The 71,690-nt window shown below is 46.6% G+C and overlaps 3 long non-coding RNA genes and 1 pseudogene across 3 annotated transcripts; 1 reads left to right on the forward strand and 3 right to left on the reverse strand.

Moving 5' to 3' along the window:
• Positions 1-27,512: 27,512 nt before the first annotated feature.
• LOC102414749 lies at positions 27,513-29,559 on the reverse strand (annotated as a pseudogene).
• A 2,897-nt stretch (positions 29,560-32,456) lies between these two features.
• Positions 32,457-35,334, reverse strand: LOC123464869. The gene is made up of 2 exons (XR_006639916.1): positions 33,763-35,334; positions 32,457-32,862 (listed from the first exon to the last, which is right to left on the reverse strand). It is a non-coding gene; the product is annotated as an uncharacterized LOC123464869 (long non-coding RNA).
• A 7,722-nt stretch (positions 35,335-43,056) lies between these two features.
• On the reverse strand, positions 43,057-48,195 carry LOC123329060. Its single transcript, XR_006544201.2, has 3 exons — positions 47,881-48,195; positions 44,714-44,776; positions 43,057-43,264 (listed from the first exon to the last, which is right to left on the reverse strand). It is a non-coding gene; the product is annotated as an uncharacterized LOC123329060 (long non-coding RNA).
• Positions 48,196-48,568: 373 nt separating this feature from the next.
• LOC123329139 lies at positions 48,569-54,700 on the forward strand. The gene is made up of 3 exons (XR_006544322.2): positions 48,569-49,088; positions 52,060-52,208; positions 54,083-54,700. It is a non-coding gene; the product is annotated as an uncharacterized LOC123329139 (long non-coding RNA).
• The last annotated feature ends 16,990 nt before the right edge of the window (positions 54,701-71,690 follow it).

Below are 71,690 nucleotides of genomic sequence, written 5' to 3' on the forward strand. Positions count from 1 at the left end.
AATCAGCTGCACAAAAGCTCAAAATTGCTATGTGCTAGTATAGACTCAGCTCAGAAGCAATTAGAATGTTCATGGCTTTAAAATGACCTGGCAGTCTGTCTGTTACCCGTTCTGTGGCCTGAAAGGGGAAGAAAACACCTCTGCATACGTTAGTGATTAATTGATCTGCTGATGGAGTGCAGTTAACCTTTGTGACCAAATTGAGAGAACGGCTCAGACCTCAGCAATCAAAACAGCCATTAAGAATCCAGCCTGGTTCACAGTCCTGCTCCATCTTGGGTTCCTGGGGAGAAAAATTTAAAGGGAAGGGGTTTAGCCACAAACACAGGGATGTGCAGACAGGCTGGACAAAGGTTAGCGAGGTTGGGGACTGTTCCTTGTGCTGGTGGTTTGTGACTTTCCCTAACCCCCTCCTGGGTTAAATGCAGGGGAGCAAAATGCAAAGTGACCTTGGGGCTCTGACACCTGCAAGGTGACTGTCCTGCCATTTCCTGCAGCTTCCGATCTAAATGCAAGGGAGGGTGCACGTTTGCTGTCAGGGCAAGTAGCGGGTGCGGGTGGGGAAAGCTCAGGCTTGTTTCTCCTTCAGAAGGGGGGCTTGTCTCTGTGAGCTCCTTCAGGCCAAGTCTGGGGACTCCCCATCCTGGGCTGACATCTGCTCCAGATTCAACAAAAAATGTCATGGGGACAGTGAATGGCAGTTATCTCAAGCTTTTGTATTAAACTGGGAGGGAGAGAGTAGTGAGTGGTTTTGTGTATTTAATCTTAGACATTTCAGAACTTTTCAATGACATTTTCTTTAGCAGTTCATTTTCATTCTTAAAGAAGAAAATGATCTTGTACGAGGCATCCTGTGTTTAAAAATTTAAATTTGAGGAACACCCACACACATCAGAGATGTGGAGAAGAAGGCTTGTTGAAGCCTTGTTTGTTTTACAAAAAGCATCAGGGGACATATCAGTTTCCCTATTACTGCTGTAACAAGCTATCCCAAACTTAGTGTCTTAACATACAAGTTTATTCTCTTATAATTGTGGAGATCAGAAGTCTAAAGTGGGTTGGCCCAATGGGATGACCTGTATCCTTGCCTTTTCTGGCTTCCAGAAGCCACCTGCCTTCTTTGGCTCATGGTCCATCCCCCATCTTCACACCTGGTAGTGTAGCATCTTCTAAATCTCTCACCCCTGGGGTCACATCCTCTGTTTTCTGACCCTCCTTCCTCCCACTTATAAGGACCCTTGAGATTTCATTGGACCCATCTGAATAGTCCAGGTCAATTTTCTTATCTCAAGGCCCTTAACTTAATCACATCCGCAAAGACCCCTTTTCCATGGAAGGTAACGTATTCACAAGTTCTGGGGCTTAGGATCTGCACAGCTTTTGGCCGGGGTGGGTGGGGCGGGGCGTCATTTTTCAGTTGGCCGCAGAAGAACTTGCATCTGTCAGGACAGACAAGGTGCTGCTGCCATAACAAATAGCACCCAACCCTGTGCTGCCCTCCTCTGCCATACGGCCCCCTCCCCTAACATGCTGGGCTTAATTAAACAGGCAGAAAGCTTCTCATCAATGTTGTTCCACTTTTACAACCTGAGGAGTGGTCACCAAGGGCCCTGGAGAGAGGGCAGTTGAACTTCAACCTGACACCACAGCCACGGCTTTCCCCAAACCTGCTCTGTCCTTCCCACTCCTGCCCGTGTTGCTCCATTGCTCTAGAAAAATAAGCAAATAACAGCATCAGCCTGAGCTCGTTGGAAGCCCTCTGCTCTATTTTCCAGCATCTGCTTCATAAACCGTTGGACATCCACATTTAGTTTTCCTTATTGCTCTTAACCTCGCCTTCCAATTATGCAAAATGTTCCAGCAGAGCAGCCCTTATTACAGAGCCCGACTTTGGCTGACATTTGGTGCTGTGGATTTTGGCCTTGACTGACAAAGGCAGCGACTTCTCAGATCAGCCTCATTTTCTCCAAACTGTAAACGACCCCACAGCCAGACGGGCCTCTGTGGGACCCAGGCACTCCAGTGGCTGCTGGGCAGGCAAAGAAACGCTTATTAAAAACAAGTAAGGGCTGATGAAAATGTACTTATTTGGTTTCTTCCAAAAAACATAAAGATTGGGAGGTACTTAAAAAGAAAAAAGGTGTCATAGAACTCTGTGGTTTTGGCGTTTTTTTTAATGGACTCTTTAACGTTCATGCAGCCTGTTTCACTTGGCATTTGGCGCCTGTGTGGCTGCTCTGTTTTGCCTGGTTTCCCAGTGAAAGAAGTTACCGGGTGTCTGTTATGTGTCAGGCACTGTTATGGGCTGAAGGTATGAAGCAGGGGCTCAGTGAGGCTCCTGACACTGTGGGGCTCACTTCTGGTCTGGGACGATTGAAAACAAGATAGTGTTTCTGGAATGAACCAGGAGGTGGCAGGTGCTAAGAAGGAAAGCAAGGCAGGGGATGGTGGGGTTGGAGTCCAAGAGGGGACCTCAGAGGACATTGACATGGGGCAGAGACCTGAAGGCCGTGAGGAAGAGACTCAGTGTAATATGTAGAGAGAGAGTATATTCCAAGTGGAGAGAATGGCAAGTGCAAAGGCCCTGAGGCAGGAGCACACCTGGAATGTTTGAAGCAGAGTGAAGGAAGGAGACAGGTGTACAGAAAAGACCAGATAGGCGGGGAGACCAGATCATACGTGTGGGCCATTGTGAAGATTTGAGTTTTATCTGAGTGAGGTGGTATGAGTTTATCCAGAGACAGACATATTTCTGAAGAATTAGTTTTGTGTTTCTGAGAGTAAAAGTAGATACTTTCTCTTGCTTTGTGGTCTCTTTTAAAAGAAAAATTGCAGCATATTATTTATGCCAGAGGGCTTTCCTGGTGGCTCAGATGGTAAAGAATCTGCCTACAATGCAGGATACCCAGGCATGTTGTCCCAAGGGGACCCCAAATTGTCATCTTTTATTTAAAACAACATGAAAAATCATATGAGATCTCTTTTCACATCATCAGAATTTTTTCAGCTATTGGTTCCCCCCCCCCCCCCAAAAAAAAAACCTTCAGTGCAAGAGAATCAGCTACAGTGATTTATGGACAGGGACACAAGTAGGCCAGAAATAGGTTTGCCTAAGAGATTTCAACTGGACTTAGGTGGAAGACAGATGAGTGGGATCTGGCTGTTACGGAGCAGAAAGGATCGCTGCGTCAGAGCAATAAAAGGGCAAAAATTGAGCGGAAACACGTGTTCTGTAGCTATTAGCTGTTAGGTACGTGCCTTTCTCTTGTTTAGGTTATCAGTATGAAATCCAATATTCTCCTGGGGAAAGGAAACACAGCCTCTCACTGTTGGATGACGAGCTATGTTCCAGTTCATCAAGTCCCCTTGGTAACTTGACACACAGCGTGGCCCGCTTAGGAAGGGCAGAGGCTGGACCTCTGCTTTCTGTCAAGAGGCGAGCTTTAGAAAAGATGCCAGCATCAGTGTGGCCTTTGGCACGTGTTTTGTATCTTCCCCAAACAAACCAAACCAAGCAGAACTACAGGGCCCCTCCCAAAGCCCTGCGATGGCCCCACTGATTCACATCAGTCATGCTCCTGGCAGATCCAGCAGGGTCAGCACTGTCGTCCTCCTGAGTGTGACCAGGGACGCCAAGTGACGCTAGCTGATCTAGGTTGCCGTCTGTGGGGTCACACAGAGTTGGACACGACTGAAGCGACTTAGCAGCAGCAGCAGGAGCAGCAGCAGATGACTTTTTGGCTTCCCACGCGGTGCTAGTGGTAAAGACGTAAGAGACGCGGGTTCAGTCCCTGAATCGGAAAGATCCCCTGGAGGAGGGTACAGCTACCCACTCCAGTATTCTTGCCTGGAGAATCTCACGGACAGAGGAGCCTGGCGAGCTACGGTCCATAGTGCCACAAAGACTTGGACACGACTGAAGTGACTTAGCACACAGCACACACAGATGACTTTTTAATACAGATGGTTTTGATCATGACAAAGCATAATGGGATACCATTTCTCTCTTCCCTTAGGGCAAAAATCCAAAAGTTTGGTAATGTTCCATGTTGATGAAACTGTGGGTAAATAGGCACTCACAAATGCGGTGGGTGGTGATGAAATGGTACCACCCTGTTGAACACATTTTGATGACATCTACCAAATTGACAAATGCACTTGCTCTTTGATCCAGTCAGTCTGACCTCTAGGGGTTTAAGTTGTAAGTATTTGTGTACATGAAATTAAAAGATTGCTTAAAAGACACTTAAAAGACGCTTGTTGCTTGGAAGAAAAGCTATGACAGTGTATTAAAAAGCAAACAGATCACTTTGCTGACAAAGGTCCATCTACTCAAAGCTATGTTTTTTTTCCAGTAGTCATGTATGGATATGAGAGTTGGACCATAAAGAAGGCTGAGCACCGAAGAATTGACGCTTTCAAACTGTGGTGCTGGAGAAGACTCTTGAGAGTTCCCTGGACAGCAAGGAGATCAAACCAGTCAATCCTAATGGAAATCAACCCTGAATATTCATTGGAAAGACTGTTGCTGAAGCTGAAGCTCCTATAATTTGGCCACTTGATGCAAAGAGCTGACTCATTTGAAAAGACCCTGATGATGGGAAAGATTGAGGGCAGGAGGAGAAGGGTATGGCAGAGGGATAAGATGGTTGGATGGTATCATTGACTCAGTAGACATGAGTCTGAGCAAACTCCAGGGAAGCCTGGCGTGCAGCAGTCCATGGGGTCACAAAGAGTCAGATACAACTGAGTGACTGCACAACAACTTATGATCAAGGTTACAAATCTAAGTATTGTTTTTGAGAACTGAACATAGGCACCAAGAGAAACTTGTCACTACAGGAAACTGTAAAAACAAAAAGCTAAACAAGCAAAAACTATGAACTGTCCATGTACTGAAACGGAAGGGTTAAATTAAAGACATAGGATCATGGTATAACATTATTGGATATACAGTCTTGCAAATGGTAAGAAGCAAGATGCATAGCAATATACAAAAAATGGTGCTTTTGTGTATAACAGGAAAGCATTGGGACTATCTGTGTTTATATTGCTCATGTTCGCATGAAGAAGCACTGAAAGCTACGTTGGAAGCCAGGACAGTAATTGTCTTTGAGCAGAATGGGGTACTCAGAGTGGGATGAGCCCATTAAGTGAGTACCTTTTTATGTTATTTTGATGTTTACGCCATCTGAATATATTGCCTAGAAACAACATATGTGGATGGCTTATAAAAGGGTCCTTTCTATTTTGGCAGTCCAGGGTGGTGTTAATACCCAAAATGTAGCCAGGGTCAGTGGAGGGCAGGATGGATGAAGCCCCAGTATGTCTGTCAATCAGGAAGCAAAAGATGATGTAACCATCCTGATTCTCCTGGAGATGCCCACCATTGACCCCTCATCCTTCCCTGCAGCCTGGTCCATACAGCCCTGGGATCACGTGGCAATGACTTCACAATAGACACTGTACCAGATAATAAATCCCACCCAACTTTACTGAAGACTCAGCAGAGGAAAGTCACGTTAATGTTTCAGTTTCAGAAGGAAAGTCACTGAGCCCGGTGTGGGGGCAGGGGGGGGAATCCGGACCCACCCCCACCCCCACCCCCATCCAGGGTAGATCTGATCCAGGGTGGAGGTGATGGGAGGGGTGGAGGGGGAGGCTGAGCCTTCTCTTTATTCCATCCTTGCCGTTTTCTTGACCTGAAGATGAAGGTTTTCCATCTCTAAGCCCCCCGGACTGAAATTCTCATCATCGAGGGACAGAAAGTAGCTCAAAACATCAAACCACAGGTGGCCTGCCGCTTTTCCTTGAAGTGCTGGAGTTTTTCAGGAAATGCCGGAGGAAGGGAAGAGGTCAAGTCAGTTGTGCTCAGCAGTCCGTCATCGCCAGGTTTTACTGAACAAAAGCAAACATGGAAAATATGCTCCAATTCAAAGGGGCAGCTGGGCTGACAGTTTGGCCTGAGGTCCCTCCCGCAGCATCTGCTGCTGCCAATGTGGTTTCCGGTGCTCTGTCTCTAAGGCAGTGAGCCCACGGACCTGCGCTTCGTGTCTTATTCATCCTGGAACCCTCTGTGTCCAGTGCGGGTCTAGCGCTCAGGATGCTTGGTCCCAAGTGTGAGCTTATGTCCTGATCTGAGTGAGGATGTCCCTATACACGCCTGTTTGCCTCCTTGGTTAATTAATAGCAGCCTCGTTCACTCTCCAAAGTGACCCAGCTTGAATAACAAATTCTTTTGTCAACCTGTCAGTGAGGCACAGAACAACTCTCTGGCTGACTTAAGACACTGTTGTGAGGGTATAGAGTGGCTTTAACAAGAACAGGATTTCTTGGCTCATGGATTGAGAGGTCAGTCAAGAGTTTACCCAGGACAGCCCTGGTTTATGCCTGCTAGTTAGTAATTGTAGTAATTATAAAGAACGCTCCCCTTTATTTACAGAAATGTCTTGGTTTGGACAGTAAGTTACATGGTTATTTTAGGCAGGCATCAGTTATATAGCTGGATCCAGCGCTCACACTAAGGCATTAGCACATCTTGGTTCAGGGACCTGCTGGTCCCCAGTGCCTGCATCCTAGCATCCATAGAGATTCTCAGACAAAAGGAATGGGGGCTAGATTTCCAGTAGCTTCCACCAAAGACCTGGAATTAACTCTGATTAGATCACTGGTTATACCCATGGCTGATCCAAACTGAATTAAGTGGGAGGAATGGAATCTCAGAGATGCTTGGATCAGATTTGAGTAGATGGGCAGGAAACTCACCTCCCACCCCGGGGAAAATTCTGGAATATGTAGTCTTTCCTAGGACCAAACAAGGCTCTAATGTGCCTTGATACCTGACGACTTCTATAAATTTTATCCTTGCTATATAAGCAAAGCTCAACTTTAATTAAAGTTCCTTCTGGCTCTTGATTTCCTGATTCTATGATGCCTCTTAACAAATGCATATGAAGGTTATCTGAGGGCTGACTTGTATCAGTCTTTGAAAATTAACAGTGAACATCTCCAAGATTTAGCACAGATGCCAACAGGCATCCCAGCAGGGGTAGCAAATTAAAATATATCTATTCAAAAATTTGATGATCAGGAAATTACTTCTTCAATGAGCTCTTTAGTTACTGCCTTCAACAAAGGATTTGTTAGGATGGTGAAATGAAAATTATACATTATAATTTGACATTTTCCACGCAGATGAAAAAAGTAGCATGAATACCTGTCACTTCAGTTCAAAAAAGAGTTCACTTGGAAAGAGGAGAAATACACATGCTTTCGCCTTAGGGAGTGGTTTGTTAAGGGTGGTTGAAAAACAGAGATAGAGTTTCTCGAAGTCTGCTTTGATTACAGGTTACAGAGATGCTCTCTCCCAAGTCTGATAACTTGGGGGTTTATTTTTCCTCATGTCAAACAACTCTAGAGGTATGCAGTCCTGGAATGTTATGATGGCTCCATGATAACATCAGGAACAAGGCTCCTTATGGCTTTCTGCTCCTCTATCTTTAGTGTGAGTCCTGTCCCCATGGCCTCAAGGTGGCTGCCAGAGTTCCAGCCAATAAGACCAAATTTTGGAAGACAAACAATAGCCATGTCTGCTGAGTTAGCTCCCTTTCAAGGATTTTCCTAGAGGTACCACCTTGTAACATGTTTAGTAAACATTGGCTAGATCTGCATACCCAGGAGGAAAGGGAACCTGGTAAATATTTTTAGCTGGGAATACTGCTTCTTGAAATAAAAATAAGTCTTAAGTTAAAAAGAAAGAAGGAAAGAAGGAATATTGGACAGGCCAACAAGCTCTGACACAAACCTAATCAGTCAAGTCTCTGCTCCATTTTCTCCAATAAGTACTTTTGATTTTTTCCTTTCCTCTTCCTCTTTTTCTTTTTTTTTTTTGGGTAATGTGCTATCTTCCATTAAAAGAAAATGAACAACTGAATATGTCCCTGTCTCACTTCTCTTATTTTTCCTTCACTCCATCAAATGTATAAATGGGATCTGCATTATAGATACCTGTGATCTCATCCCTAAGAAACAGAGGGAGACCATCATAAATACAGAAGAACAAAGCACCAGAGCTATGCTATGGAAGACCTTGTATTATAAATCAAAACCTTTATTTTTTCCACCTAAAAATTTATTTTCCAAAATTTTTGAAATGTGACTACTTAGCATACTCATTTAATTCTATTAATATAAATAAGAATTTTTAGTCACCTGTACTAAACCAAAGATCTAAATGAACAGTGCTAATTAACTAGACTGTCAATCACAGATTCAAAGCTAGATGTCAAACTTTATTTCTTTCAACCCGCCACTTCAAACCTCAGCTCCTTAAAGAATTGAATATGTATATTTTGTTTCAAAATTCAACTTTAACAGGATACGTTCCATTCAAATATTCTTGAAACATAAATTTGGCACAGATGTATTTCTGAGCCCAGTAGCCCAATTCAAACCAAATATATCTTAAAATTTAAGAAACTATTAACTCATGGTATTTTAAAAAATGAAGATGCAGTTGATAAAGTGCTGGAGGCTGATAAGTAAGTATCACGACACTCAGCTACCCAGCCTACATCCGTCCACATCTTGAGATGTGTAGACATCTTGACTGGTTTGGAACCCAGAGCCAGGGAAACCACAGTTAATGGATCAGCTGTGCCATGGTCAGCCCCTGGGCAGCAACAAGATGCATCAAAACTCCCAACCAGTAACCAACTGGGAATCCAGAGGTGTTTGTATTCTGGAGATGGGTCTGAATCTTAAGATGGGGGCAGCAAACTGGCATATGGACTAAGGATTAGGATTAGAGTTTGGACACAGCAGTTTTTAGTGAAAAGGATATGGTGAAGCCCCTTAGGCAGATCCATGGTTCATCCCATGACTCTGCGAGTGGCAGAGGCATTACATCCTAGAACTATCGGGTGTTTCGTACAGATGGATGGATGATGGAATGATGCATGATGAAGAACGGACAGGAGAGTGAATGGACGGATGGATGGAGAGACAGGTGAGTGTGCCTTCTCTGACTTGTTCTATGCTCGGCTCCTGGGAGGGACTCAATAAATACTACTGAAAGAATAAACATTCATTCTTATCTTTCCTACTCTAACAAAGCAGGACTAGGGCGACTTGAGGTCTGGAACCAGGTGGCCTGTGTTGAAATCCTGGATCTGTCACAGTTTGTTGTGTGACCCTAGTCCCTCAGGTCCCTGGTGCCTCTGAGTCTCATGGTTCCCGTCTCTGATGGAGAATGCATTGTCACAGTTGTGTCGTCATTATCCTCCTCATCATAAAGATTTGAGAACAAGTGTGGTAAGGCATGGAGAAGGCAGTGGCACCCCACTCCAGTACTCTTGCCTGGAAAATCCTATGGATGGAGGAGCCTGGTGGGCTGCAGTCCATGGGGTCACTAAGAGTCGGACACGACTGAAGCGACTTAGCAGCAGCAGCAGCATGGTAAGGCATATAAGTGGTTTAGTGGAGTGTCAGGCACCTACACGTTCATTCAACAAAGGTTGCTATTGGTTTGAACCACATGAAATTGTCATCACACTTATGATCATATTGTGATTAATTCTAAGCTTTCTTAAGAGGAAGGAAAACTCCACTATTACAACCACTAGTATTAATAGTAATAGCAACACCTACTGAGTGATAAATATGTGATACAAACTCTTCTGAGCACTTCTACTTATTAACCCAGTTAATCCTCAAAATAATGCAGTGAGGTGGGTGCTGTTATCATCTGGATTTTATAAATGAGGAAACCAGGGGATGGAAAGTTGAAGTCACTTAGCCAGGTCACATGGCTGGGATGTAGAGGAACTTCAGTTCCAACCCTGGGACTCTGGCCCCAGAGTCTATGCTTTTAAGCCACGTCACATGACATGAGGGCAATGGACCCATTTTACAGATGAAGAGGCTGAGGCTCAGAAAAATGAAATCACCTGCCCAGGATCTCACAGCCTGGAGGAGGAGAGGCTGGGGCTGAACTCTGGCAGGCTAGTCCTAGTGGGTGCTTCCCTAACTCTTGTGTTGTGGAAGGCCTGGCCCTGAATGATCTTGGCTGATAGTTGTCAACTGGACTAGCTTTGTTTACATTTAAGACATTCTGAGGGATGGACCAGAGAATTAATAACAGTTCTCTAGTCCTTCCCGATTGTAGGCATGGCTTAGCTCGCTGACTCATGTCCATACATCAATTAATAGTGTCAACAAGGGAACAAGAGGACTGTGTGTTTTAGAGACTCTGGATGTCTGGAAGGAATAGAAGCTCATTTCATTTTGTAAGTCTTTGATTCAGGAAGTCCTTTAATTCAGGGTGGCCTTGGCCTTAGGCTGAATTCTCTGATGTTCATGCTCACAGCTCAAAGCCAGTGCCCGAGAGGGGCTTGAGAACCGAGAGGGGCTTGTATACTAGAATTTCATCCTCTCCGCTGCTGTCACCTGTCATTGATCTTTCACCAACTAAGGTTTCCCCTAGAGAGTCTCCCAGGTGCTTCTGAACGAGAAATGAACATACGTGTCAGTATGGCCAGGAACTTGGAGACCAGCTGGGAGTCTGGGTCGGCACTCTCTGCTTCACAAGTAACATGAAAACCCAACTCAACAGAAAAGAGAGGTGATACTTTTGTCACTGCAGTTCAGAGCTGTGTGGATGCTGTAGGTTGGGTTAGCATTTCTCAGTCCCTTCCTTCCGTCATGGGGCCTCTTGGTATTTCCCTGGAGAGTGGGCAGAGCTACAGCCTCATTTGAGGTAATTTGACCTTGGCTATGTGACTTGACTCGGAGAAGACAATGGCAACCCACACCAGTACTCTTGCCTGGAAAATCCCACGGATGGAGGAGCCTGGTAGGGGTCACACAGAGTTGGACATGACTGAAGCGACTTAGCAGCAGCAGCAGCAGCGTGTGACTTGACTAACAGAACATGAGTGGATATGATATGCTGCTGTGCTGTGCTTAGTTGCTCAGTTGTGTCTGACTCTTTGGAACCCCATGGACTGCAGCCCGCCAGGCTCCTCTGTCCGTGGGGATTCTCCAGGCAAGAACACTGGAGTGAGTTGCCAGGATATGACAGGAGAGGACCATTTAAATAAGCTTGTGTGGGATGCACTTAGGGTAGGGGCACAAGAAGGGCAGGCTCTGAGCATCCTAGGAGCCCAGGATGAAGACGTGGAGTTGAGCCTGACCTGAAGGCTGAAGCAAAATGCATTCAGTTAACCTGCAGATTCACGAGTGAGAAAAATACAGATTAGCTTCTAATAACCCAGCAGGATTCTAAGACTATTTGTTATGGAGCTCTGTTGGGTTTCCGTCCCTCAACGAGTCTGGGCAGAATCAAATAGGTTTCTGAACTAAGCCCATAACGACTCATTCCTGGAGCTGAGGGTAGAATCAATGTTTTCCAGCGTGGGCTTGGGATAGAGTCCCAGGAAAATAAATGGGGACATGATTTTATTGAAAGGCATGTGAGTGAATGCTGGGGAGCAAAAACAACATTTGCCTACTACCCTGAGTTCATGTTCATAGTTTAATGCTTCATACGTATAATTTTGGAAATTTCTCACATTTATTCAGAGCTTACTTGTGATGGGAACAAAAGCAATCTATACTCCTTTGATTTCTGAGGCTGTGGTTAATGATCAATTGTCCAGTCTCTTGTGTAGAATGTATTTTTCTCTTACCTTCTCCTTCCTGTTTCTTAAAAGACCTAAATAAAAATATACCCCACAATGTGTGTGACTGTAATTATTTAGCTCAAATAATTCCCGAATGGCACCAAGCACCTTAGTCCCACAGGTTCATTCCTCCTGTTGTTTCGTTTGAAATATAGACCTTGAAAGGTGTACACTTGGCTATTTTCAACTGCGGATCTCCATTGACAGAACCATTAAAGTGTCTGTTCCTGGTGACAGAGAGTTTAAATGATCCTTTCCTTTTCATTACATTCAAGTTTGGGGGCAGCGTTTCCTGTTGGCTGAAGCCAGCTGCTGTCTTGTCTGTACCTCTCTCTTTTCGTCTGGAGGGGCCCGAGAACCAGACTTACTCTGTGTCTATGTTTAGGGGCAATCGTAAGCTTTTAACATCTCTATAAGCAGTTGATTGGGGTTCAGGTTGAAGTTACTAGTCAGGATAGGCAAGGTGATGTTGCATTATCAACACTGACATCATCTTGGCTTCGGGCAACAAAACCAATTCTCTCCATATAAAAGGGTTGGTAGAGGGGCTCTGTTTATTATAACCTCTCACGGATCTAGGCCAACAGAGGCTCCACCACCATCCCCATGGCCCCCGTGAGACCAGAGAGAATCATACACTAGTTCTTTAATGATTCTACCTGCAAACAGTAAGTCACTTCCTCTCAGATTCCGTTGCCCATGTGAGATCATCTGTCTCCTTATGACTTTACAAGTTAAGAAAGTGTGACCCTCCTGTGGGGTTGGAAGAGGAGGGGAACCCAGAAGGCAAATGAGGGCTTGTGCTGTCTACCCTGGCAGAGCATTAGTTGTGGAAAGGAAAGGACTGACTTAAAGACAACTTCACTAATGTGATGGTTTTCTCTTTGACACGTTGGATCTCAAAAGATTGGGTTTCTGAGTGGATGGATTAAACAGAAGTGCCATTTGAGGTTGCCTTTCTCTGCACTCAATCTCTCATAATCTTATTTTTGTCTGCATGAAGGCATTAGTGTGCGTTTTCTGGGCTTTGAGCCAGGATGAGTCATTTTCTTTGCCTATTTCCTTGTCTCCATGGAGCCCTGGTCTTTGCCAGAACCAAAGAGCGGCCCCAGTCAGGAACTACTTCAGGGATCCTGAACCACCCCCCACCCCCACCCCCAAGCCTGATGCCTGGTCACCTCTCCTGCTTACCTGGTGGAGCCCACCCTCAAACAAGAGCTCCCCACCCCCACAGGGTGAGGTGCCAGGGACAATGCCACTTGGAATCTGAGAAGTCACACTTGGGGCCATGCCCAGATCAACTTTTCATGGCCTTAGAAAAGAGATGGGCTTGGGGCATTTCAGTCTCCACTGGAGCCCTCAGGCATGCCTTTGTTACTACTGGGTGGGATCGTTGTATTGTACTGGATGGACATACCCCCACCCTGGGGCTGTGTGAAGATTAGAGAGGGTGAAAAGCAAAACGAGAATGTCAGATTTCTTATAGTGGGGATTAAAAGGCACTCAACTCTAGCCAAGATTTTTCCCTTTAAAGCAGGAAAAAAAAAACCAACCCAATCCAACTTTCCTCATCCTCTTCAACAGTCCATAAAAGCAAGAGTTAGGGGGAAAAAAGACACAATTCAGCTAAAAAGTGAGGAACGCTTTCCCTGAAATACCACATTTTTCTATGGGTTTGAGGCCAGCAAAGCAAAAGAATTTCTGTTCACAACCATTGTGTGAACAAGGGCTATTTCCAGGAGAGAAATCTCTCCTAAAATTGGGAAATGGAAGAAAATGCAATCTGTTAATTATTCACAATTGAGTCTAACAACTCTTACAAATTTTGTCAGACGTGGTGTGTCGAGCAGCTTCTAAAATGGGTCCCATCCTGGCATTATGTCCACACGTGATTTCCTCCCTGAGAGTGGGCTGGACCTGATTACTTGTTTCCAACAAGTAGAATAGAGTAGAAGTAATGGATGTCACTTCTGAAATTTGGGTTGAACAAGCTCAACCCCGTGGGCTTCAGCCTTTCTCACATGCTTGAGCCCTTTCAGCTGCTCACTCTGAGGAAGCCCACCGCCATACTGTGAGCTCCCTCTGGGGAAGGCCCATGGGGTAAAGAAGCAAGGGAGGCCTTCAGCCAACAGGCAGCAAAGGGCAGAGGCCCTCAGATCAACAACAGCCTGTGAGGAATAAAACAACCACTTGAGTCAGCTTGAAAGCAGGTCTCCCAGCCCCAGCCCCAGTGGACACCCTGACTGTAGCACGTGAGAAGTCCAGAGGCAGAGGATCCAGCTAAGCCACCCACAGACCTATAGTTGATAATATGTCTGACTTTAAGCGGCTAAAATCTGGGGCAACTGGTTCTATAGCAATAGACAACTAATACATAGGTGCCAGCTTCAGTGGGCAGTGACCCTGACTAGAACAATATTTGAAAGGTCCTGATGAAAATGGCTGTTTTTAAAATAAAGTGATCCCAACTTAGACTGAAGCAGCTGCTCTCAAAGTTGTTAGGTGTGAAGAGTTTCTTCAAGTGCAACCCTACATAAAAATTGCATTCAGAAGCAGACTGAACATAGAGCTGCCCTGGCTGAACTCCAAGGACCCTCTGAGGATCCTGAAAGTCTCCAAAAGAGTCATTGGTCAGTCAACAGGGGCAGCCCCTCCCCAAGAATAGTCACAGGAATCGACATTAACTCCTGCTACCCCTCCCAGCATAGACTTGGGTAAGCCCCCAGGAGAGCCAGGAGAAGGGAAATCTCTTGTGCTGTCTCGAATGTACAAGGCTTTCTCCTTCCTCCTGACTCCCCCAACTCTGCCCTCTGTTCCATCTGCGGAGATAGACCCACATTGCCTTCCAGAAGCCCCTGGTACAACGTAGGCAGTTATTGCTTCCACCGGCCACCCCACCAAGGAGAAGGGACTGGTAGAAAGTAAAAAAGGAGGAAATCTCTGATGATGGAATTCCAGGCTCACAGCAGGGTAGGGGGCAGGAGCGGAAGAGATGGCCATCACCACCTGCCCCCGTCAGCCTCAGGGAGGATGATTTAGGATTCTGCTAGTCCAGGCCTGGAGATGGAGAGGGGGCAGGTGCACCTGTGAGTGTCAGATCTCCCCCCAGGACTAAGACCGCAGGGCTTTCTTCTCCTGAAAATGCTGATTGGTTCAGGGGTGGACATGTGATAAACTCAGGACCAATGAGATGCAACAAGATTGTCGTCATAGCTACTGGAACTGAGGCAGTGACCCTTTCCCACTGGACTTAGTCTGTCCTGCCTTTGGCAGGAGAATCTCTAAAAATGTATGGATGTGAGAGTTGGACTGTGAAGAAGGCTGAGCACCGAAGAATTGATGCTTTTGAACTGTGGTGTTGGAGAAGACTCTTGAGAGTCCCTTGGACTGCAAGGAGATCCAACCAGTCCATTCTGAAGGAGATCAGCCCTGGGATTTCTTTGGAAGGAATGATGCTAAAGCTGAAACTCCAGTACTTTGGCCACCTCATGCGAAGAGTTGACTCATTGGAAAAGACTCTGATGCTGGGAGGGATTGGGGGCAGGAGGAGAAGGGGATGACAGAGGATGAGATGGCTGGATGGCATCACTGACTCGATGGACATGAGTCTCAGTGAACTCCGGGAGTTGGTGATGGACAGGCAGGCCTGGCGTGTTGCGATTCATGGGGTCGCAAAGAGTCGGACACGACTGAGCGACTGATCTGATCTGATCTGATTTGAATAGGGAAAGCAGGAAGTGAGAGACCAGGACATTAGTCAGGACCAGATGACGTCATTTGAGTATCTGGACTCAGCTGTGCCTGAAACTGACAAACTACTCCTTGTGCTTCGTAGGTATCTGATATTATAAATTCCTTTAATTTGAAGTTATTTAACTCAGGTTACGTAACTTTAACTCAAGTTATTTAACTTCAGCAATACGTGAACAGTGAACTTCCAGTTGTTCAAGCTGGTTTTAGAAAAGGCAGAGGAACCAGAGACCAAATTGCCAACATCCGCTGGATCATCAAAAATGCAAGAGAGTTCCAGAAAAACATCTATTTCTGCTTTATTGACTATGCCAAAGCCTTTGACTGTGTGGATCACAAGAAACTGTGGAAAATTCTGAAAGAGATGGGAATACCAGACCACCTGACCTGCCTCTTGAGAAATTCGTATGCAGGTCAGGAAGCAACAGTTAGAACTGGACATGGAACAACAGACTGGTTCCGAATAGGAAAAGGGAGTATGTCAAGGCTGTATATTGTCACCCTGCTTATTTAACTTATATGCAGAGTACATCATGAGAAATGCTGGGCTGGAAGAAGCACAAGCTGGAATAGCTGGAATCAAGATTGCTGGGAGAAATATCAATAACCTCAGATATGCAGATGACGCCAGCCTTATGGCAGAAAGTGAAGAGGAACTAAAAAGCCTCTTGATGAAGGTGAAAGAGGAGTGAAAAAGTTGGCTTAAAGCTCAACGTTCAGAAAACTAAGATCATGGCATCCGGTCCCATCACTTCATGGGAAATAGATGGGGAAACAGTGTCAGACTTTATTTTGGGGGGCTCCAAAATCACTGCAGATGGTGACTGCAGCCATGAAATTAAAAGATGCTTACTCCTTGGAAGAAAAGTTATGACCAACCTAGATAGCATATTCAAAAGCAGAGACATTACTTTACCAACAAAGGGTCGTCTAGTCAAGGCTACGGTTTTTCCTGTGGTCATGTATGGATGTGAGAGTTGGACTGTGAAGAAAGCTGAGCTCCGAAGAACTGATGCTTTTGAACTGTGGTGTTGGAGGAGACTCTTGAGAGTCCCTTGGACTGCAAGGAGATCCAACCAGTCCATTCTGAAGGAGATCAGCCCTGGGATTTCTTTGGAAGGAATGATGCTTAAGCTGAAACTCCAGTACTTTGGCCACCTCATGCGAAGAGTTGACTCATTGGAAAAGACTCTGATGCTGGGAGGGATTGGGGGCAGGAGGAGAAGGGGACGACAGAGGATGAGATGGCTGAATGGCATCACTGACTTGATGGACGTGAGTCTGAGTGAGCTCCGGGAGTTGGTGATGGACAGGGAGGCCTGGCGTGCTGCGATTCATGGGGTCGCAAAGAGTTGGACACGACTGAGCGACTGAACTGAACTGAACTGAACTCAGGTTTTCTGTTGTATGAAACCAAGGGTCCTGACTGATACAATCTTTTCAGATTTATGATGTTTACACTTAAAACGGAGTGTCCACTGTCTCAGCCAAGAAGAAGTACAGTAAGTTCCTTATATACGAACGAGTTCTGAGAGCACATTTGCGAGTCCAATTTCTTCGTTAAGTCCAACAAAGTTAGACTAAGTACCCAACTAACACGATCAGCTATATAGTACTGTACTATAATAGGTTTGCAATACTTTTCACACAAATGATACATAACAAACACCAAAATAAACATTTTAAATCTTACAATGTCTTGGAAAGTACAGTAGGGCAGTACAGCAGCTGGGCACACAGAGGCTGGCATTGAGCGAACAGGCAAGAAGAGCTACTGACTGGAGGAAGGACAGTAAGGTTAGTCCAGAGCCCTTTCACTGTTGATCAGACCTAGTCCAGTAACAGCACACTGGGCGGCCTATCAGAGACATCTTCAGGGGACCTAAGAATGAGATGGAATGAGATGGGAGATGGTAGAGCGGAAGGATCGTCAGCAATAGGAGATGGAAGGCAAGCTACAATTCCACTCCTGGCTGATGTGGATGGCAGAGGTTCTGGTTCCTTGCTGGAACCAGATACACGTTCATATCTTTGAAAGTTAGCCACTTGAAGGTTCATATGTAGAGGGATTATTGTAGCTACCATAGGATTGCAGACCACAATACTGGGTTGTAGAGGGTCTCTGATGTCACATCGGATAGCTGATCACTATTAGGTCTCAAGGGGCTTCTCAGGTGGCTCAGCAGTAAAAATCCTGCCTGCCAATGCAGGAGACATACGAGACATGGGTTTGATCCCTGATTCAGGAAGATGCCCCGGAGAAGGGAATGGCAACCCACTCCAGTATTCTTGCCTGGAGAATTCATGGACAGAGGAGCCTGGCGGGCTACAGTCCATGGGGTCACACAAAATCAGACACAGTTGAGCGACTAACACACACACACACACACACACACACACACAAGGTCTCTAGATTCAGCTGGTTCTGCAAGAAGAGTCTTCCAGTTGTTACTTCTCTCCCTTCATCCTCCAGAAGGTGTCCTTCTGTCCTTTAAGATAGAGGGATCAAGTAGCCTTGCGTGGTTTCAATTAGGTCTACAGTTAAGAAACTGAGAGGAAAAATTAAAGCCAGAACTGATGAAATGTGATGATACATACCCTCAAGAATTTTCCAGGAGAAGCTGACCTCATTCAAGACTTTGATGTTGGATTAGGTGCCCTGGTACCACTCAGAGTTTAAGAATGCTGGATCTCTGATCTGCTAAGGCCTTAGACAAATGAGGAGACAATTCCATGCATGGAGAGAAAAGTATTGTTTCGATCATGATGAGATTTTTTTTCATCGTTCTGCAATGGATGATTATCTAAATTGGAGTTTGTGTATTTATGTTGCTGTCTTAAAGGAGTGAAGGTTCCCACCAGCTTTTAGGGTTCACTAATCACTAGGTGAATGGACCCATGCAGGATGGCATCTGGGTCTGTCATTGCTGAGTTGGATTACAGGTCATGCCCTTTGGTCTGGTTCACCAGTTTTCTTGAGTTTCCAGGGCTGATGAATCTTGTTCTCTGGTCTCCATTAGCTGCACATGACATTTCTCTTGCAAAGACCTTCCTGTTTACATTCTTATTTAAATCAAATTTTGATGGACACCGGGCTGGCTTATTGACCAGTGTCTCTGACCCTGGGTCAAAGCAGAAAATGGAATTGCCGAGAAATGTTACAGAGGTCATGGCCTCCAGGATTAGTTCCCTGAGCACAGACTCCATGGTCAAAGGGCTTTGGCCGGCAGCAGAATAAATCATGGTGGTAAACTCTTGGGTCCTTTCTGAAGTCATATATATACCAAGGACAAAATACAAGCTTGGCAGTTTGCAGAACTGGTTCCAAAAGGCAGATTTAAAATGCAGATCATGAATTGAGAAAGTAGCATTGAAATATACATACATTAACATATGTAAAATAGATAGCGAATGTGAAGTTGCTGTCTAACTCAGGGAGCTCAACCTGGTGTTCTGTAACAACCTAGAGGGGGGGATACGGTAGGGGGGAGGTAAGAGGGAGGTTCAGGAGGGAGGAGATATATCCATACTTATGGCTCATTCACATTGTTGTACAGAATAAACCAACACAACATTGTAAACCAATGATCTTCCACTTAAAAATAAATTTTCTAAAATGTATTTTAAAAATGCAAATCATGCAAAGGACTGAGGTTCTATAGGTGGAAAAAAAGCACAGTAACCAAAATAAAGGGCTTCCCAGATGGCTCAGTGGTAAAGAACCCACCAGCCAAGCAGGAGATGCAGGTTCGATCTGTGGGTCAGAAAGATCCCCTGGAGAAGGAAATGGCAACCCACTCCAGTATTCATGCCTGGGAAATCCCATTGTCAGAGGAGCCTGGCGGTCTACAGTCCATGAGGTTGAAAAGAATCGGACCCAAATTAGCAACTAAACAGCAAAACCAAAATAAGATGCATTACAGATTTAACAAGTTGTAAATAGTGGCCACCCACTCCAGTACTCTTCCTGGAAAATCCCATGGACAGAGCCTGGTGGGCTGCAGTCCACGGGGTCGCTAAGAGTAGGACACGACTGAGCGACTTCTTTCACTTTTCACTTTCATGCATTGGAGAAGGAAATGGCAGCCCACTCCAGTGTTCTTGCCTGGAGAATCCCAGGGACGGGGGAGCCTGATGGGCTGCCGTCTATGGGGTCACACAGAGTCGGACACGACTGAAGCGACTTAGCAGTAGCAGCAGCAGCAAATGAAGCTTTAACTAGTAAATAACTCTGCGTCAGTCAGAATGGCCCAGTATGCTGCAATAACAAATCTCAGTTGTTTGAGATAAGAAATAGTTAATTCTCAAAAATGCTGCGTTTCCACCTCTGTTACAGCAGGGATTTCTGTAGATTGTTTTCATTAAGGGCCCAGCCTTCGGCTCGACAGCTGTTTCTATTATACCACTATGGCCAGTGGATGATAAAGGGGCTTAAGGGGATGGTTCAAGAATAACACACTCCACTTCTACTCATACGTCACAGGCAAAGCCAGTCATATGGCTGCACCAAATTTCAAATATGGTGGGGAAGTGCAATGCTGTCTAGAAGGAAGGAGGGCCTTGTGTATTTAGCAAATGGCCATGATGACCACCACACTTCATCACATACAGTGATGTATAGCTTTGCTGGGGCGTGGATTGGACTATCCTACAGCAAAGCTGGTGGGCAGGACCACACACCTTAGCTGGTAACTCAGGCTGGCCCACCACTCAACGTTTGGAACCCAGGAAGGGCTAAACTTTTCTCCCATCCACGTGGTGTTCAGGTAAATAATAATTGATTAAAATTAAGATTCCTGGTGAATAATCATCTCTGAACACAAATCCAACCTCCATTCTGTTGCGACTTTGTTAAATGAACATTTGTTAAATAGAGTCCTGCGTATTGGATGAAACAGATTCAACAAAAGACTGCCAGGGAAAGGGAAATATGAAGGTTTAGTACTCACAGGTCCTGGGGGCAGTACATGGCACATCTGGAGGGGCCCCTGGGGAAGTCAAGGCAGGGAGGGTGCCGCAGGACCTGGGGCGAGTGCCTTTATTAGGGTCCGCAGGGGGAGCCCTGTGGGGTCCCTGAACTAAGGCCAGATTAGTCAATTTAAGCAAAAAGAGAAGGGTTTGGGTAAGCTCTGGAGCTGTGAGGTGATAGAGGTGTTTGAGTGGCACACAAGAGGAAGGCCCTGGGGTGTGGGGAAGAGTTGACGATAAAGGTCATTGCGGGAGTCATATTAGGAACTTAACGTTACTGGTGACACAGTGGGCTCTTAAGTAGGGCAGCAGTTGCCAACCTTTTTGGCACTAGGGACTGGTTTCCTGGGAGACCAGGATGGTGGAGAGGAGCGGGGAGGGTGGCTTGGCAGGGGGAGCAGAAGGGGCTTGCGGTGAGGGCTGGGTATGCTTCAGGCAGTAAGGCTAGTGAGGGAAGCAGCAGTGGAAGCTTTGCTCACAGGCCTCCCACTCCCCTCCTGCTTTGCAACCCGGGTCCTAAGAGGCCTCCCACCACCAGTGGTCCTGGGCGCGGGAGCCCCTGAGGCAGGCATGCAGGAGGGGCTGGTGTCCGTTCAAGGCCCCTGTAGGCTGCCTGGCCTCACGAAATGGACGCAGAGGCAGCAATATTATGGAGTAGTTGATTTTTTAATTTCCTTTTCACCTTTACAGTCTATAACTGTCTCCATCAGTTTCCCATATTTAGATGCCTATTGTTACGACGTTTTAGTTTTTATTTTTCCAAGATAAGACCTGGGTCCTGGCTATTGTTTGGAAGAGGGACAGTTTTATAGAGGTGCTGGTGACCTTGTAAAATACTATACACACTTAGGAGGTCAAATTAACAGAATAGTCTGATACTAAATGGAATAAATGATCCCAGAAACATGAACTTGAGCCCAAAGGCTAGCAGCGGCTTCTGTGGTATTTGTGTATAATAATGTAGTCTTTCAGGGGATTTTCAGTATTATGGAGTAGTTTAAGTCAACTCAGCACAGCCTTTGAAGTTGGAGAAGCCTGAAAGATGAATGGTCTTAGCCAGGAAATGGCTCTTTTGGAAAAAAATGAAACAGTGAGATGCAAATACAACTGAGATTAATGAAATGGATGAGACCGCACTGCAGGCTGAATGGAAGCAGAAAGCAACCCACGAAACCGTTTTTCAGTGAGAAGGCATCCTGCGACATAGCTGCATTTTAAGGGGACCTGATCGAGACCACAGAGCTGTTTGTAAATATGGAAGTTTCCAGTGACTTCTGGAAGTCAGGATCTACCTGCATACTGAAAAACGAGGCTCTACGAGCAGGTGGCCTGGGTGCTTTGCAGTTGCTCAGGTAAAACAGGTCTCTGCCCCTATGGGCTTCAAATGTATATATGTGAATTTTAAAATTTACTGTGAATAGAAGTCGCTAAGAGTGATATATATATATGTGTGTGTGTATGTATATATATATGTATAAGATTTTTTTGATGTGGACCATTTTTTTAAACTCTTTATTGACTTTGTTACAATATTGCTTCTGTTTTCCCTGGTGGCTTCCCTGGTGGCCCAGCTGGTAAGGAATCCGCCTGCAATGCGGGAGACCTGGGTTCGATCCCTGGGTTGGGAAGATCCCCTGGAGACGGGAACAGCTACCCACTCCAGTATTCTGGCCTGGAGAATTCCATGGACCGTATAGTCCATGGGGTGGCAAAGAGTCGGACATGACTGAGCGACTTTCAATGCTTCTGTTTTATGTATTTTGTCTTTCTTTTAGCCAAGAGTCATGTGGGGTCTTAGCTCCCCGACCAAGGGTCGAACCTGCATCCCCTGCTTTAAAAGGCAAAGGCTTAACCGCTGGACCACCAGGCAAGTCCTTAAAAATATATTTTGGATTGAATTATCAGAAGAACTCAGTTCATGAAAATAGTATAAAAAGCAAAATGCAATGATTTTTAAACGTTAGGAGAATATTTATATTGGAAATGCATCTCTTCAAAAGATGGATAGAGAGCATGGTGGAGTGTTGGTGAGAAGGGCCCTGGCCCAGAGGCCAACGTGCTAAGTTGCCCCTTGGTTTGATGCCCAGGAGGTGTGTACACCTGGAGGTAAAGCCTCAGAGGAAGAGTTTGGATGGCTAAAACATGCCTTTCTTTTGCAAAATTCAAGAAGGAATATTATGAAGCAGGGGGATGGGAGAAGGCAACAGACTTGCTGAGGACGTAGCAAGAGTATTCTTGGGCAGATCAGTTTAGACAGCAAAAATAGTTAGAAGCTTTTGAACTGCCCATGCCCACATATATATACACCCCTTGGAAAGCAAGGTGGAGCCCCAGGTATGCCTTCCTCTGTCAGGCAATCTTGGCTCTTACTCCCACGATTATTTTTCTGGCTTCTCTCTCTCTGTTCGAACTGTAAGCGTCAGAAGTTCTGTGAGTGGTATTTGACCCTTTTAGGATCATTGTCTCACGTCTGTCCTCATGGCAGGGCTGGGAGGTGCCCAGGGAAGGAACTCTGTGTTGCATAGAAAGTCTAGTGCCCCTGGACTTGTTCCTTCTTTCCGGCTTCCCTTCTCTCCACGACCCCATCTCTCCTCCACTCCCCTCTTCCTTCCCCTCCATCTTTCTGTGTAGCTGCCATCTTGGTCTATCTTCTCTCCCCCACCCCCCATCTTCTTGCTCCCTAAGCATTTCCCTAGAATTAAGTCTCGAAAGCTATTTGCATAAAACCATTGCAAAGGGGGCGAGAGTGACATTTCTTTATGGACCTGGGTCAATAGCTTTGACAAATGAGGCTGAAAGCAGGGAAAACAAATTGTTAGTGTTCTATTGAAATTTCGCAGTGGGTATTAAATATTTGCATGAGGTAACCAAACACACTAGGGGTTAGGCAGATGAATCCCATTCCAAAACCACTAAAATGAAAAGCCAACTGCAAATTAGGTTTGAAATGGACCTGCCTGTCCTCAGGGATTTCACAGTGACGGATGGATTCGTCCCCAAGTGGAACACAAACCTACTTTGCTTTGATAGAAGCAAAGAAGACTAATAAAGGCTGTGTCTCTATGCAGTTCTGAGTCAACCAAGGCTCCGTCAACCTCTGTTTAATAGCCTGATGCTTCTCAGCTGAGCTTCTTAATTAAGTTGCAATAAGAGTTGGCCCTTAAGAAACCCCCAAACACCTGAGTTCTTGTCTTAATAGCCTTTACTAGTGGTAGTGCCTGCAAAGAATTGAAAAAAGGGCATTCACCAGCCTCTGCAATCTCCACTTCAGTTCCACTAAGAAAAGATGTGTTTAAAGTAAGAACAAAATAAAACTGTTTCATTTTAATCTTATTGATCTTAGACATACACTCCAAATAGAACCAGAATGTTTTTCTGAGGCTCCTCATGACAAGTGCTCTCCACCCATCATGATAACCCCTAATTAAACATAGAGGGCTGAAATTACTCTGTAGCAACAAATGCTCCCAAATCTCAGTGGTAACTGATTCAAAAATGTGTTTGTTGTCTATGAACTTAGATGCTTATTTTTCTTCTCATGTGAGGTTCATTGAAGGTCCAGGTGGCCCTCGAGGGTAGCGTCCCTGAGTAGACTCAACGATCGCGGAGGCTGAAGGGGGACTTTGTCTTGGTGTCCCACCAAGCGTGGTGTGGATCTCGAAGCACTGGCTCCCCCATCATGGTGCAAGGTGGAGAGCTCTGGAGCTCACTCACCTGCCATGAAATGCTTCAGTGAACTGACCCACGATGCCTCTTCCATCCACACCAACCATTGAGAGCATGCCTCCTGGGCCACTAAGCTTAAAGGGCACCAGGAAGCATTGTACCTCTATTTCTGGAGATGAGACCATGGAAAATCATTAGTCAAATCCACTTCATCTGCCTTCATTAATCAAGGACATGCATGTCCTCCAAGCGGCATGTAGCTTAATAAGATGTTTGTCCAGTTTTTTTTTTCTCCAGAAACTTGGAGTCAGCTGTGCCTAGTTTGAGCTGGTTAGGATTGAATAAGTTAAGGTTGGCTAGGACCACCAACTGGGCATGCACCAGCTCCCCTTAATGACCTTCAGATGTCAGAGGGCTAAAAACTCCACCCTCTGATTGGCTGAGTGCCTTCACCTGTGAATCCGTGTCCCATGAAGAGGCCCGAGGCTTAGTCACGCCTGCGCAGAAGGACAGGCTGCACCTGTTTCCGATCACCTTTCCCCACGCTCCCCACGCTCAGCCCGCCCTGCTGCTTTATCCCCTAACCCATAAATACCCCAGCCACGCCCCCTCTTGTGGGGGTCTGAGCTGAGATTGGTTTTGTCACTTCTGCGCTTGACTGTCCTGCAAATACGCTGTCTCTTCTGCAAATATCAGCGTCTCAGGGTCTGGGTTTGCTTTGCATCAAAGAGAGCCTGGTGAGTCAGCTAGAAGAAGAGGACGATGCTTACAGGCAACGAAAGCTTCTCTCATAACCCTTTTCATACAGAAGTCTGCTATAGTAGAATTCCAGAGCCACTTGTTAGAAACAATTTTTTTTTTCCAAAAGAAAAGAATTTTTTGAACTTCCTTCTAAAAGGGGTGGCAGGATGGGAGTGACGCCCTGGGTCACTCTGGGACCACAGAGGAAGGTCTGGCTTCACTTGTTTATGTTGTCTCCACCATGGAGTGTGAGCTCCATGGACGAGAGCTGAGCCGGCTCTGTTCATGTTGTGTTCCAACTCGTGTCTGGCATGTAGTGGCTAGCGCATACAGCGGACGGGGGAGGGAGGGGAAGGCAGGAAGGCCTGACCCCCAATGTGACTATCTGACGATGGAGCCTGGAAGGAGGTCATAAGGGTGGGGCCCTAATCCCTTAGGGCTGGTGTCCTTTTATAGAAGAGGAGACGCCAGAGCTATCTTCTCATGCACAAAGAAAAGACCATGCTCCTCCCTGAACATGGTTCCTTCCTGAAACGCGCAGGGTCCCCTGAGGGGATAGTTCAAGACCCCCCCCCACCCCCGATTTTACCATGTAGCTGATGAAAGCACTGAACAGAGGGGGATGTATGTTAAAAATGCAGACCTCCAAGTCGGTGCCATCTTAGGTGAAGGAGGCAGAATCATCTGTCCCTTGGAAGAAAAGAAAAAACCTTTGTTCATACCTGTTTCGGGGTGTGGAACAGTGGCTGCTTTTTCTACTTGACCAGCTGGGGAGTTAGGGTGGGGTCTCTTAAGGGAAGCATTTCTCTCCATTCCTGGAGATCTCGGTCAAAAGGAAACATTCGCCACTCCAGGGCCTGTTACATACCTCCTGTCCACACTCCGGGCCCTGGGCAGGCCTAGTATCGGCACAAATGCCGTCTAAGAGGCAGCCCCACAGCCATCCCACTAGAGTGACACCATTGCCTCCACCTGTGACCACAAGCCTCGCCCCAAGCCTCAGCTTCCTCATCAGTAAAGAGAGACTAACTCCTCCTCCCCCAAGGTTGCCCTGAGGGTCATCAGGGCCTGGCGGGCCACAGGGGCCCAGCTCCAGGAGTTGGGTGGCTGTCTACGGGAGTGAAACCCCGTGTGGCCAAGTCTTCATTTTTTACAGACAACTTGGAAACCTGGTGGTTTTATTTGGAGTTTCCCAACTAATTAAATTTCAACAGCCTGTGGCCCGGATTCACCTGAGGCTGTCAATTTTCTGAACTGAGTGCAGGAGGAAAGAACTGTAAACTAGGAGTTCAAATGTTGTAAGTCGCTCAGTTGAAAGTTGCTCAGCCGTGTCTGACTCTTTGCGAGTCCATGGAATTCTCTAGGCCAGAATACTGGAGTGGGTAGCCTTTCCCTTCTCCAGGGGGTCTTCCCAACCCAGGGATTGAATCCAGGTCTCCCGCATTGCAGGCAGACTGTTTACCAGCTGAGATACAAGGGAAGCCCAAGAATACTGGAGTGGGTAGCCTATCCCTTCTCCAGCGGATCTTCCCGGCCCAGGAATTGAACCAGGGTCTCCTGCATGGCAGGCGCATTCTTTACCAACTGAGCGATCAGGGAAGTCCTCAGGCGCTTATAGTAGTATTAGTCAGTCAGTCGTGTCCGACTTTTTGCGACCCCATGGACTGTAGCCCGCCAGGCTCCTCTGTCCATGGGATTCTCTAGGTAAAAATACTGGAGTGGGTTGCCATTTCCTCCTCCAGGGGACCTTCCCAACTGTACATAAAGGAGACTTCATTAATGTGCATTAGAGGATACCCCAGGTTAACCTGTCATAGAAAACTGTCGCTTGAGTCTTTAAATTCTATACTAATTCTATACCTCTGGTTGGCCTATTGTTTGTTTAGGTTTTAAGGTGAATGACCTGGGGCTGTTGTTTCCATCAGCCTAATTGAGAATCTAAAGGCACAGTTGAAATGTCTATTTTTCTTGCTATCCTCAGAAGTGAAGTGAAAGTCCCTCAGTCGTGTCCGACTCTTTGCGACCCCCCATGCACTACAGTCTATTGAATTCTCCAGGCCAGAATATTGGAGTGGGTAGCCTTTCCCTTCTCCAGGGGATCCTCCCAAGCCAGGGATCGAACCCAGGTCTCCCGCATTGCAGGCAGATTCTTTACCAGCTGAGCCACAAAGGAAGCAAATAAGGGGAAATGAAGCTAAACCTGGAACAGGAAAGGTTTAAATGTGCGAAGGATGTCCAGTTAGCAAACTTATAAACGCTTTGGCAACAGTTTAAATCATAACCTTATTTTGTTGCTGTTGCATTCTTATTTATTCCAACACCTGAGACATTTAAGGCACTCAGTGATATGGGCCTTGATTTCTAGTCTACTTAAGAAAGTCGCTCAGTCGTGTCCAACTCTTTGTGACCCCATGGACTATAGTCCACCAGGCTCTTCTGTCCATGGGATTTCCTAGGCAAGAATACTGGAGTGGGTTGCCATTTCCTTCTCCAGGGGATCTTTCCGACCCAGGGATTGAACCCAGGTCTCCTGCATTGTAGGTAGATGCTTTACCATCTGAGCCACCAGGGAAGTCTACTAAAAGAGTGCTTTAAATTTCACAAGACTTATATTCTGCACCCCCAAACCAAACTTCCTCAGAAGAGATTGCTGCAAATTTACTCCATGATTCTCATTCTTTTCAGCTTACAATACAAATAACTCACTTTTTGCAACCTATGTCTTATAATAAAGCACTGCTGAAAAATTAAATAGAAGAATGTTCAGTTGCCATATAGGCTATGAAAATGATTTGCTGGTGGTGATTTTTAAGCTTGATTCTAAATAGATTTATGAAGAATGGCACTTGGAAGACGTGGTTCAAATTTTGCTACTTAAGGTATCTTGAAATTATAGGCTCACTCTCCCTAAAATTTCAAAAAGCATAGAGCTTAGGCTCTTAAGGCCATAGCAGTGATAAAAACTTTCATAGTCATTTCTAAAAAGCAACACTTCATAGTTTTCTGTCTCCAATGGTTCTCTAATATACATGTAGAAGGAAGGCAACAGGAAACCAAGAATAAAAATAGCTGAGCTCTCCACAATTGGGCTTCCTGCTTGCTTTCCCTGCTCAAAGAAAAGAGGAGACACCATCTCCTCTTTATGAAGCAATAGAGGCTTTACAGACAACTGGGCCGCTCCAGTGACAGTCGGCATCTGATGCCCCATATCTCTCAGTTCTTCTTGTTGCCAGTGGTCGGCCTGGCGATGGTGGTGAAATGGGAGCAATTAATCTGTAAAAACAGCTTACTGCTCTGTATTTTCTTGAACACTGCTAACTGCTTTCTGGATGTTTTTACACTTTTCCTCCAAATCACAGAATCTCTCCTCCCAAAAACTGATTAACTGGTAAAGTTCCTGTTGAATATATTTTCTTTGCTTTCTTCACGTCTTCAGTTTTCACACAGCTTCTGTGATTCAGCCAAGGAAGAAACTATATTTTAGTTCACGTAGACTGTTACACGGTGTACTAAGAAAGCCATCCATTTCCTCCTTCTGATCTTCTATCTTATTAGCCACAATAGACGAAGTCTTGAAAATACTCTCCAGCTGACTACTGATTTCCAGGATAGATGCCACAGTGGGGGATAAAGCTGTTCCCAGTTTTATCAATTCCTGAAATACAGTTCTACTTTCTGCCGTTAACAGTTCTTTCAATATCATATCAGACATCTGAGAAACAAGTGTAGACACATTTTCTGGAATCGATGTGCGAGACCCAAGTGCTGCGGTAATGGTGTCTGATGCAGACACCCTGGACGTCGGCAGGGCGCCAGGCAAGGTCTCGTGAGTGCCTAGCATGGCCTGTGTTTCGTGCTGCCACCCTTAATTCTTCCATGTTATTAAACAGACTATTCAAGTCTTTGCCAAAAACATCCTGAACTTCTGCATTATGCTGATCAGCTGCCTTTCCTTCAACTGTGTTAAGCAACCTGTTGGCAGCAATCATGAAGTCTCCTCCGTACTTTCCAAAGCCGAGGCGATGTATTCTTCAACAAGCTGTAACTTCCTTTCCTGCAAATGTCTTTGGTTTCAAGTTCCTGTGTCTTTCTTTGCAGGTCAGATTTGCACTGGTTAAGTTTATTTTTACTATCCATAAACAATTCTGTAACCCTATTTAGCTCTTCCTCAACAGCAGCAATTTTTTCAACCAATTCTACAATTTCTTCCTCCTGAACACTTAGTTTTCCACTCATAGCTCTAACATTTTCTTCAGAAATGTACACTCCATTTTTTTCACGAGTTGCAGCAAGATCCCGTTTCAGATGCTCTATCTCTTCTGTATATTCCTTAATCAGAGCTTTCTTGGTGAGTTTCTGGTTAACCTCAGGCTTTCTTTGCTCTATGAGCATATTCCAATGTACTCAGAGTCTCCTCCAGGTTGAGAGATGCAGAAGAAACTGTTGCCATGATAGATGTTCTTGTACATCCCCCAAGAGAGTCCTGGAGGATTCTAGTCCGTTTAGATTCTCGATAAGGAACATGAGGTGTTCTTTCTTCAAGAGCAGTAATAATCCTTCCCAGAGTCAACAGGGACTGATTGATATTTCCAGCTTCCCGAGCTCTCTTGTCAACTGCTCCAGAATGGCCAGTGTTCTCACTGCCTGCAAGATCAACCTTAATCAGCTTTCTTGGTGAGTTTCTGGTTAACCTTAGGCTTATTGAGTATGTTCTTTGCTCTAGCCCAATTCTGCCACCTCCTTTCCCCGTCATGTTGCCAAGACTCAGTTCTTATAACTTAGGGATACTGATGATACATTTGTCCAATGGCCAATGGACTGCCGTGACATTCAAATGAAAGGTATTGGTAAAGTGAGATTCATTCATTCACTTGAGTAATAATTGATGGGTTGTTCGAGATCCTTAGGAAAACGATGGAGTAATAATTGAAGGTTGGAACTCTGAACACCCCCCCACCCCCTGCCCCGCACACACAATACACACACACACACCCGTAGACCAAATCCTGGCTTCCTTACCCATGAACTGTGGGAGAATTAATAATACTTGAAGAGTTATTGCCAAATTTGTGCTCCAACTCTTTGTGTCTGACTCTTTGCGACCCCATAGACTGTAGCCTGCCAGGCTCTTCTGTCCGTGGGATTTTTCAGGCAAGAATACTGGAGTGGGTTGCCATTTCCTCATCCAGAGCATCTTCCCAACCCAGGGACCAAATCCACGACTCTCTCATCTCCTGCATTGGCAGGCAGATTTTTACCACTGCTCCGTATTTGCAAAGCATTTACCACACAGAAAAAGTTGCTATAAAAGCCTTTGAAAACAAAAGATTTCTTTGACATAAACTAGGTTGAATTACTCTTTAAGGAGACAACTGAATATCTTAAATTTTATCAAAAGAGGTAAAAGAAGAGAGCAGTACACACCAATATAACAAAATTCTTTACATATAAAATGAAGTTTTAATTATTAATCATTAGCCGTTAGGAACACAGATGTCCAGGCTGCCTTACTTTACTTGAGTTACAAATAAAGATTAATTCTACTGCCATTAGAGCAGCCTAGGTTTCTTTTTATTAATTACCCAAGTGATATGTGAATATGTTCCTTTAATAAGTAATGAAAACATTTAGATGGGGCTAAAGTTCTCTGTGATATCTGATGTAATTCTCCCATAACATGTGAGGAAAAAGAAATGATCTCAGTAGCTTGAAGCGACAGCGTTGTCTGCTCAGATTTGTGTCCATGGCTGGGCAGTGGGCATCTGACTCCACAAGACCCTGACTTACAGACCTGAAATGGCAGTTTCTCGCCATCTAGAAAGTGACACCGCAGCAAGAAAGCAAGACACATCATGGATCACAGTGACATCCTCTCCAGAGTGACACACACTTCCCGTCCCATTCCAGTGGCCCTTGTCAGGCACATGGACACTCCTGGGTCACAGGTGATGAGGGTCAATCCTATCATGCACTTGACCCATCCCTGACCTTGGGAAAGTTGCTTAATTTCCCTGCGTCTCAGTTTCCTCATGTGTGAAATGAGAACAGATACAATACTAATTTCAGGGCATTGATAAGTAAAATAAGTGTAAAGTGCTTACAACAGTGTTCAAAGTCTAGCCATGATGCTGATGAAGACGACGCTTTGCGTCTGTAAAGCACTGTAGTCTAAGTGTGTCTTGTGCTAGTCTGTAATTTATAAGCAGCTGTATTTTCAACCCACAGAATAATCTTCCATTGTGTTCCATAACTTTGGTGTGTGCACACATAGATGAAGGTAACGCATATAAAACATACCTATTTCTGTTTCCATGCATACGTTGAGACCCAATTTTAATGCTTTTGGTCTGAGGCTACAGCACAATTTATAGAGCAACCAGTGGGTGGATGCTGGATATTTCCTCATGTGAGCAAGAGAAGACGGGCTGCTTTCAACAGGCAGTTCTGGCCCATGTGCCCACTGGCCTTTGGCAGTCTGATGTCAGAGGCGACGTGAATCAGGGCGCTCAGATGCTTGAATGGTGACACCGTTGGAAACCTGGAGTCTTTCTTGGCCCATTTAGAACAAGCACTGTTGGCTTCTCAAAAATTAGTTTATTTTTTTTCCTTCTGGGAAACTGAGTATTAATTCATCCTCGTAAAGCACATGTCTCTGGAATAGCCAACCAGCCACTAATATTCACTTCCCTTTAGCCAATTTGTCTCTGTGTTATTAATCCCATGCAGCTCCATGCTCTTCCACATCCCCATGACAGTCAATCATCTGGTCAATTTGATTTTTTTTTAAGCCTTAATTGAACCCCTAAAATGTGTTTACTCTGAATGCATTAAGGTTATACTTATCAAATCGGAACTAGATTCCCTCTTTAAATTATCTTGAAAACAAAATCAATAGTTTATTTAACCAGAGTCAAAAGAAAAAGAAAAGGGAAAAAAATGCCCTGGGGAATTTGTGTAATAAGTTTTACTTAGAAAGAAACAATGTGGATAAAAGGGGAAGGAATTTCAGTGTGAGGCAAAGAATATGGGGTAGCTTGGAGGAATAGACAGACACCTAATTTAATATTGTTCCTTTCTGTGCAGTTTCTTACAAAATAGGTCACCAGCTTTTGTTGCTTTCTGAGCAAGCCATAGGAATAAACAACCGGCTGACATTTTTTAAATATGACAGCAGCTGGATTTAATACAGGCATTTATAGCGTTTCTTTAACCAAATATTTGAGATCATTAAAAAACTGGGCTGACTATTAATGCCTCCAAATTGGACTCCGGGGGGAAAATTTGATCTAATTCAGATGCCTCTACCTAAGCTCCCAGTGTGTTTTACATTTGCAGGTTCTCAGTTTTTCTGCTCCAGGTCATAGCTCCTCTGTATTGAGAAATGAGGATCTCCATGGAGTGACAGATACAGCCCAATATTCTCTAAAACCGGGGTCCCCAACCACTGGGATCTGATGCCTGATAATCTAAGGTGGAGCTGATGTAATAATAATGAAATGTACAGTAAGTGTTACGTACTTGAATCACCCCGAAACCATCCCCCCAACTGGGTTTGTGGAAAAATTGTCTTCCATGAAACTGATCCCTAGTGCCAAACACTAGGGAACAGCTGGGCTAAGATCTGAGCCTTTCCATTAACTAATCTTCTACTGGCACTTTGAGGATATCCGACAGTAAGCAGGAGGCAACTTTTTCTTCCAGAAAAGCTGATGAATGTCTCCTGGGGGATGGATGGTTGGATTGAAGTCTAAACATAAGCGGAAACAAGAGGGTTGGTTATTTCGTCCAGCTTCCAGATCTTTCCAAGTTGCTTCCCTTTTGGATCTACACGTCCTGGTCCTGCAAGTCTTAAAATTCTCATCGAGTCAGGTGAGAATTGGGAATCCTGGAGCTCAACTCCTCATCTTCATTAGCTCTTCTGTGTCCTTTTTCATCAAATATTTCCTGAGCGTTCCCTGGCACCTGGCCTTAATCCAGGCTCCGTGCTGACAGTGGAGACCGTGGAACAGAATAGCTGTGATCTCTGCCCAATCTGAGAGAATAGAAAATAAAGGACCTACAAACAGATAAACAAGATAGTTTCAGGTGCTGAGAAGCACCATGAAGCAAGCAGGACCAAATATTATGTCACGGTCTCCAATATCTAGAGTCCCGAAGCTTCCATGCTCTACTCTTTTCAAAAACTTGATTCACAAATTTGTTTCACCTGGTGACCTTCCCATAGCTTTCCAACATAGCTGCTGCTTTTTTTTTTTTTTTTTGATTTGGCTTAAGTTAACTAGAGCCAGTCTCTCCTCTTTGTGACCAAAGAGCCCAATGGATACAGAAATAGCGAAAAATAATCAAGGATTCTTCCTAACAATATTGTCCTCAGAACTTCAAATACAATTGGAGGAGAAGGGTAAGACCTGCCCTATTCAGAGGAGACACTTGGCAGGGTTTTGGCTGTCCTGCATGTCAATTGGAAAAAAAAAAAACACACAACAAAAACAAGTTCTGAGTCGTTTTCTGGAGGCAAAATGAGGACTAGACCCCGGAAGACAGTGTCTCGGATAGCTCTGATGAACTGCCCTGAGGAGGTCAGTGATCTGAGTGAGGGGGGTGCTTGCATCGAGCTCATATTTTGGCAGAAGCTTGCTGCCAGTCACAAGGAGCAGGTGTTTATGTTCGTGATTTTAGTGCTTTGCTAGCTATGGGGGGATGCAAGAATCTGGGCTCATAAGATCTTCTCCTGAAAATATCTAACATGTGATGTGTTCTGCCAGTTTTGCCCAGAGTGCCTCACTCTGATGTGTTGAAGGTCAGTGACTGCAGCGGCTTGTGACTTAATCCTTGTAGGGGCAGATGGCGCTTGGCACTTGTATCTAAACACTGCCGGTGTCTGCGGGGGACTTCCCGTCTTAGCTGCCATCCCATCCCCTGCTTCCATGACCTCTCCTGCAGGTAGAGCTCTCACCTGATCAGGGCTTGGCCAGTCAGCACATGGAGGCTTCCCTGAAAGCTGGTGATGCAGAGAAGCAGGGTTAGTGACGACTCTGTGCTGATGATAGGGGCATCGTGACTTGTCTCCAGAGACAGCTGGGACCAAAGTGCTGGAATCCAGTGCTCAGGTTAACACTGCAGAGCTCCACAGTGTAACTGAGACAGGATTCCCGGCTACAGAGACTCCCAGCGAGCTGGGGAGCTTCCTGTTGTCACTTATTAAATTCCTTTCCTGCTTGAGTCGAGTGGACACAGGCGACCGAACCCCTTGACAGAGGCGTGGTCAGGACCTTCCTCTCCGTGTGCCCACCCTTTCTGAGTCTGAGCAGCTGGTGATCCTCAGAGCCACCAAACTGTCTGATTGGGAAGTGGGGGAACCTTTCCTTGTCGCCTGCCTGCAGCAGCTGACAGACTAACAGAGCAGAAAACGTTTTTTGCTTCACAATATGAAAATTGGATGGTAAATCAATGGTGGGCCATCTGTGTACACGTTCCCACAAATGCCAAGTGTTCCGAGTTGGTGGACAACAAGTCCCTGGAGAGTTCTTCTCAAAATCGATATTCATAACAATGAAGATGGATTCTCCTGAGGAGTCGGGTAGGGAATCGGGCTGGTCACAAAGTGGGGGAGAAGCTGCCCTGGCTCCTGAACCTCGTGAGGAGTGAGACACAGGGTTGGAGGTTGAGGGGAAGGAGAAGAGTCAGGATCAAGTGAAAAGAAACGTTGGCTGCTGGGTCTGACCTTCCTGGCTGCCCCCCAGTATCCATGATCTCTTCTGGAGTCGTGGAATCCCCAAGCCTTATCTGATCACTTGGAACATGTTGGGAACTCGTGCAGGGACTCATGGCCAGTTCTAATCAGTGGGAATATGAGTGCAAGCACTGTGTTCAAATTCTGGGAAGTATCATAAGGACCGCAAGCTGCTTTCTGGTTTCCTGCAGCTGGAATGCAGACTCAGGTGGCCTATCCAGGGCAGATGCCTTAAGGCAAGAGTGAGAAGCCTTATGCTGAGCCCGGCCGAGCAACAAGGTAGAGGGGGCCTGGGCTCGCTCAGTGTCTTGAGAGCCACAGTGCGAGCCCTGCAGTGCCCACGTTTAATGGACACAGATACTTATCTTTAAGGCACTATCAGTCTTGGAGATTCACAGAAGGCTGTAATCTCTCTAACACACAGTCCGTGTTGCTCAGCACTGGGCTAGGACCTGGGCAGAGGAGGAGGTCGTTGAGAAGAGATTGTGTAGTTCCAGTGAAATGTCTGGTAGAAAGAGAACACACAACTCCACAGGGGTGGAGGCTGGGTGGTGAGAAGCAGTGGGTAAGAGTTACGGGAATGAGTGCAGCAGACACTTGGGGCTTGGTCAGGGTAGGTGGGCGGGGGAACCGGGCCCCAAGGCTGGAGGATGATGGGAGAATGGCAGAGAACATGGCTTACCTTCCGAGGCTCAGAATGCGAGTTGTCCCTCTTTACCAAGTCAGCAGGAGGTGATTAAACCTCACTGGAGTGGGTTTCTAGAGGGTTTCTTAACCCACAGTTAAGGTGCACAGGGCCCAATTATTTGCCTCATGAGATAAAGATGGGATATCTGTATAGTAATCCACCAACCAAGTGAAAGAGGTGGGTAATGCGGTTTGGTGGTTAAAGGAAGGATGCCAGAACCTGAAGACTGGGGTTTAAATGCTTAAAGCCTAGCTTTACCATTTAGCAGGTGATGAGTAATCTGGGCAAGGTAATTAACAAGCTCATTCTCCTGTAAATGGGTGATGGGGATGATAAAGCCTCCTCTTATAGGGATTGGCCTTCCTGGGTGGCGCGCTGGTAAAGAATCGCCTGCCAATGCCAGAGACAGAAGAGACTCCGTTTTGATTCCTAAGTACAGAAGATCCTCTGGAGTAGGAAATGGCAACCCACACCAATATTCTTGCCTGGGAAATCCCACAGGCAGAGGATGGCAGGCTACTGTCCTTGGGGTCACAGAGAGTCAGATATGACTGTGCACACACGCCTATAGGGATTGTTGAGTGGGGTATATACACACAGATGGAGGAATAAATATTTAGCTCAGTGCCTAGAAAATATGTGTGCTGGATATAGAACTGTAGCATTATCATTTTGTAGTTGTTGATTGCAAAAAGAGGACCCCAGGGTCTTTAAGCCAATTTCCTCTTTCTAAAATGTCCTGGCAGCCTTTCCCCTGATGTATTCAAACCCCCACCCTAGTTTTGAGCCCTGGTAAGCCTTGGGTCCTCTCTAGGAAAACCTATTCTGACCCCAGAGATCTTCTGACATCATATTATTTCTTATCGGGGTCTAGATGAGGTCTGTCCTGGTCATCTTCTAGATTCTTATTTTATTCCATCCCCTGATCTCCAGTCACATGAAGCACCCACATCACCCTTGGACCCCTGCTGAATTCTCCAAATTCATCTCTTCTATTTCCTTCTGCATGTAAAAATCCATGTAACACTCCCCATATGCACACACACACTTTTAACACCTAATTTAAAAATATACATGTAAATCATTGCACCACTAATATTTAACATTCATAATCTAAAAGAAAACTTTTAGATCACTTTTCAAGTATGTCTGGTGGAAACTCAGGACCACAGAAATCTGATATCCATCATCAATGATTTGAAAAATGCATGAGAAACTCAGCTCTAATTGATGGAAATTTCACATTATTCCATTTTCTTTCAAACTTGTCCTTTTCTGGCAGAATTTGGGGATGTGCTCTATTTTTATGCTTGGAAATCTTTCATTGATCGTCAATGCCACAAAAACATGGGTGAGTTAACACGGAGAATTTACAAGTTTCTGTGAACACATACTCCAAATGTTTAATACATGATCCTAATTGTGAATAGTGCACGAATGATCAAAACAATATAACTATTGCGGGCAGGGCTGTTTGTCAATTCTCATAGTCACAAATGAATAATGTTGATATAAAGAGACAAGATTCAGCATCAAGATTCAGCTATTCCCTCCTTTAAAAAATAACTTTAGTTTGATTTGATATAAGCATGGTGAATCTTGGGCTTCACTAGTGACGCAGTTGGCAAAGAACCTGCCTGCCAATGCAGGAGACGCAAGAGACAGGGGCTCCATCCCTGGGTTGGGAAGTTCCCCTAGAGAAGGAAATGGCAACCCGATCTAGTATTCTTGCCTGAGAGATCCTATGGACAGAGGAGCCTGGTGGGCTACAGTCCATGGGGGTCAAAAAGCATTGGACACGACTGATCGCGAGGCACAGGAAGGATAGTGAACCTTGATCGTGTAAATAGATGGGAATTGAGCTTCTACTATGTCACTTGATGCTTTGTGTGCCTTCCACGGAAATGGGCTGCCTTGCTTTCTGGCTGTTGAATGAGTTTGCCGATGCGTGGGGAGAATGGGTGGGAGACGAGGAAGTACGAGGGCGGGTCTTCATTCTACTGGATACCACGGGGTGTGGCCCCAGTTGCGTGCACCCCCTCCAGGTCACAGCTCCTGTCTGCCTTCAAGTTCCAGAAACCTCCCCAAACTTCACCCCGCCCAGGGCCCCGCTGCTACAGCCAGGGCCCCGAAATAGCCTCTGTCATTCCCCTCCACCCTGCTCACAAGTTTTAAATAGTGCCTATGTGAAGCTCTCCTCCAATTAGCCAATATGAGTGCCATCTGTTTCCTGCTGGAATCCCAACCGATCAATCTTCCTTTGATAAAGGGGGAGAAGGGCGTTTGTAAAAGAGAATGTGGAAAAGAAGAACCCACAGAGAGCACACAGCGGTCGAGGGGTCTGGATATTGATTCTCTTAAAACAGTCTGTGCCTGTGAACTGTTACAAAGTCACCGTGTGCCCCCGGGGGTCTGAGTACTCCAATCTGATGATCGCTGATCTAATATCCGACCATCTGCCCCTCTTTCCTCAGCCCCGTAATTGCAAGAACCATGTTGGGAACCAAAAAGTCGTTAAAGCTGGTGAGTGTGTTAGCATCCGGACTAAAGGATGCTGAGGGATGCCAGGTAGCCACGGTGCATGTGTTTCCATCAGTCGCATAGCAGGGAAGCCACTTCCCTCCTTGAGATGTCGTTGGGGAGGGGCTGATCTCAGGAGGCAAGGACCCCAGGGTCACCGGCTTGAGTCGAGCACTTATCACCCTTGGCAGGGAGCCTGCCTGGTTTATCCACCAGCCTCTCTGCAGCACTGATTTAGAAATTCCAGACAACCCAGTGAGAGTTCTTTATTGCAGCGGTGGGCAACTGATCTACAATAACACGTAAAAAGATAGGGGTCCCCAGGCAACAACAGCAGCTGCCGATTAAGTTGAAATTGGAGTTAAAATGTACACTGGATCCACCTGCTAGGAGGAGTTGGGGGGCAGTGGGGAAAGGGGGCGGGGTGGTGATTCCACGCTCCCCATCCCAGAAGCTGCCTAGAAACTCCAGGGTCATTGCTGAATAACCTATAGGTGTCTTCATCCCCAGGTGAAGTGGTTAAGAGCCCTCCTGCCAATGCAGGAGAGACGCAAGAGACACAGGTTCCATCCCTGGGTCCGGAAGATCCCCTGGAGAAGGGCATGGCAACCCAGTCCAGTATTCATGCCTGGAATTCCATGAACAGAGGAACCTAGTAGGCTACAGTTCATGGGGTCACAAAGAGTGTTGGACACAGCTGAAGTAACTTAGCCCTTCATCCCCAGAAGGCAATGGCTGTGGATGTGCTTGCATAGCTGCACCAGTGGGTCTTATCTCCCAGGCTCATTCAGAGTAAACCAACCTTCCTTCCTTCCTGTCCTCGATTTTGGTGCCCACTTCATTACTTACACAAAGGGAGAGGTTCAGCTCTCCCTCCATCTGGTTGTTACCTGGTCTTTTTAAGGGAAATGAGGTAATGGATGTACACATTCCCATGGCACTTGGCTGGGAAGGCAGGCAATAATTCCAGCCTGTTTCCCATCCCGTTTCTCCTGTTCTGCCATTCTTTGGGGCCAGACTGGGGTGGAGTGAGTCAAAAGGAATCCTGAGCCTGTCCAGGCAGGAGCTGATGATCCTCCTGAATTAAATCAGGGGCTGTGGGGAGAGAGGGAGAGGATGCCTGCCATCTCCCTTGAAGGGAACAGGTGTTCTCATCTCTTGCTGGGTTATTTGGCTCAGTCACCTTGGGGTTGACCTTGTTTCTGTATTCAGAAAAAGAAACTGAGGCTCAGAGGAGGTGGTAACTCCTCCAAAGTTACACAGCTGGCAACAGGGCAAGAGCAGAGTTTGTACACAGGAACCCTCTTAGGATCCATTCAATGATGGTTGCACTTTTCTAAGGGACAGTCATTGGAGAAACAGCAATGAATATTATAAAATTGGCAAAGTCCTGCCCTGATAGGCTATGTTAAGAAAGATGGAGGAGGACTTCCCTGGTAGCACAGTGGATGAGAATCCACCTGTCAAGGCAGGGGACATGGGTTCGATCCCTGGTCCAGGAAGATCCCACAGGACAACTAAGCCGGTACGCCACAACTGCTGAGCCCCTGCTCTAGAGCCCATGACCTGCAGTGACAAGCTGGTGCGCTGCAACTACTGAAGCCCATGCGTCTAGAGCGCGTGCTCCGCAACAGGAGACCCCCCACCACAGTGAGAAGCCCGCACATTGCAACAAAGAGCAGCCCTTGCTGCCCACAACTAGAGGAAAGCCCACCCAAAGCAATGAAGAGCCAGTACTCAAACTCATGTCCACTGAGTTGGTGATGCCATCCAACCATCTCACCCTCTGTCATCCCTTCTCCTCCCACCTTCAATCTTTCCCAGTATCAGGGTCTTTCCAAATGAGTCAACTCCTTGCATCAGGTGGCCAAAGTATGGGAGTTTCAGCTTCAACATTTAAGTACATTAAAAACTGCTACCATTGTTAAGTCTAGGAAGCCTCTGTCACCGTGCAGTCTTGCAGTCTTATTGACTGTATTCCTTATTTGATATATGATGCCCCCGTGGCTTATTTATGCTATGATTGGAAGCTTGTACCTCTTAATCCCCTTCATCTAGTTCACTCATCCCCCTACTCTCCTCCCTTTGGGCAACCACCAGTTTGTTCTCTGTGTCTATGAGGCTGTTTCTGTTTTGCTTGTTCATTTGTTTTGGTTTTTAGCTTTCACATATAAGTGAAGTCATAATATATTTGTCTTTCTGACTTAATTCATATAGCATAATTCCCTCAAGGGAATTATGTTGTAGCAATGGCAAGATTTTATACTCTTATGGTTGAGTAATATTCCATTGTATGTGTATATATATAAAATATTGTATATACGTGTGTTATGTATGTATATATATATACTCGTAACCTGGAATCAAGATTGCTGGAAGAAACATCAACAACTTCAGATATGCAGATGATACCACTCTAATGGCAGAAAGGGAAGAGGAACTAATGAGCCTCTTGATGAGGATGAAAGAGGAGAGTGAAAAAGTGGGCTTAAAACTCAACATTCTAAAAATGTGAAGATGATAGCATCCAGTTCCAACACTTCATGGCAAATAGGGAAAATGTGGAAACAGTGAGATTTTATTTTCTTGGGCTTCAAAATCATTGTAGACAGTGTGTGAAGTTATGACATTAAAAGACTCTTGCTCCTCGCAAGGAAAGCTAGGACAAACCTAGACAGCATATTAAAAAGCAGAGATACCACTTTGCCAACAAAGGTCCAAAGAGTCAAGCTATGGTTTTTCCAGAAGTCATGTATGGATGTGCGAGTTGGACCATTAAGAAAGCTGAGCGCCAACGAATTGATGCTTTCAAATTGTGGTGTTGGAGAAAACTCTTGGGGGTCCCTTGGACTGCAGGGAGATCCAACCAGTCCATCCTAAAGGTAATCAACCTTGAATATTCATTGGAAGGACTGATGCTGAAGCTGAAACTTCAATACTTTGGCCACCTGATGCGAGGAGTTGACTCATTTGAAAAGACCCTGATGCTTGGAAAGATTGCGAGGGCAAGAGGAGAAGGGGGCGGCAGAGGATGAGATAGATAGATGCACCACCAACTCAAGAGACATGAATCTGAGCAAACTCGGGGAAAGAGTGAAGGACAGGGAAGCCTGGCATTCTGCAGTTCATGGGGTTGCAAAGGGTGGGATACAACTTTGTGACTGAACAACACTATAATCTTAGAGCCTGCAGAGTAGTCTCAGGAGGAATCATACTTATTCCAACAATGGAGTCCTTGCCAGGATGATCATGGCTTTCTCCGGGATCCTCAGCGGGGGTGAGAACCATGGGGAAATCGGTCGCTTTATGCCACAGTCCCATGCTACCCGGGCACCTCCTGAGCTGGAGCACATTTGCATATCCTTTTCACTGACCTTGAACCTGAACCCAGACATTTATAAATGCCGAGCTCATCCTCCAGGGCCAGCTGGATGGGCATACTACCTGCACAGCTGCACGGAGTCCCACCCGCAGAGGGTCCTTTGGTTCAGTTCAGTCGCTCAGTCGTGTCCAACTCTTTGCGACCCCATGAATCGCAGCACGCCAGGCTTCCCTGTCCATCACCAACTCCTGGAGTTCACCCAAACTCATGTCCATCGAGTCAGTGATGCCATCCAGCCATCTCATCCTCTGTCGTCCCCTTCTCCTCCTGCCCCCAATCTCTCCCAGCATCAGAGTCATTTCCAATGAGTCAACTCTTCGCATGAGGTGACCAAAGTATTAGAGTTTCAGCTTTAGCATCAGTCCTTGCAAAGAACACTGAGGACTGATCTCCTTTAGGATGGACTGGTTGGATCTCCTTGCAGTCCAAGGGACTCTCAAGAGTCTTCTCCAGCACCCCAGTTTAAAAGCATCAATTCTTCGGCCCTTACTTAGTTTAACACTCTACTGTTACTGTCTTGAAAGTCTTAGAATTTTTGGACACAGGACTCTGCATTTTTATCTGGCATTGGACCCCAAACATAGCTGAACCTGCCACCTTCCAAGGAACAAGGTTTGCCTCATCTCAGGTTTGAAGAAACACAAGCTCCCCAAGTGTCTGATCACTGGGTGTACCAGTGGAGGGTCCCACTCAGTGGAATTGACAAGCACCTTTGTCTTGGCTAAACCACACAAGTCTTACCAGTGCTCAGGTTATGCCCTGGGAACCAAGTAATGATTTCAGGATCTGAGCCTGACTAAAGATGGAACATCATTAGAGTCTGGCCTAGATACTCCTGACTCATTTCTTCCTCTCTCATCCATTTCTTCTGCTTCAGGATGGGTTTGATCAGGGTCTCACTGGGCCCTGGCTGCTCTGTTGATAAGTTTGGGGCTGGAGCAGTTTCTGTTCAGTGCCCCCAATTTTGTCTATACTTGAGTAAAATGATGCCTGCCTCCTGTGGGGATGGACCTCCAAGGTTGGCTTCTCCTACAGTCTCATTCTGCTGAGGCCTCACTCACGACCCCAGGGCCATCATCCTCAACCATCCAGGAGCTGCCATGAGAACCCAAACCCTTCCATACCATAGTCCCAGGAATGTCCTCCAGGTCACCCTTCCCCTCTGAAAGTTTTTTGAGAGAAGGATTTGAGCAACTGGAATAAAAATGAAAGACTGTTTCTCAGCACAAAATGAAAACATGGGGCCCCTTGTTCCATGATTATTAGGAATTTTAAAACAAACAGGGACCCTTCCAAATGCAGGTTGCGTGCCCTTGATGCCAGTGCTGTTTCCAGGCTCTAGCAACTTAATCACAAGGCGAACCCAGGCTGTGTGTCTTTTGAAAGTAATTACAAGCCTCATTCTTCATTCGTCTCTATTGCGTGAGTCCCAGGCAGTCAGACCCTGCGTAGCTAAACAAAGCCAGAGCCCAAGGCTGCCTGGTGTGGTCTCGGAGTGCATGGAAGAAGGAGGCAGAGACTCGTCCATGAACTTCAGGGCTGTGTGTGCTGCCCAGGATGCTGGCAAAGTACAAAATTACCCCCCAAGCCCTCAATTTTGCAGCAGCATTTTTCACGCATCCTATGCTGGACACATCCTTTCTGTGTTACTATTATTTCAAATTCCAGCAAAATGGTTCTACATTTGCTAGGTGTCCTCCTCTCTCTCTCTCTCTCTTTTGATTATGGATAAATCGAGTTTTTATCCATCATTGTGTACGTCTGCATCGGTGTGGCAAGGGCTGTGGAGAACCAAGGGGGACTGGTCAGGAGGTATTTGCAAAGGCATGTGGATTTTTGCTTCCCTTTTTTTTATTCCAGCTGGCTTTAGTTGGAGGGTTATGAGGCGTCTTGGAAGAGAGAGAAAGTTTTCCAAAACCACTGCTTCTGTTGTTAGCTAGAAGAGAATCCAAAAATCTTTAATTTCATCAGAAAATTCTGCTTGTCTTTTTTTTTTTTTTTAATCATTTAAAGCTATCCAGACTCGGGCAGATTCTCATGACCTCCAGTGCCACCATCCTGGTCCAAGTCACTATGGTCCATGACCGTGGCCTTCTCACTTCATCCTTGCTTTGTGCCACACAGAAGTCCGTCATCTTAAAAAAAAAAAAAAAAATGTATACACCCCTGCTCAAAATGTTCCAGTGAGTTTCACTGGCACTTGAAACACAACCTGAACGCGTTCCTACTGTCCACAAAGCTCTCTTTGATCTGGAACTCACTGTCTCTCTGACCTCACCACCCACCCCTCTTCTCCAAGTTCACCTGCCCAGCTATCATGGTCCCTTAAAGTTCCTTGAACAAATTAAGTTCATTAGTGTTTCACAGCCTTTGCCTCTACTGCTCCCTGTCTAAAGTGCACTTTCTACATTCATTTGTTTAGTCGCCGTCTCCGGCGCTTTTGTGACCCCGTGGACTGCAGCCTGCCAGACTTCTCTGTCCATGGGATTTCCCAGGCAAGAATATTGGAGTGGATTGCCATTTCTTTCCCCAGGAAATCTTCCCAACCCAGGGATTGAAGCCATGTCTCCTGCATTGGCAGGCAGATTCTTTACCACTGAGCCACCTGGGAAACCCTTCCACATGCATCCACATGTGGAAATAAGCAAAATAATTGCCCTCCAAAGACGCTCATGCTCTAAGCCCTGGAACCTGGGACTATAATGAGATTTTCCCGGGTTATTCAGGTGGAACCAATGTAGTCACGTGAGCCTTTGAAAGGAGAAGAGGAAGAGAGAGACTCAGAGTTCCAGAAGGATTCAAGGAAACTGAGGCCTGGGGATGGGATGGTGGTTGGCAGTCAGATTAATTAGAATTTCAGCCCTAGGGCTGCTCTGCTCTGCTTTTATTAAATCAGCAATCCCGTTAATCAGCTCATTCAGCAAATTTTCTGGAAAGTGATTGTGAAACAAGACATGCTGTCACACAGGGAGACCCAAATCGAACTGCACTTATTGTCCAATGGAATCTGTTTTTCAAACCCTTCAGAAACCTATTACCCACCAAGCCCCCAAGCTGGACTTTGCCCATAGAGATTTATAGCCGAGCAGCCCAGGGTATTGCTCATTACGGTGGTGGTGGTTTAGTCGCTAACTTGTGTCCGACTCTTGCAACCCCATGGACTGCAGTCCGCCAGGCTCCTCTATCCATGGGATTCTCCAGGCAAGAATACTGGAGTGGGTTGCCATTTCCTTCTCCAGGGGATCTTCCAGACCCTGGAATCGAACCCAGGTCTCCTGCACTGCAGGCAGATTCTTTACCAACTGAGCTACGAGGGAAGCCTGACGTGACTTGTTATGATACACGATATTTTGCCACAGTTTTTGTTTAGTCACTAAGTTGTGTCGGGCTATTTTGCTACCTATGGACTGCAGCCTGCCAGGCTTCTCTGCCCATTGAATTTTTCAGGCAAGAATACTGGAATGGGTTGCAATTTCCCTTTCCAGAGGCTCTTCCCAACCCAGGGATCAAACCCACGTCTCCTGCATTGGCAGGCAGACTCTCTACCACTGAGCCCCCAGCGAAGTCCAATAATAGACAATTACCAGTGCACTAATGCTTGTGTCTGTTTCATCACACGGGGAAATCCACATGTTTAATCTTCTCATCTGCTTATCCAAAAGAGAATTATTGGTAGATAATAAAGCAAGCAAACCGCCACCTTTACGATCTCAGAGCAGCGTCTTAACTGCGGATGGTGAGAAGTTAGTCACCACCATCACTCACTGAGGTCACACACAAAATCGTACGTGGCTGACTAGTGAAGCCAGTTTATAATTCTCCCATCTCCCAATCTAATCCTCCCTTCATGAAGATGCACCATTACGCACTGGGTATTAGTATAAATCAGACTATTCAGTTAGGTGTAATTAAGGGGGAAAATGGGTACCTCTTTGCAAAGATGAGCCGTATTTTGCCGAAATAATTCCATCTCTATGTCAACGCACAGCTCAGGGAGGCAGCATGAAATACAATTATCTTTCTTCTGACTTAATGGGGGGTTATGCTGTTATTTTTCATTATCATAATTTCTCAAGACATATAAACAGATTTTTTTTTCCCCTAATGCAATTACACTCCTACATACAAGACAGTTTATGTCTAAATGAAAACTCGGGCAGAATTAACATGAGTCTGCTGTAGATGATACTGGCATTTCTATTTTAAAACACATGCCCAGTCCCCACTCCAGGAGCTGAGGAGTTTGAATCCTTGCTCTGAGGGTGACTCCTGTTGCATCTTTTGTTCTTGAAAAGCAACTGTTACAGCCCCGTTGCTCCAGCTCTGTGCCTGCCCTCCCCTGAGTGACCCTGCCAGGCTGCAGCTATTTTTCCTACTTTTAACCTTTCTGTTGCATATGCCGATTTGTTTGACTTGGTGAAAGACTGACATTTACAACCTTCATAAAATCCCTTTGCTGAAACCTAAACTTGGCCGAAAATGCTCAAGCTAAAATGGCCCAGGTATCTTTTCAGCTCTTGATAGAGATTTAAAAAAATAAATAACAAGAATGATTTTTTTAACTGTTGCATAGGAATCCAGGAAATAGAAGAGCATTAAGGGTCAGCCAGATAGATATAGATGTGCGTTCTGCACAAAGGGAATTGGCCAGAGGAGGAAAACAGGCTTGTGGGTGTCGAGGGGAAAGTCCCCTCGAGGTTAAACCAATGAGGAGGTGGGGAGTGGCGTGAGGAGCCTGAAAAGCCTGACTATCCAGCCAGGACCAGGAGGATCACAGCGAGAGATGACGTCAGGGTGAGGAGGGACACAGAGGAGAAAGGCTGTCCCGGATGGTGGGGTTGGACACAGCAGAGGCCACAGAACTTGGAGCTGGGAGGTTCTGAGAATTATCCTGAGACCCTACCCAGGTCCCTGCTCAGTCGTGGCTGAGTGACTTCCCAGGCTGGGGGGCACCTGAGCCCCTGAGGCCCCTCATGTTTCCCAGGAGGAACCTGTGCTCCCGAATGGGGCCAGGAATCCCCACCTGCCTGCAGGGAACCTGGAAAATTTAGGCCGAGGCCTTGGACACAGAGAACTGTGACGTGAGCTACGGGGAAGAAACATGAGCGGAGGACACTCTGCAGGTCCTCCGATCCTGTTAGTGTCTGAGCTGGTGAGTTAAGTCCTGATCTGAAGCTGGATCCATAGCATCTGCCTGCAGTAGACACATATATGTGCTTATATTTGCACATATGCACGCTTGCTCTTGCACACTTACTGCCATTGTTTGTTCAATGAAAGTGAAGTCGCTCAGTTGTGTCTGACTCTTTGCGACCCGTGGACTGTAGCCCACCAAGCTCCTCCGTCCATGGGATTCTCCAGGCAAGAATACTGGAGTGGGTTGCCATTTTCTTCTCCAGGGGATCTTCCTGACCCAGGGATTGAACCCAGTTCTCCCACATTGCAGGCAGATGCTTTAACCTCTGCACCACCAGGGAAGCCTTTAAATACAAGAATGCAGTCTCTCAGAAAACCTCCTATAGAGACACAGAACTTTAGATCCAAGTACTAACATCAAATATTTCAAGGGAGGAAAGGAAGCCAGGTTGAAAGGAGGAGGAGGAGGAGGCAGGAGAGGGGGGGCAAAAGGGGTGGCCTTACAGACATCTCCTGCCACCTACAGATACCCAGGCGTTATGGGACTTTTCCCTAGGTCTCCAGAGAAGGGAGGACTGGAACTCGGCCCTACCAGAAATGAGACCATACCAGAACCGGAATTTGAGTTCTCTGCCAAGAGGAGGTGATCAGTCTCCAATCCTCAGCTCAGGCTGAGGGCCCTTCGACCAGATTCCTGCGTCCAGGACCGGGGGACTAGAAAAACGGGGAAGGATAGGAAGGGTTAAGGAGAGGACAAGAGAGAGGGAAGGGGAGAGAGGTCAATAAAGTCTCTTGTTCCTTACTGGTCGGGGCACTCTGGCCAGTTGTCCGTGACACTCTTCTTCGTTGAGACTGACATCCTGACCACTCGGGGTACTCAGGGGCCAGCTTGCCTGCCCTTTTGTCCCTGGTCTCCTCCTGACGCGGACAACTGGCCAGAGTGCCCCGATTGGTAAGGATCAAGAGACTTTGTTCAGTAGTTCATCCATTCGTTCTGCAAATGTTTATAGAGTGCTCTGTCTCGCCAGGTACCACATTATGTTCCAGGAAAATTCAGAGAAACAATTTAATTCCTGGGGGCCCAAAGCTCCTGATATACTTGGAGGGCAACTGGGAAAAAAGATGTTATCTAAATGTAAGCAGATAGCCACAAATCCTAGTTTTGCCCAATGACCTCTGGCTGCAATTTCCTATCTACCAAGAGGCTGAAGACCACACCCCCTGCATACAGTAAGTGTGTGTGAAGTTGCTTCAGTCATGTCCGACTCTTTGCAACCCTATGGACTGCAGCCCACCAGGCTCCTCTGTCCATGGGATTCTCCAGGCAAGAATACTGGAGTGGATTGCCAGGCCCTCCTCCAAGGGATCTCCCCAGCTCAGGGACTGGACCTTTGTCTTTTACATCTCGTGCATTGGCAAGCATTCGTTACCACTAGCGCCACCTGGGAAGCACACAGTAGGACAAGCCCCTTTTGACAATCCCCTTTCTCCTCCTCCACCTTCCTGAGAGTTCTGAATATTCCCTGCCCTCTCTCCTCTCTGGGCAGCCTTTCCTGCAACTTGTCTTAATCACTTTTTGAGTTAAAAGTCAATATTTAATTAACCAAGTCATTACATTCAGCTTCCGCTTGAATCTTGGTATTTGCATGTCTGTGCATGTCCGGGAGCCTGCCCACGCGCCTCTCGATCTATCCGCTGCCCCTTTCCCGCAGGGTCGCTCTGGCTTCCTTTGGGGCACAGAAGGAAGGATGGTCTCAAGCAGGTTCTCTGGGGTCCAGCGAAGCAGGGAGGATGGGCTTCCCCTGGAGGACACCCCACGCCTCTCCCCAGAGCAGGAAGAATTGCTCTCTTCTTGTAGTTAATAGCGATGGGGATTTCTTGCTGCATCTCTACTCCCCTTTACAGAGCCTGTGTGTGTGTACGCGTTTAGTCACTCAGTCGTGTCCGACTCTTTGCAACCCCATGGACTGTAGCTCGCCAGATTCCTCTGTCCATGGGGATTCTCCAGGCAAGAAGACTGGAGTGGGTTGCCATACCCTCCTTCAGGGGATCTTCCCAACCCAGGTCTCCCACATTGCAGGTGGATTCTTTACCATCTGAGCCACCAGGGAAGCCCAAGAATACTGGAGCGGGTAGCCTGTCCCTTCTCCAGGGGATCTTACCAACCCAGGAAATCCAAATGGGGTCTCCTGCATTTCTGGAGGATTCTTTACGCTGAGCTAACAGGGAAGCCACAGAGTCACTGGAGGGTTTTAATTAAATTGAAACCATTCATTCTACATAGAAATGGGGTGGGGAGGAGACTGAAGACCACTCACCTGGTGAGAGAGTTTCTCCCAGCTTTGCTTGTCCCACATGTGGAGGATAGAGCTCATCGCAACCGTCTGTCCAGGTGTGTAATTTAGCATCCTCATTAGCAGCGCAAGGTGAGATGGAAGGAGAAAGGCTTGGCTGGAGGCATGTTGGACCTTTGCATGTGAAGGAGTTTTTAATGATATTCTTTGTGAGAAAATTACCCCCTTTTCCTGGTTTCTGGGTACTTTTATCATGAACAGATGCTTTTTCTTCAACTAAAATGATTTTTTTGGGATGATATTGATTTTTTTTCTTGACTGTTGAACCAGTCTTGCATACCTGAGGAAAAAAAATGCCACTTGCTCATATTATAAAATTCTCTTTATACATTGTTGTCTTCAATTTGCTAATATATTTGAGAAGTGTGTGTTTAAATTCATGAAAGAGATTGGCCTGTAGTTTTCTATTTTTGTATTGTTTCTGTCTGACTTAGGCATCAAGGTAATACTGGACTCATAAAATGAGCTGGTAAGTGTTTCTTCTTCCATTTTCTGTAAGAGATTGTGTAAAGTTGGTGTTAAATTTTTTTTTTTATGTTAGATAAAATTCTCCAGTGAAACAATCTGGAGATTTCTTTTTCAGTAGCTTTTTAATTACAAAAGCAATTTCATAAATAGTTTTAGGACTATTCAAGTTACCTATTCCATTTTGATTGAGTCTGGTCGTTTGTGGTTTTTGAATAATTGGTCCATTTCTCTAAAGTATAAAATTCATGACCATTAAGTTGTTTATCGCTTCCCCTTATCCCATTGATGGCTAGATGATCTGTAGTGATACTGTTTTATTCCTGGTGTTAGTGAGCTGTTTCTTCTCTTTTTTGTCAGTCTTGCTGGAAGTTTGTCAGTTTTATTGATATTTGCAAAGAAGCTGTTCTTTTTTCATTGCTTTTTTCCCCTATTGTCTTTATCTTCCATTTCATTGAATCCTGCTCTTCACTATTTTCTTCCTTCTGCTCACTTTGGGTTTACTTTGCTTATCTTTATCTAGTTTCTTGAACTAATAACTTAGATTACTAATTTGAGCTCTTTCCTTACTTAACGTAAGCATTTAGTACTCTAAATTCCTCTCAGTATGATTTTAGCCACCTCTCACAAATTTTGGTATGTTGTATTTTCATCTTCATTCAATTCTATGTGTTCTTAAAATTTTCTTTTGAGACCTCCACTTTGACTCATGGCTATGTAGAAGCACACTGTCTAATATTCATATGTTTGAAGATTTTCCTGTTGTCTTTGTTATTGATTTCCACTTCTAGTTTGATTCCATTATGATGAGAAAATATACTATTAGTGATTTGAATTCTTTTAAATGTGTTAAGATTTGCTTTATGAATCAGGATATGGACTCCCTTGGTAAATGTTCCATGTGGGCTTGGGAAGATGTATATTCTGTTGTTGGATGAAATAGTCTATAAATGTCAATTAGGTCCAGCTGATTGATGGTGCTGTTCAGTTTAACTATATCTTCACTGATTTTCTGTCTGCTAGATATGGAAAGTACCGATAGAGGGTGTCAAATACTGATGCGTTAGACGTTGAGGTCTCCAGCTACGATTATGGATTTATCTGTCTCTCCTTTCGGTGTCATCAGTTTTTGCTTCCTGTAATTTGAAGCTCTGTTGTTTGGCGCACACACACTTAGGATTACTACATCTTCTAGGAGGATTGATCTTATCATTATACAATGCCCCTTGTCATCTCTAGTGATTTTATCTGCCTGATGTCTACCTAATCGATGACCAATATAACCACTCCTGCTTTTATTAAAGTAATGTTTACATCACACTTTATTCATTCTTGTAGCCTACCTATATTAGTTTCAAAGTGAGTTTCTTGCACACTGCATGCAATTTGAGTGGTATTTTTTAATCCACTCTGGTCCTCTTTTGATTGATATATTTAGGCCATTGGCACTTTAATTATTGATGGGTTAGGACTAAAGTCTGCCCTTTAAATTTTTATTTTTAATTTGTTTCTTCTTTCTCTCTCTTTGGCTTCCTGAGGATTTTTTTTAATGTTTTTTAAATTTTTTATTTATAATATTTTACAGTATTTTGTTTTATATTTTTCTCAGTGATTGCTTAGGTATTACAGTATGCATGTACATGAATTAACATGCTGCTATCAATGTTTTAACACTGCAAGTTAAGTAAGAAGCCTTCCCTTTATCTTTCCCACTTTAAAAATACAATCGTTGGGACTTCCCTGGTGATCCAGAGGTTAAGACTTCCATTTCCACTGCAGGGCCTTGGGTTTGATCCCTGCTCAGGGAACTAAGATCCCACATCCACACTGTGTGGCTAAGAAATAAATACAAATAAACCTGTATTCACATACTACTTCAATAAAAAGATTACATTTTGGGGAAAAAAATACAAGTTTCTGAAGTGTTTTTTATGAGCAGTACATCACGTGATGTGATTATTTTTGTTTCAGCCATCACATATGATTTAAGAAACTCATGAAGTGAAGAATAATATTCTATTAACACCCATTTTTAACCTGAGCAGGCAAGTGACAGGGCTGGACTGAGGTGCGCTGAGTGCCTTACACCTGTCCTCCTGGAGCGGGTGCCCCTTCCAACCTGCACCCTGGGAGCCTCGCTGGTCTCAGCTCATCCAGGCCCTACTCAGTTATATGCTTGGATTTGAGCTTTAGAAAGAGCCTGCTGGCTGCCCTGGGGAGGAAGGCGGGTTGGGGCAGGGGTTGGGGAGGAAGAGGGAAACCCCTTAGGTGGCTGTGGCTGTCCCTGGAATTTAAAACTAGCAAGAACTTTTGTTATGGGACCTGTTGACAGGAGGCCTTCACACACATCCCCATTGGCTTCAGTGCTTGTAATAGCCCTGTCTCCCTGTTTAATACTTGAAGAAACTGAGGTCCCTCACTGGCTTGTTAACTGGTGAACGACACAGCAAGGAACTAAGAGTCGTCCAGCCCAAAGCAGATGCTTTTCCTGGCTGTGCTCACCCAGACTCCTCCCCTGAATTACCTGCTACCTGAAAGCTGGGGCTGCATCCGATCACTTCTACATCCTCCATGGTACCTGTGAAAGGAGATGACCAGAAAAGTCTGCTCCTCCAGATCGGGTTTCCTCCTTTTTTTCTCTGGGGAATGATTTGTCTGTTGCATTGGTTGGATGGTTTGGAGACAGCCTAATGATCTGACTTGGGTCTTGGGCTACCACCAATATTGCCAACAGTGCCCGGGAGGAGAAATTCTGTCTACAAAAGTGGTCTCCAAAGACTTTTCTACCAGTCTATCCACCAAGAAAATTCCAAATATTTTTCTTTTGATTTTAACAAAGTCTTCGCTCCACTATAGCTTCAACTGTTCAAAGAAACTCTAATTGTTCATGCCAGAAGGTGTTAATATAAATCATTATCTGAGGGCTGGCATTGGGTTGCCTTTGTGTAAATATCCACCTGATTGTTTTTCTTTAGATCTGTAATTATGGTGGCAAGGGGAAACAATTCCAACAACAAAACACAACTTAATATCCTGAGACGCAAGAGATTGCGACCCCCTCCATCTCTATTTGTCTGCTCTCCACAGTTGAAGATACTGGATAGGAGTTCAGTGATTTTTGCAGGTACTGTCTTTGCACATGCAAAGGATCTGGGGCAGAACTAAGAAGGCAGGTGTGGCTAGAGCGTAATGAATCTAGGAAGGGAGTTGAATATGAGATTGGAGACGATAGCTCCTGGAGGCTCCCGTGTGTGGTAAGAAGTTCCAGCCACTGATCAGGTGAGGGTGAGGCTGAGGCCTCTGTCCACTGTCAAAGGATAACTGAGTTTGGAATATTGTTGCTGGCAGAAAATACAAAGATTTTCTAGGTAAGATTTGGCAATGAATTCTTAAATTGTGGTGATGATACAATTGCAAATCTGTGGCCTTTTAAGATTCAGTATTAAAACCATGACTCAGCCTTCCAGCTGCTGAGAGTAGGTGATTTGTATGAAACCAAGGTGCTCCTCGTATAACAAATATGTATTAATGATCAAGCATATAGATGTTTCCCAGACAGTTTTCAAAAAAATTTTGCAGCTAGGAAGCAGTCAAATTCCAGGGCTTACGTCAACAATTTGGCATTTAACAATGTGGTGGCATTTAGTGTGGGCCACATGGGGTCATGGGTGGGGTCTCTTTCCGTAAACAGTGTGGTGGGAGCTTTGTTTCCAGACTGAACTTTGCGAAGTGCACAGGAGAGAAAGGGCAGCAGGGGCCATGATACTTGGGGCTCCGTGCGCTGCGGTGAGGTCTGGGTTTTACTCTAAGGAAAGAGGCATGGGTTGGGGGGGTTTAAACAGGAGGGACATGCTTGTCTTAGGTTCCAGTAAGACCCCTCTGTCCTCACGTGGAGGAAGCACAGTCAGGGGTGAGGACGGAAGGAGGAAGACAGGTCCTCAGAGAGGCGATGATGGCCTGCAGAGCCCAGATGATAAGGAGCCAGGCTGGCCGTGGGTTTGGGGGATCAAGGTGCAGAGAAAGAGAGACAGTATCTCCTAGAATTTTTACCTGAAGCACAAGGATGGTGATTGAACACAAGAATTTCTCTCTTGGGATCCATAAATGCTTGTTGGAGAATCTGTGGTCAAAATAGGCTAATCGTAGGCCTGGGTTATCATTTTGCATTGGGGACTCTTAACGGAAACCAACAAAATATGCCAGTCTAAGAACAAGAGCTATGGGTATGATATGAACACAGCAGAATAAGAGAAATTGTGGATGGCTGGAAAAATCTGTGTGTGTGTGTATGTCTGTGTATTTGTACATAAGTATGAAAGTGAAAGTGTTAGTCACTCAGTCATGTCTGACTCTTTGAGACATGGACTGTAGCTCTCCAGGCAACTCTGTCCATGGAATTCTCCAGGCAAGAACATTGGAGTGGATAGCCATTCCCTTCTCCAGGGGATCTTCTTGACCCAGGGTTAAAACCCAGGTCTCCCGCATTGCAGGCAGATTCTTTGCTGTCTGAGCCACCAGAGAAGCCCAATATAGGTATATGAATGTCCATAAGTATTTACTGGAGTGGCAGAGCCAATATTTGAACCCAGAGCCCATGTTCCTAATCACTGTAGTGTTTCAACAGTCTCCTGGTTTCATTGATACTGAGCTGTTTCTGTATGAAAGGTTACTTTTGACTATTACGAGTAATGTTGCTGAGAATGTCTGTAGGTGTGCATCCCTGGACCCCAGGTAAGAGTTTCTGAAGACGAGTTCAAGGAGATGTGTCTTAGAGCCCCTCACATCTGTGGCATCGGCAGCCCATCTCTTAGGCCAGTGCCTGGGAACCTTTCCTGTTCCGATAGAGCTGGGACTTCCTCTCTAGCAGCTGAGCTGGACTTTGAAGGTGGCCAAGTTCCTTCCAGGATGTGGGGAACACGGGATATAGACCTCCTGAATCTTTAAACAGGACCAGGTCAACGATGATCCGCCCCAAAATATTTTCTTGTTTTCTCACAGGCAGGTAAGGCTGGCATGTGGAGGTGGAGGTCTGGAAGAAATGTCATTACTACTTTCTGCTCATTCAAGCTGCAGTTCTGGGGGCTCTCTGGGCTGAAGACTTCTAGACCAAGGTCATCCCAGGCTTCCTTCCAGGCCCAGGGAGGGTGAACTACCATCCCCCAGCCTTCGAACTTGGGGTTGGTTGGGGCACAGCAGGAAAAAGGACTCCTCCTGCTTCCTAACTGGGAAGGAGGTATGGATGGGAGGGAGGAATGGATGAAGCCTTCTTACCCTGATGAGAGAGAAACTCGGGGGGCATCCAGACCTTCCATTCTTTGGCAGGGAAGCCGTGACAATAGTGGACTGTTCCAGGGACGCCTGTGAAGCAGGTATTACTGGCTTAATCCAATCCAGGCGAATCTTTGGGGGCCAGACTCGAGGACACAGAATGATTCATAGCTCTTGCCTTGAGGAACAACCAGTGCAGCTCTGGGTTCCCCACCATCAGCCAGGCACACACAATTACACTCAGTTCAGTTCAGTTGCTCAGTCGTGTCTGACTCTGTGACCCCATGGACTGCGGCACGCCAGGCCTCCCTGTCCATCACCAACTCCTGGAGCCTGCTCAAACTCATGTCCATCGCGTTGGTGATGCCATCCAACCATCTCATCCTCTGCTGTCCCCTTCTCCTCCTGCCTTCAATCTTTCCCAGCACCAGGGTCCCTTCCAATGAGGCAGTTCTTCGCATCAGGCAGCAAAAGTATTGGAGCTTCACAACTGCGCTGGTTTTGCAATAAGCAGGTGCCACCTCTATCATTCAGACTTTTCTGGACTTGTATTTTTATGCTCAAGGAATTTTGTTTTAAAATGCATTTTATATCCAGACTGTGAGGAGGAAGCCAATAGTCACCGAAATAAGGAGAAGTTTGTTGTAAAACCAAGTACAATGAAAACAGTTATTCATCTTCAGCAAGTTCCTGCCTCCCATGATAGCTGATAGGGCTTTATTTATGAGAGTGAGAAAAAGAGAGGCATCACTGGAGACGAAGGCACTCCTCACTGACACCTTCTCCTTGACCTGATCAGCAGGATGGAGATGGGGCAAAAAAGAAATTTCTCAAGTGTGAGTCACGGGCTTTTAACGTTGAGGCCACGCTTATATGGGCACCATACGGTGGTGGCTCTGGTGTCCGAGGTTAAGGAGACAGTCAGACCCCAAGCCCTAGTATATTCTGCATTGTTTCGTCATGACTCACTTTCCCAAGTGTTCATACGAGGTAGAGAGGTTTCCTTTTAGAGATCCTCTTAGATTGCCAACTTCAAGTGCCCCCCTCCAAAAATAGATTAAAAACCTGCACCCCCCCCCCCCCAACTGTTTGCTTTTGAGAATGTCCTTAAATGACAGCACTCCAGTATACAGGGAAAAAGCAGGCACAACTCTGTGACTCAGGCCTGACCAATCCCTCCTCCCCACATTCACTCCCCTGGAGGCAGGGGAGTGAGGGCTGAGATAAGGGCCGGCCCATCAGCAAAGGAGGCTTCAGGGAAGGCCTGCTGGGCCATGCAAGAGGGTTCGGATTCCATCCTAAGGGCGTTTAAAAGCCACTGACATTTTCTCAGCAGTTGAATAATATCTGCTTTGTGTTTTCAAAGGCTCACTCTGGCTGCAGTTGGAAAGGGACCCAGGGACAAGATTGGAATGAGGTAGACCAGCTGCCCTAGTGGGAGAAGATGGGGGCGCTGCAGGGGGAGAGCGGGGGGCATGGAGCAGGTTTCGTTTTGAAGGTTGGACCAGAAGGGCTTGCTGATGGATTACAAGTGGGAGGGGTAGGAAGGAGAGTCAAGGATGACTCGGAGGTTTTTGGCTCTTGGGCAGATGGTGGTGCCATTTACAGAGATGGGAGACCGGGGGAGGAGGGATAAGGATGGGCAGTAAGTGGCTTTGTGGGCATGGTCCACCAGGCCAGTGACTGGTCAACTTCCCCTAGACTTGGAAACACTCTTTATAGGATATGTTTGAACAGAAATCCCACTGCTAAGGATACAGCCTCATTGAATCACAAGTGAGGGAGTCAGAAAAGGACAAGGTCTGGGCAGAGTCTCTCTCAAGAAATGAAAATGACCAGTGATCACTGAGTACCATTGTGATATGCATGACCTACTCGCTCTCCTCCACTGAGAATGACTGGAGCAGAATGTTCTGGAAGCTTCTGCAGCCAGAGCCAGCAGAAGGCAGAGGAAAAAAAAAAAAAACTGCATGATTTTTCTGATTTTTTTCAGCCCAATGTTCATTAATGAAATTCCAGTACTGCCTCTTCAACATCTGCTTAACTGGTTCCAAAACCCAAAATTAATTTTGAGTCCTGGTTTTTTGTAGCTAAAACTAGCAGTAATTTTAAACTTTATTTAGCGATCTCCAAGGGTCAGGAATTGATCCTCCTCTGCCACCACCATGAGGAAACTCGGCTGGGAAGCGGGTCCCAGGAATCCAGTGGATTTTTCTGGATTCAGTTGCAGGCACAGCAGTTGTTGCCAACTGACAGCAGTGAGAACGCTCCAACAGGAGGAGGGGGATCAAATGTAACTGCTCGGGAGGCAATGGAGTCCCTGGGCCCAAGGTGGCCTCTGATTGCTGCTGTCTGTTTCCCAGGCCTTCCCCTCGCCCCGCTGCTGGGGCCCTCAGTCTTATGGGGCCCAGCCTGATGTGGCCATTCAGCAGGTATTGCCACGAGCTGGCAGCTCACAATCTGAGCCAGTGACAGTGTGGTGATTCCAGGGACACTCAAGGGCCAGTCGAGGGCTGTCGCTTAAATTCCGGCCTGGCAGGTGGCCACCAGTGGCTGGAGGCTGGTACAGGATGCACGTGCTTCCCCACCTGTGGCCCGAGTTCATGACCCCCCACCCAGAGCCTGTCCAGGGCAAGGTCTGGCCTTAGTCTGTACCTGAAATTGCCCCAGCCCCAGCCCCAGCCCCAGCCCTGCAGCCTCTCTGCTTCCTGTGAACACACGCGGGATTAATTATCTCTTCAGCTGGAGCCAGAGGTTGCAAACTCAGTGTCTCTAACAGGCTAAAGGGTAGAGGTAACGTGAATTAGAGAACTGGAAACAGGCCTGGGGGGCTGGTGAGGATGTGTCCAGTCTCAAGCAGTCCTGCTACACCTCCACCAACTGTCCCCCTGGGGAAAGGGGGACGCAGAGATAGGCTTCCAACTTTTCAGGCAGAGCTGGAAGTTGCTTTGCAAAATCACTCAGTTAAAAAAAAAAAGTTGACAGCTAATCTATAAATGTGCATGTGCTTGATAAAGACATATGTTAGCTCCCTCTAGACTCTTTTGGAAGAAATGTAGCAACCCCAATATAATGATAAAGGTCACTAGCCTCAGAATTGAGGAGGCAGTAACGAAAGACGGGGACTATGGAGAATGGAAGAGCCCACACCCCAAGAAAGAGCCGGACTGTTTCTCACCTGTGACCATACATCCCCGCAAGAGAAGGCAGAGAGCCAGACCTGTATGCAGCATCTCCTAACTTTTAAAATATGGGCAATTAATTCCACTTTGAAAGCATCATAAAAGCCTAACAAAATGCCTCTGGAGTCGCTGGGCTGTCCCTCCTGTTTCGTGTTCGCAGCTGCCTGTGGTCCCGGCACTGAGAGCAGGTCCCTCCTCGCACCTGTCTCCCGGCACATCCCAGGCTCCGTCCACAGCACGCTGGCCCTCAGCTCTGAGACAGGTCTACAGAGTCCTTGTCATCTTAGTTCTTCACAGGTCTACTTGATTCCAGGCAGTTCTTTTTCCTCACTGACCCCTCTCTCTCCATATTCTTAGTTACGAGAATAACACAATCATACTTTAAGTATTTAAATAACATGAAATCCTTCACTTGCCTCCCACTCTTCACTCCTCAGCCCAGAGCCAGGACCACTTTGATCTGTTCTCTGAGAACAGTCCCTCATTTACTTACAGACGACAGAGGTACATGTACTATAGATGCATTGAGAAGAGAAGCGAGGTAGACTGAGTTATTAGAGACGGGGGCTCTCCTGAGTTGGGGGCAGGTGGTCAGGGAGGGCAAGGAGGGGACATCTATAGAGATGGAAGTGAGAGAACTGAGTCATGCAGATAAAGGGGAGGAGCCGTCCAGGTAGTGGGACCAGCAAGTGCAAAGCCCCTGAGACAGCTTCGATGATTTTAAGCAGCAGCAAGGAGGCCTGTGTGGTTGGAGCAGAGTGAAGGAGCAGGAGAGCGGTAGGAACTGGGGTTGCAGAGGATGTGGTTGGGGGTGGCCTAATCACATAGGGCCTTATGAGTCACTGTGAAGACCTTGGCTTTTATTCTGTTTGTGAGGTTAGGTCACTAGAGGATTTTGAGTGATGAAATATGATGACCTGACTCAATGTATCTAAAGAGCCCTGGCTGCCAAGTGGGATGCACAGGGTGAGGGAGTAGGATGGATGCCCAAAGCCCAGTTAGGAGACTTGGGCAGTGGTCCAGATGAGAGATGGCATGGCCCAGACACAGATTTAAGTCAGATCCTGGTTTACAGACTCCAGCTTTATTCTCACAGTTCCAACCCCCTTTCCTCTACTTTTCCAAAGAACTCCTACCTTCACAAAATCTAGTTATCTACCTAGTGGCTCAGTGGTAAAGGATTTGCCTGCAATGCAGGAGGCACAGGAGACATGGGTTCGATTCCTGGGTTGGCAAGATCCCCTGGAGGAGAAAATGGCAACCCACTCCAATATTCTTGCCTGGAAAATCCCATGCACAGAGCTCTGAACCTGACAGGCTACAGCCCATGGGGTCACAAAGAGTCAGACACAACTGAGTGACTGAGCCCACAAAAACAAAGCAAAACATGCAGGAAGAAATCATCTCCTTAGCTCTCCATTGTAAGCTGTGCTCCTGTGTAGTCTTAGGAGAGGCACTGCAGGCATTTGGTCTGAAGGGGGCGCTGTGTGCAATGGCTCCCAGACCAGCTCCATGACTGAATCTTCAAAGTACCAGACACCCTCTAAGTCCCAGTCAACACTGTCTGCTCTGAACTTTGGAGAAAGGTGTGCATTTTTTACTCTCCAAGTGTACTGCAGAGAACACACCAGTAGAACCTGGCATGCCAGCAAGCATCATTTATTCTGCTATTTCTTCTTTAAAGTTTGAAAGAAAAATGTATACAACTGGCACATCAAACCCATGCTTCTACGGACAATGTTGCTTGGTTGGAGGCTCAAATTTTAAAGAGTGAGCCCATTTAAAGCCCATACTAAATAACAGTCCAATTAGTGCCTTAAAATGGCCCCAGAACAGCAATCACAACGTGTATATGAACGGGTGACACTTGAGAAATGCTGAGTTTCTGGTGCACAGAGTGGTTCAGGCACTGGCATTTAAGTCCCATCATTGTTGCTGGAGGGGCTTTCTTTTGTGACTCTAATGAGCTGAGGAAAGGTGTCAGAGTGACCTCACTCCCAGCCCACTGTGGTGGGTAGGTTTGGTCATGGAAAGAAATTGGTTTCTGTTTTTTTTCCCACATGTCTTAAAGTCAATGCTAGGGAAAACAAGTTTTGGTTGGCTGGCCTGGTTTCATTAAAAATATTTAAAATTGGCTTCTTTCCCCCTCACAATGATGTCTTCCAGGTGCTCTGCCTCTCATCTGAGCTGTCTGTCTGCAGCAGGGCGGGGCGGTGGAAAGAGATTAGATCATATTTTTTGTGTTAAAGATGTTGACATATAAGGCTTGGGAATTACAGCATTTTCAATAAATCAGGTTACTATCCCAAGGGGAGGCTTACCACGTGCTATTTATGCACGAATGCCTCTATCATTTAAGAGGCTGGTTAAAAATTGTAGTTTAAGAGCGGATTAACAAAGCTCTCTGCAGCCCGTGGATTTGGGCAGGAATGAGCGCTCCGAACAAGCAGACACTCAGGGAGCTGGCGGCAAGAACACCCAACAGCTAATTGCCTCCAAAATGAGTAGGATGGAAAAGCAACAGCTTCAAGACCCTGGTTTTGAGCAGATTAAAAATAACAAACAGTTTCTCAGGCTGTTTGCCTTTTGCCAACGCAGCCTTTGGGGCTGCTGACTGCAGGTGAATTACTCACCAGGAGGTGGCCTCCTGCTTTCCAGGAGAAGTCTGAAAGGTTGGGTGGGTGGCCAACTTTGTCCTTTTTCTCTCATTGAGGTGCAGGAGAAGGGATTCAGCCTCCATGGTGACCTAGCAAAGCGTTTAGCAAAGCAGTGATTGGTTCTGGTGTCTAAGGACCCCACAGCTGGCTCATCGGGGGTCAGCAAAGCTTTCCCTTTGATCATCAGTCCAAGGGACCCAGTCTAGGCCCTACAACTTGCCTTTTTCCCTTTCTGACTCACCTTGTCTGAACGATGCCCTCCAAGCCCCAAACACTTCTTACAGACAACAAAAACCCAAACTCGAAACATGGAGAAATGGGTCTCAGGCTGGTAGGGACAGAAAGGGAAAGGGGTGGAGGTGGTTTACTTTAGATCAGATGCTCAGGGAAGACTTCTTGGAAGAGGTGACATTTGAGAAACAACCCATATGAACTTAGGGAATCACTTACATGATATCTGGGGAAGGCTGCTCCAGGCAAAGGGAACAGCAAAGGCAAGGGCCCTGACACTTGATAAGTTTGGAAATGAGAAAATCCCCGTGCGGCTGAGGTGAAGTGGGAGGGATCTGGATCCTGCAGGACCTCATAGACCAGTTTGAGGAAACTGAACTTGACTTGAAGGCCATGAGGAGGCATTAAGGTGCTTTTGGTGAGGAGGTGACATGGCCTGTCGTCCTTATTAGAAATTCTCCCCATCCTGTTACCTAGGAGACAAGGGAGTGACAGGGCAGGTGGGGAGGTGGACGGGAATGGAAGGAGTGACCGGATGGGGAGGATGAGGTGCTGGGGGGTGACAGGCAAGGGGGGGGGTTCTGACCAGATGTAGTAAGGGGCACTTCCTCCTCATGCCAGTTAATCCTTAGCTCTCTTTACTGAGCCCTAATTATAGGTGAGGTATTCTTCCAAGTCCCCATCACAAATCATCTTGTTTGATCCTTAAATAGCCCTCTGAGGCAGGTAGTGTTATTATCTCCAATTTCTATTAGAGGGAATCTTCCCAGGTGGTGCTAGTGGTAAAGAACCTCCCTGCCAATGCAAGAGATGCGGACCTGGGTGGGGAAGATCCCCTGGACGAGGACACGGCAACTCCCTCCAGTGTTCTTGCCTGGAGAACCCCATGGACAGAAGAGCCTGGCAGGCTACAGTCTATAGGGTCGCACTGAGTTGCACACACTGAACAACTTAGCATGCACACACATGAGGGGACAGACATGGAGTAATTTTCCCAGGATTTTTAGTAAGTGTCACTCTCAGGATTTGAACCAAGGTCATCTTGCTGTCCTCTCCTCCAAGCAGCCACTGCTGCCTGAAATCCGAAGCTGAGGGTTCCTATAATTCAATATTCAGGACCCTGGGTGGCTAACCAGGAGCTGGTTGCTAAGCAACCTACTTTTCACGTAGATCATGGGGATAGAGGCAGAGCAAAGTCATTGGTGGTCCCAGTTATCACATGATTGGGATCTGACCAATCAGAGTATTTCATCTGGGGCAGTGGGGAAATAATAGTTAACTTGGGAGATACAGACCATGGGCATCCAGGGAGAGGGCTGGGAGCAGGCAGGCCTCCTGAAGGAGGACTTGGGAAGGATGGGAGAGTGGGCAGGATTTGCTGGTCTAAGGACCAGTGTCACACACCGAGTCCTGTCTCCTTTTGACCCACAGTACTGGGGAGAAAGGTCTTTTCTCCCGGCAGAGAAGAGGCAAGACGGGCCCTGAGGGAGCATTGGTGTGGGAAACAGGAGACCTGTCCTCTCATCCCCAGCATGGGAGGATTTGAGCGCGTCCTAGTTTTAACCTTCTGAGCCTCGGTTTTGTCACTTGCAAAATGAGAGCAGTCAACCCCTCTCTGGACCTCAGGCTTCCCTTCTGTCAAACGGGGTGTTGGAGAACTTGGCTGGTCCTTGAAGTCTCTTGGGGCATCCAGACCAGTCTGGCAGGGAGACCCTTCTAGAACCCGTGTCAGCAACTCTTGAGTCTGTGGAAGCCTCAGGAAGCTTTTTACCTCCCTGTTGGAAGACGGTAATTGGCTGTGTTAACAGTCTGATGATGGGGACTGCGTTTGGGTGCCTGCCACCCCAGAGGAGGAGGGGAGATTCCCAGCAGGAAAACTGCTAATGTGATAACGTGATGGTTTTATTATCGTATCTCACAAACAAGCTGTGCACTTAGCGGGGCGGATAGTGGAAGAGTAAATGTCATCAGTGGGTGGGGGAGGGAAGGAAAGCCCTCCTGTGGGGCTCCAGGGAATCTTCCAGAGACAGAGAGGATTAAACGGTAACAAGCCCCTGCCCCTCCCACAACTTGACTGCCTGGGACACAACGAGTTAAGGAGGCATTGGTTCTTGTACCTTATAAGGCTGCCAGTTCTCGCTCTCTCTGGATCTCCGGATGTGAAGTCTCCATCTGCTCTAACGGCTGCACCCTGCTTGGCAGTCTATGGGCATCTCGGAAGGAGCACGTCTCAGACCGAGTCCTGACAGTCCCCACCCTGACCCTTCTCCTCCCACAGGTGTCTCCACTGCAGTGGATGGCCCAGGTGGAGGGGGGAGAGGGCCTGAGCCAAAATGCTAAGGCCAAGTTGAGCGATAAGACGGTGCCCAGTGGAAAACATGATCCACAATAAATTAAAACCACCTGTCTATGGCAGAGAGCGGGATGAACAGGTAGAGCACAAAGGATTTTTAGGGCATTGAAACTGCTCTGTGTATATATCAATACATGTCACTGTGCATCATCCTGACCCTTAAATGTACCACACCGAGAGTGAACCCTAATGTAAACCGCGGACTTTGGGTGACAGTGACGTCAATGTAGGTTCATGGATTGTAACAAGGGTCCCACTCTGATGGGTGATGTTGATAATGGGAGAGGCTGTGCACACATAGGGGCAGAAGGTAGATGGGAATTCCCTACCTTCTGCTTAATTTTGCTGTGAACCTAAAATGCTCTAAAAGATAAAAACTTACTAACTTTTTAAGTTACTGATTTAGAAGGGTACACTCTAAATTCATAATTGTCTCCAAGGTGAGGGAATCGGACATTCTAGGAAATAAAAGGGATTTAATTTTATTTTTATTTGCATTTATTTATCGAATTTGTATTGCCTTTATTAAAAAAGAACTAGAGACACAAGTAGGATAAAATGTTAGTACTTGTCCATTCTGGGTATGTTAGTCCACGTGCATTTGTTCTTGATCTTTGCACTTTTATGTCTATCAAGCCACTTCTCCTATAAAAATATGACAAAATAGCCAGTCACAGCAGGGGGCCCAGAGAACCCAGGAGATGGGTGGGAGGGGTGAGCCAGGGTGAGCGTCTGGCAGCAGGACAGAGCTGGGGGTGGAACCAGACAATGCTTTTGTCCAGAAGGTTGGGGAAGAGGTGTGAGCCGGCCTTGCAGTACAGGCCGATGGTCGTGGAGGGACATGGAGCTGCTCGCTGAAAGCCTGTCATTTGGTTCATCTTCCCGAGGAGGCAGTCTCTGTGCAGGTGGCAGGCTCGGCTTGTAGTAAAAACCATGGGGAGGGGGTCTCATGGGTTCCTAACCCCGTGACTTACTGACTGTGGGTCCATCCAGGTGAGGGATGGTGACTTCAGCTGCCTGAAGACCTGGCCCCCAGCCCCAAGACAATTCTCAGTGCTCCCCCGGAAAAAAAGAGGGAGGGAAGTGTAGTTTCAGGCTCCCTGGGAGGCTTACGGGCCACAAATCTGCTGGGCCCGAGGTCCCCACAGGAGGTGATGCACCGAGGTTTCACTTTATTTTCCTTCCCATCACCACCTCCCCCTGACCAGATGCTGATACCCCGAGTTGGAGCTGCTCCTCTCTCCCTCCATCCCTGTCTCTGCCTTGGTTAGTGGCCCTAGCATATCCATTCCTGAGCCTCTTCACTTCCATTCTTTTGTCTGCAAAAATGGGTTGCAGTTTGCAAAGCAGGTTGGGAAAATCCCTACAATGCTGTGTGATATGCCTCCCTCCCCCAAATGCTTCATAGTTTGGGGTAAGAAGTAAAGGCTCCAATATCCTCTGGGATAATGAATAGATCCTGCTCAATCATTCATAATAATAGCAACAACCACGGTAAAAAAAAAAATAATGGTGATTTTTAAAAATTGCCAGTACCTGGCAGGAATATTAACATCTCATCCCTCCTGGGGTTATATTCTGGGGTCACTGTGATGTTTTGCTAGATTTAGTTTGGTTATTCTACAATCTGAACCACATCGACTTGCTTACAGCCTCTGCTCTCTTCCACCTTGTCAATCTCGATTCCTCCTTCCTTTCTGGGTTTTCTTGGTTGTTCTTGGGCACATACTCCTGCCCTGGAATTGGAAGATGATTTTACCCTGGAGTGGGTTGTCCTAAGTTCAAATCCTACCTCTACCACTCACAACCTGGATCACTCACTGGCCACCTTGAACCTCAGTTTCCCCATCTGTAAATGATGGGTGGGGAAAATACTACTGAACTGGACTTCTCGGGGTGGGGCTTGAGTGAGATCTCAAGTATTTGGAATAGTGCCTGGCGTGCGGTAATTGACAATCAATGGTAGCTGTTTTACCATCATTATTACAAAAACTAATGTGAGACAGGAGGACTCCAGTCCTGTTTGATTCAGACAGACTTCTTTGGAGCTAATGAACATCATCCCTTAAGTCTGTCCATTCTTGGGTAAGAAGGTGGTTGAGAAGGAGATGGAAGCAGGGAGGGAACCCAGGAGACTCTAGGCCTTGCTTGGAGGTATTTCACTGGTGGCATTTCACCAGCCTTGGAGGTTGTGCAGGTCTGGAAAAGTAAATGCCACAAGGAATGGTGTGTAGGGAGCAGATAAAAATTCTTAACGTCAGACACCTCATATAATCCCTGTGCATACACTGTGATCCTGCAGGATCTAGGCTCCACCCCCAAGTACACAAATGGCAACACAGCCCAGCCCACCAGGGTCCATGCACCCCCTGCTTGTGCACACACTTGCACACACACCCAGTACACATGTTGTCGTTCAGTTGCTCAGGCATGTCCGACTTTTTGCAACCCCATGGATTACAGCGCACCAGGCTTCCCTATACATCACCAGCTCCCACAGTTTGCTCAAACTCATGTCCATCGAGTCGATGATGCCATCTAACCATCTCATCCTCTGTCGTCCCCTTCTTCTCTCGCCTTCAATCTTTCCCAGCATCAGGGTCTTTTCCAATGAGTTCTTCACATCAGGTGGCCAAAGTATTGGAGTCTCAGCTTCAGCATCAGTCCTTCCAATGAATATTCAGGACTGATTTTCTTTAGGATTGACTGGTTTGATCTCCTGGCAGTCCAAGGGACTTTCAAGAGTCTTCTCCAACACCACAGTTCGAAAGCATCACTTCTTCAGCACTCAGCCTTCTTTATGGTCCAACTCTGACATCCATACACGACTACTGGAAAAACCATAGCTTTGACTAGATGGACCTTTGTTGGCAAAGTAATGTCTCTGCTTTTTAAGATACTGTCTAGGTTTGTCATAGCTTTTCTTCCAAGGAGCAAGGGTCTTTTAATTTCACGGTTGCAGTCACCATCTGCAGTGATTTTGGAACCCAAGAAAATAAAGTCGGACACTGTTTCCACTGTTTCCCCATCTATTTCCCATGAGCTGATGGGACTGGATGCCATGATCTTCGTTTTTTGAATGTTGAGTTTTAAGCCAGCTTTTTCACTCTCCTCTTTCACTTTCATCAAGAGGCTCTTTAGTTCCTCTTCACTTTCTGCCATAAGGGTGGAGTCATCTGCATTTCTGAGGTTATTGATGTTTCTCCCAGCAATCTTGATTCCAGCCTGTACTTCATCCAGTCCAGCATTTCATGTGATGTACTCTGCATATAAATTAAATAAGCAGGGTGACAATATACAGCCTTGATGTACTCCTTTGGAACCAATCTGTTGTTCCATGTCCTGTTCCAACTGTTGCTTCTTGACCTGCATACAGATTTCTCAGGAGGCAGGTCAGGTGGTCTGCTATTCCCATCTCTTTAAGAATTTTCCAGTTTGTGGTGATCCACACAACCAAAGGCTTTAGTGTAGTCAATGAAGCAGATGTTCTTCTGGAATTCTCTTGCTTTTTCTATGATCCAAATATGCTAAAAGATGATGCTGTGAAAGTGCTGCACTCAGTATGCCAGAAAATTTGGAAAACTCAGCAGTGGCCACAGGACTGGAAAAAGTCAGTTTTCATCCCAATCCCAAGGAAAGACAATGCCAAAGAATGCTCAAACTACCGCACAGTTGCACTCATCTCACACACTAGCAAAGTAATGCTCAACAGTCTCCAAGCCAGGCTTCAACAGTATGTGAACCGAGAACTTCTAGATGTTCAGGCTGGATTTAGAAAAGGCAAAGGAATCAGGGCACATGTATTCTGCCAAAATGCCCTGAGCCCTGGGCTGGCAGTGGGTCTCAGTGGCACCGCCCCCCTCCCTGGAGAATCCCTGGGCAGAGGTGTTTGTTCTCCTTCAGGCTCCTGGGTCTGGTTTTGAGCCTCCCTGGTGCTTCACCCCCAGACCTCCTGGCATAGCCATCTTGCCAGCATAAAGCCTGGCGCTGGGGACGCCCCGGGCCTCTCACCCCACAGCCTGCCCTGCCTTGGGCACCCAAGCATAATTGGAGACGAGGTGTGGATTTGCACTCAGGCTGGTGGAGGCATCTCGGGGCCCTGGAGGCGCTCTGAGGGAAGCTGACAGCCATCCTTCCCTCGCCCCACCTCACTCTTCCCCACACTCCTCACCCCGAGGCTTCTCCTCCTCCTCCAGCTGTGTCCCTGCGGGTCCTCTCAGCTGGGGAGGAGGAAGGCAGCCTGACAGCTGAGTCTGCATTAGAGGCTGCTGCTTTGTGTTCCCCAGGCTGTGGGTGGAGCACCAGCAGGGAGCCAGCAGCCCCTGGGGAGGAGGGCGGACTCCCTGGGAACCCCTTCCTGAGCAGTCGTGCGGTTCACCCCCTCCCTCTGCTCAGACATCAGCCTGTCCGTGAGGCCATCGCTGCCCAGCCATGGCTGCCCATCTGGCGCTGCACACCGTCCCCTGTCCTGCTTCCTTTTCTCCACAGCTCTGCGGTCATGATTACCTGTAACTAATAAATGCATGGATTTCGGTTTTGTCTCTTCCCCCAAACTAGGCTGGATGTCCCATGAGGGCAGGGATCTTGGTCCACGGTCTTCACTGAGCAGCCCTGGCACACAATGGGTGCTTTATAGAAATACTCTAACTGAAGGAATGAAGTCTCCCTTCTGGCCACAGCGCCCTGAGTGCCCTTTGGGGAACCTCTGTCCTGCATTCTTGGCTCATGAGCTATGAGTGAGGCAAGCCCCCTGCCCACTGCATTTGGGATCCATGACCCTGGCCTGGAAGTCCGCACATCCCGGACCACTGGCTACACCTGGGCAGGTGGTACCCGCAAAAGGGGCTGAAATCTCTGCCCACCCCCAAGCCCGAGTCCTGGCGTTAGGCTGCTTCTCCCAAGAAAAAGGAGCACCGTTTGTAAACTGACACCATGGTACCTCAGAGGGTAACCCTGGCCATGAACAAATCCCCATGACCCCAGAGTTTGGGTCAGATATGGGCATGTGATCAAGTTGGTCCAACTGGGTGAATCCTGAGAAATCTGCAGATGCCACCAGGAAGAGAAGATATTCCCTCTGAGGTTACTGCATTGGCAAGATAGCATCTCCCCCCAGTGAGGGAAGAGGAAAGGAACAGCACTGTAAGGCTGGGGGTAACTGGCTACAGTCCCTGGGCCCAGCCCTACCTGAGATCCACCCCATCCTCGGGACTTTCTAGTTTATGAACCCATACATTTTCTTTCCGCTTGCATCTCCTGGAGTTGCGTTTTCTGTCCTTGCAACTTTAGGACCCTGTCTGTCAGTGTAGTGGTACCAAACATTGGATGAGAACTGCCTTTGAAAAGCACTTTGTCATTTTTAAACACTTTATGTATATGAAGGGCTGCTGGAGGTACTGGGTCACCTCCCTTTCCCTAGGGCTACTCCCAACCCAGACCCCTTCCTGAGAGAGCCTTTGCCCCTTCTCCAAAGGGGGTTTCAGTTACTCACAGCACCTCTCTATTAAATGAGTGATTTTTCTCCTTTCCCATTTTTCATCTTGAAAAATGACAAATTGAAGCACTTAATTTTCCTCCTCCAAGCCAATTAACGTGGACGTGCCCAGCACCGATGCTGGGCTGTGAAAGACAAGTCATTTATATCAATTAGCAAAACACACATGAGCTTTATGGCTGTGTGCACACTCCAGGGGAGGCTGTCCTTTGAGAAGGGAAGCTGGGGGTGAAGACTGCATCAGGAGCACGTGGGGGTGTGTAAGATTTGGGGGGCATTAGGATTGTGCTGTGACGGCATTTTGGACAGGGCACTGGTCCAGCCACTTCTCCTTCCCACAAAGTCCCCATGTGAATATAGCCAGGGAACAGGAGCATTTCCAGATACAGCCACACCTCCCTGTTAGCAGAGGTTTTATTCCCAGACCTCAGTGTGGACTCCACACGGGCAGGCTGGAATGCCAAGTCTATCTCCAAAGGATGCCTGAACCCCCACGTGCCTCCCGAGGCCAAGCACTCCGAATAATTAAAACAGCCTCCTCCCTGGAATAGGGAGCTACTGAAGGTGTCAGAATGTAGTGGCACAATTTGATTGATGTTTTAAAAAGTGTGTTTTGACTGCAGGGGGTGGGCGTGGATTGAGGGAGGTCAGAAAGTAGGAGATTAGGGTGGGTTTTGCAGAGGAGAAGACATATAAGCAAAGACCTGGGGCAGCTGATGGACGGAGCTTGGAGGACCCTGGGGAAGAACTTTCCAGGCAGAGGGAAGAGCACGGACAAACTTGTCCAGGGCATGGGAGAAAGTGTGGCTGGAACAGAGTGATCGAGGAGAGCATGCTAGGCGCTGGGATCAGACAGGCAAAGGCAGGACGTTGGGGGCTGAGGGCTCCTGTGGGGACTTGGCTTTCGTTGTGAGTGAGGTGGGAGCTGGGGAGGTCTCTGAGCAGGGGAGTCACAGCCTGACTTGTATTTTTGGTGGATTCCTGTGGGTGTGAATACGGAATACCCTGCGGGGCCTGAAACGGATATCATTTCAAGGGAGCTCCGAAGAGCTCTGCCTTCACAGCCCTTTATGTCTCAGTGCAGAAAAGAATTCAGTGAGAGCATAGTGGTAGATACAAAAGGATTTATTAGACTAGGATACTTGTGATAGCAATGGACAGGGAGGCCTGGCGTGCTGCAGTCCATGGCGTCACGAAGAGTCTGACACGACTGAGCGACTGAACTGAACTGAGCCTTACAAGCAGGCAAGCCAGAAATGCTACGACCTGGAAACTTAGTGGGCTAGTTGTACAATCCAAGGAAAAGTGGGGAGGGGGAGAAGTCCTCCCTGGTCTTTCTCCAGTAGACGTTCATGTCTCCATCATCAGTTCCTCCCCCAGAGAGGGCAGGGAAGTTGACTTGTCCCTCCCTATGTGGTCAGGCCAGGACTATCATAGCGCTTTGGAAAAATATTTTCAGGTCTCACTACAAGGAGGGTCTTTCATTTTGAAATGTCACCTTCCCATAAGTGATTGTTTTTTTTGTGGGCACAGAGCCTGCTTGGGGGGTCATTAACTTACTGAGCTCGCTGGGCGGGATGTGGGTCTCATGCCAGCACTGTTTTATTGTTTGGGGCATGTCTGTGCTTCTGTCACATGGCTTCATTGCTAAGCAAGCCTGCTTGGTTTTGTGGTAAAGCAAACCTGCTTTCTTGAGTAGTTATTAACTTACAGGAGTTTCTCATATTTTTCTTCTTATAATCGTCTGGGGTTAACTATTTAGTCACCTATTTTGTCCCTTCATTCTGTCCCCATCAGTGGGGGTGAGGAGGTGAGGACAGAATCAGGCAGAGTGCTTAGAGGGTGATCACAGTAGCCCAGGCAGAACGTTTTAGTAAGCAGGTTTGGGGTGGGTTGTAGATGAGGTGTCTTGACCTTGATTCTGAATAAATCTTGGAAATTAGAAAGTAGGGAAGGGGCTTTCCTGGTGGCTCAGTGGTAAAGAATCTGACATGGGTTCAGCCCCTGGGCTGGAAAGATCCCCTAGAAAAGGAAATGACCACCCATTCCATTATTCTTGCCTGGGAAATCCCACAGACAGAAGAGCCTGGAGGGCTACAGTCCATGGGGTTGCAAACGAGTCGGATACAACTTAGCCACTAAACAGCAACCAAAAGGGGCATAAGAGAGAAGTCTGGACTCTATGGGTTTCAAAAAGCCCTTGCGGCATCTCTGCTCACAGGGACCTTGTGTCAGTGTGTGTTTATTTCTGCACTCACTCTTTCCCTCGAGGTGGACGTCATCCATTCGTTCCAGACCTATGAGAGGCTTAAATCCAGATGGGCCTGTGTTCAATCCCTGCCTCCACTGCTTCCTAGGCAGCTGTCTCTTCCCCCGGCCTTAGTTTCCACATCTGTAAAATGGGGGAGCACCTGTACCAATGGGCTTGTTGGGAACTCTGGAGTGAGACAGGGTGTCAACGCGTCTATCCTGGCACAGGGCAAACCTTCAGCACACAGGAGCTTATTTTTCCTGCCTCCCTCCCAAACAGCCATCCTTTCTTCCTCCTCCTTGTCTTTATCTCACTTGATTAGACTCTAAATTCCAAGAGCACAGTGATTTTTATCTGTTGTGTTGTTGTTCGATGTTTTGCCCAGTGCCTAGGACCTCACCTGGCACAGAGCTGGCGCTCCATGAACATCTGATGGAGGGATGGATTCCCTTCCGTCCTGAGCAGATGGAAAGGTAGGGCCGTGTTGGGTTGCGGGGGAGGAGGGAGGGCAGTGAATTCCAAATTCCAGAAAAGCAAGAGTAGGGGGAGCAGCAGGCGCGTCAACAGGGCCCTCGTTCGAAAGTCTCAGAAGCCCCACAACTGAGAGTTAATGAAATGTTTAATGTCTTCTTTAACTTCATGTGCAAGTTATAGGTCAAATTTATGGGCCAGAGAGAGTTGTAGTTTTAATCTACTCTATGTAATTTTTATCACATTAGGGCCAATTATGTAATCAATATACTCTTTATATAAATATGTCTAGGAGCATATTTTTATTGTTTCTGCTATTTTTGAAGATCTGCCAGAGCGCCTCCGCCTGGGGATACAGGCAAGCCAGGAGGCTGGGTGGGGGGTACTCCCTGGGGCAGAGCCAAGCTAACGGGAAAGGGGCATCCTGGGTCAGCCGCCCACGTGTGGGATTTCATGAAACCCTTCAGACAACCCCAGGGGAAGGGTCCGGCTACTATTTCTTTTCCAATTTCAGATACTTTTTAAATTATCGTTAAAATAAAAAAACAACTGGGACTGCCTTGGTAGTATGGTGGTTAAGAATCTGCCTGGCAATGCAGGGCACAGGAGTTCGATCCCTGTTTGGGGAACTCAGATCCCACATGCCCGCCATGGAGCCACTAATTCCACGTGCCACAACTCCTGAGCCCGGGTGCCAGA

This window comes from Bubalus bubalis, chromosome 14, assembly GCF_019923935.1.
Source record: "Bubalus bubalis isolate 160015118507 breed Murrah chromosome 14, NDDB_SH_1, whole genome shotgun sequence".
Lineage (NCBI taxonomy): Eukaryota > Metazoa > Chordata > Mammalia > Artiodactyla > Bovidae > Bubalus > Bubalus bubalis.